Below are 65,705 nucleotides of genomic sequence, written 5' to 3'. Positions count from 1 at the left end.
CAAAGAGCAGAGCAGCACTTTGGCTGGCTGGCACAAAAACCATCTTCTTGTTGGTCAGGATCCCTTCCATCAGGGCCTCAACCACTTCCTCAACCTCCAGGATCTTGCCCAGCCTGGGGAGCAGAGCAGAGAGGTCAGAGGCAGGGTGGGAAGCAGAGGAGAGGCAGCAGCTGCCCGGGCAGGCTGCAGGCAGCGGCGCTGGGCAGGGAATGGCTGCAGGCTGCCTTCAGCCAGGTGCCAGCCAGGTGTGCAGCCAGGCCTGGAGCTGGGCAGAGTGGCAGTGCCCTGAGGCAGGGCAGCAGGCAGAGGCAGCTGGGAGCCTTACCTGGTGCGGGGGTTCTTGACAAAGCCAGTGTTGATGAAGACCGGGCACAGGCAGGTGGTTCTGATGCCATCCTTCCCCAGGGCAGCCAGCTCCTCTGTCAGGGCTTTGTGGAACCCCACTGCAGCAAACTTGCTGGAGCTGCAGCCGGGCCAGGGGCACAAAGGGGAAGGCACAGAGACTGTTTCCAGCTGGCTGCAAGTGCCAGGGGCCTCAAGGGGCAGGCAGCGCCCAGCAGCAGGCAGCACCACCCTGGCTGCTCTGTGCTCGCTGCAGCAGAAGGCACAGCTGCCAGCAGGGATGCAGAGAGCTGCTTCCCAAACCACTTACCAGTAACCCACCATGAAAGGAACCACAAAGTGCCCTGCAGCTGAAGCCACAGTGACAATGTGGCCGTGGTTGGCCTCCATCATGGCTGGCAGGAAGGCTCTGGTGGTCTGCAACAGGCACAGGTGGGGAGGGGGAAGGAGGAGAGGAGTTGCTTAGGCACATCCCACACTGCCCCTGCCCCTCATGCAGCCTCTGCTGCTGGGGCTCCTGCTGGCAGCTGCCCTCAGCTGCCCACAGCCACACCGACTCCTGCCCCCTCTGCAGCTGGCACAGCTGGCACAGCTTGGCCAGCAGCAAGGCCCCAGGCAGCCAGGTGCCGGCAGGAGCCGATTCTCCCCTCCCTGCCGAGCTGCCTTCCCCCTGCCAGCTGCTGGCAGCAGCCCTGCCAGTGGCTCAGCCCAGGGCTGCTCCCTCTGCAGCTTCTCCTCCCTGCTGCTGCCAGCAAGGAGGCTGAGGAGCTGCAGCCCTGCCAGTGGCTCAGCCCAGGGCTGCTCCCTCTGCAGCTTCTCCTCCCTGCTGCTGCCAGCAAGGAGGCTGAGGAGCTGCAGCCCTGCCAGGCCGAGCCCTGCCGGCAGCTGCCCCTCTGCCCCTGGCTGGGGCTGGCAGGAATGGGCACTGGGAAGCTGCCCAGCCCCAGGGGCACGGGGAGGGTTGTGGCCCTTACCCACATGTGAGCAAGGATGTTGACTTCAAACATCCTCTGGAGCTGGTGGTCCTGAGTGGAGAGCAGGTCGGCAGCTGTGATCACCCCAGCGTTGTTCACCAGGATGGAGACATCCCCAAGCTCCTTCTTCACCTGGGGCACACACAGCAGCAGCTCAGCACCCATCCAGCCCCAGCCAGGGAGGGCCAATTCATGGCACTCCAGATGCTGTTTCCTTTGGGGAGGGGATGCTGCCTGCCCCCCTGTGTGGCAGGCAGGAGCAGCAGGGCCAGGAGATAGGGTTTGGAGCTGCTGCTTCTCCCTCCCTAGTGGTGTCCCCCAGGGCTCAGTGCTGGGCCCCAGCCTGATCAATATCTTCATTGATGGTCTGGAGGACGGGATGGAGTCCATCAGCAGTGAATGAGCAGCTGACAGCAAGCTGGGGGCAGGAGCTGAGCTGTTAGAGGGCAGCAGAGCTCTGCAGAGGGACCTGGCCAGGCTGGGCAGAGGCCAAGGGCAGGAGATTGAACACAGCCAAGTGCCAGGGGCTGCACTTTGGCCACAGCAACCCCAGGCAGTGCCACAGGCTGGGGGCAGAGGGGCTGAGAGCAGCCAGGCAGAGAGGGACCTGGGGGTGCTGGGGGACAGCAGCTGAAGAGGAGCCAGCAGTGTGCCCAGGGGCCAGGAAGGCCAAGGGCAGCCTGGCCTGGGTCAGGCAGAGTGTGGCCAGCAGGAGCAGGGAAGTCCTTGTGCCCTGTGCTCAGCACTGCTGAGGCCACAGCTTGAGTCCTGTGTCCAGCTCTGGGCTCCTGAGGGTAGGGAAGAGGTTGAGCTGCTGGAAGGTGTCCAGAGAAGGGCAACAAAGCTGGGGAGGGGTCTGGGGCACAAGGCTGGGGAGGGGTCTGGGGCACAGCCCTGTGAGGAGAGGCTGAGGGAGCTGGGGTTGCTTAGCCTGCAGAAGAGGAGGCGCAGGGGAGACCTTCTTGCTCTCTGCAGCTCCCTGCAGGGAGGTTGGAGCCAGCTGGGGGTTGGTCTCTTCTGCCAGGCCCCCAGCAGCAGAACAAGAGGACACAGTCTCAAGCTGTGCCAGGGTGTGGCCATTTGAGGCTGTGCCTTTAAGGAAGGGCCACACTGGCTAAATGTTTATAAAATATTTTGGTATTTTAAACGAATTTCATTGGTAGAACTGTGGGAGGTGAGATTGTTAGTCCAAGTAATTGTGGGAGGTGAGGAACTTTCTCTCAGTCTTCCTCCCTTCGCTGTTCCTTTCGGCTGGATCTGCTTCTGGGCTTCTTGCCAAGAGATAAGAACTAACTCACTCCCTGTGCATAGGCCTCTGCTGTACTAACTCCCCTTTTTTCTTGTCTTCTACCTCTTTGGGGGAGAAGGGAGGTAGGGGGGGTGAAGGGGGCACAGGGGGAAGCCCCCTCTGTGGGGGGTCTGGTTTCTGGTTGAGTTCATTTGCTGTATATTCCTGTATATATTGTGAAATCCCTGTATTTGTTGTGTTACATAGAATCTGTTTCCTTGTAAAATATACTCTCATTTCTCTGACTGGGTTTAGCTGTGGTCTCTTTCTCAGTGGTGGAGGGGAAGCAGAGCCTTTCCTTTCAAACCAGCACACAGGGGAGGTTTGGGCTGGAGGGGAGGAGAAAGTTCTTCCCAGAGAGAGGAATTGGCCACTGGGATGAGCTGCCCAGGGAGGTGGTGGAGTCCCCATCCCTGGAGGTGCTTAGGAAGAGCCTGGCTGAGGCCCTTGGTGCCATGGTTGAGTTGCTCAGATGGTTCTGGGGGAGAGGTTGGACTGGATGAGCTCTGAGGCCTTTTCCAGCCAGGGTAATTCTATTCTACTCTATTTTATTCTACTCTACTCTACTCTACTCTATTCTATTCTATTCTATTCTATTCTATTCTATTCTATTCTATTCTATTCTATTCTATTCCTTTCCTGCCAGGAGCTAAGGGCTGCCCCACACTGCCCTCAGCCAGGCTGTGCTCTGGGGAGTCCCAGCTGGGGCTGGCCAGGGACAGGCTGTTTCCAGCCAGCTGCACCATGGCCTCTGCAAGCAAATGGTTCCAACAGGCCCCAGTGCTGTCTGGGGGCTGTTCAGGAGCCTAAAGAGCAGAAATTCCTTCAGGAGCAAGCCTGGCACCCAGGCCAGAGCCTCACAGGAGAGGCTGAGCCTGGCCATGGCCTCAGAAGTGCTGCTGCCCTCTGCAGTGCCCCTGCTCCTCACCTTCTCTGCAGCACTGTAGATCTCCTCCCTCTTGCTGCAGTCCACCACAAAGCTCTGAACAGTGGCTCCCAGCTTCTGGCATTGTGCTGCTGTCTCCTCCAGGCCGTGCTGCAAGAGGCACCAAGGACAGACACAGCTCTGCCACTGCCCCCTGCCCACCTAGGGCTGCTGGGGCAGCCTGGCAGACCAGCCACAGGCTGCAGGTTTCTCCTTGAGGGACTTCACCACACCAAGGGCAGGAACAGCTCCTCGCTGCCCAGGGAAAGAGCTGCAGCCAGGTCCCTGGCAGGGCAGAGCTTCCAGCCTCAGCCTTTGGCTGCAAGGAAGGGAAGCTGGCAGCCAGAGGCAGCTTGCCCTGGCAGAGCAGCCAGAGCTGGGCTGCAGGCAGGGGGCACTGGGAGGCTGCCCCAGCACAGCAGGCAGAGCCCCTGGCTCTAAGCACAGCTCTGCAAACACAGCCCCTGGCTGCCAGCCCAGACAGGAACAGTGGCTGTGAGCCCTTCTGCATCCAGGGGCTGGGTGTGAGCAGGGAGCTGAGCTCCAGACTGCTCTAGGGAGACTCTGCTCAGGACAACAGCAGCTGGCACACAGGGAGGCTCCCCTGACCCACAGCAACACACTGAGCCCAGAGGAGACTTTGCTGGAGCCTTGTCCCCAGGGGCCAGAGGGCCAGGGGGGACCTGTGCAGCAAACAGCCCCTGGGGCTCAAACGGGTTAGGGCAGATCAGCTCTTGGCAGCAGCTGTGCCATGCCCCTGGGGTGGTGCCTGGCAGCTCCCTTCAGCCCAGCTGCTGCTGCTGAAGGCTGCAGGCCCCCAGCAACGAGGCCGGGGCAGGGCAGTTGGATTGGGGCAGGGCACTCTGCAGCCTCCCAGCCACCCCAGCTGCTCTGCCAGGGTGCTTGAGTGGCTGCTTGCTTGCACCCAGCCCCTCAAGGCACTTCCCAGCACCGCGGCCAGGGCTCCTTTGCTGCCATCGATTCCTTTGCCCCCAGGTCAGGGCACACGGACAGCACTGCACCTGGCAGCACCCTTGCCACAGCGGGGGAGCAGAGCTGTGCCCCTGCCAGCTGCACACAGGGGGAGCTCCGCGCAGCGGTGTCCTCCGCAGGAGCCCTGCCGCGCAGCGGTGCCCTCCGCAGGAGCCCTGCAGCCAGCTCCTGCACAGCGCCCGGCAAGAGCTGGGGCAGGGCAGAGCGAGCAGGAGGGGAAGCTGCTGCTGAGCACCAACAGGCTCCGGCCCGAGCCTGCCTTTGCTGCCAGTCCCGGCCCCGGCTCCTACTCCGGCTCCTGCCTTAGCCCGGCCGCGGCTTCGGCTCCGGCTCCTGCCCCTGTCCGGCCCCGGCTTCGGCTCCTGCTCCTGCCCCTGTTCGGCCCCGGCTCCGGCTCCTACCCCGGCCCCTTGCCTTAGCCCGGCCGCGGCTCCGGCTCCGGGTCCTGCCCCGCCCCTGGCCCCGGCTCCTACCCCAGCTCCGGCCCCAGCCGCGGCTCCTGTCCCAGCCCCAGCTTCGGCTCCGGCTCCGGCTCCTGCCCCGACCCCGGCCCCGGGTGCTGCCTCCTGCAGCGCTCCGGCAGCTGTGCTGCTGCCCGGAGGGCCCCCAGCGAGGGGCTGCGGGACCAGACCCCCGCGGGGCCTCTGCCCCAAGCGGGCTCCAACCTTCTCCCGGCGCTGGCTGTCGCCGGCGGCAGGCGATGCGGGGCCGGGGGCCCTGCAGCCCCTGCCGAGGCGCCGCCGACGCCGCGGGCTCGGAGCCGGCCGTGCCCCGCCGGCGGCGCAGCCCTTACCTGGTTGATGTCCCACAGCACCAACCTGCTGTGGCGCTTGGCGAACTCGAGGGCAGTGGCTCTGCCCACGCCGTGCCCGGCGCCCGTCACCAGCACCAGCTCGCCGCTGACCGACTTCCTGCGCACGGGCACCAGGAGCTTCAGCAGCGCCTCCAGGTAGGAGTAGAGCAGCGTGGCCAGGAAGAGCAGCAGGTCCAGCACCGCCCTCATGCTTCTCCCGCAGCTCCTTCGCCGCTCACCGACCTTCGCTCCGGCCGCTCGAGTACTCTGACCGCGCTGCTGCCGGCCCGGGGCAGTGCCCCCGGCACGAACCGCCCCTGCCCGCCGCCCTCCCCGGGCAGAGGCGGGACCGGCGCGGCCGGGGCAGGGCGCCGGGGGAGCCTAGGCGCCTTCCGGGCAAGGGCCGGGGGTCGGCAGCGGGGAGCCTGGGCGGCTGCCGGGCAAGGGCCGGGGGTGGGCAGCGGGGAGCCTGGGCGGCTGCCGGGCAAGGGCCGGGGGTCGGCAGCGGGGAGCCTGGGCGGCTGCCGGGCAAGGGCCGGGGGTGGGCAGCGGGGAGCCTAGGGGCCTTCCGGGCAAGGGCCGGGGGTGGGCAGCGGGGAGCCTGGGCGGCTGCCGGGCAAGGGCCGGGGGTAGGCAGCGGGGAGCCTGGGCGGCTGCCGGGCAAGGGCCGGGGGTGGGCAGCGGGGAGCAGGCAGCCCCGGCCGGCGCCGCGCTGAGCTCGGCCGGGCACGGCTGGCAGGGGGCTGCTGGGGGGCTCCGGCGGGGCCGGCAGCGCTGCTCTCAAGCGGCCGTGCACATACATAGAATATACATACATAGAATAAACCAGGTTGGAAGAGACCTTCAAGATCATCGCGTCCAACCCATCCAACACCACCCAAACAACTAACCCATGGCACCAAGCACCCCATCAAGTCTTCTCCTGAAAACCTCCACTGATGGCGACTCCACCACCTCCCCAGGCAGCCCATTCCAATGGGCTCTCTCTGGGTAGAATTTCTTCCTCACATCCAACCTGAACCTCCCCTGGCAGAGCCTGAGACTGTGTCCTCTTGTTCTGGTACTGGCTGCCTGGGAGAAGAGACCAACATCCGTCTGTCTACAACCTCCCTTCAGGTAGTTGTAGAGAGCAATAAGGTCACCCCTGAGTCTCCTCCAGGCTAAGCAACCCCAGCTCCCTCAGCCTCTCCTCACAGGGCTGTGCTCCAAGCCCCTCACCAACTTTGCTGCTCTTCCCTAGCGCTGCACATCAGAGCGGAGCAGGGACCGGGGGGCCTGGCTGGGCGGCGCTCGGGGCGGGGGGAACATTGCCTTGTGCAGCATTTGCTTGGCCTTGGGGTTGAGTTTTCCCTCTGTGTTGTTTCCTACCTTCGTCTCCATTTCTCCCCTTGATTATTCCTGGAGCTCTTGACCCGCCTTTGTCTCGGCTTTCCCTTCCCTCTCCTCCCACTGGGGGGCCCTGAGCAGGGTCTCTGCGGTGCTGCCGCTCCGGGGGACAGTCCCTTTAGGGGGCCAGCGTGGGCTGAGATAAGGCCAGATCCGAGCAGAGTTGTTCCAACAGATTTATGACTGCCTGGGTGCCCAACTGCTGCTCACAGTCTTGATGCCTTTGCTCTCCAAGCTGCTGGGGCTGCTCCTGAAGCTCAGCTTCCCCTTCCTAGCAGCAGCTGCTCCCTGGGGTGCTGTTCAGCACCCGGGGGCTGGAGTCCCCTCCTTGCTGGTGGTCTTTGTGAGAGGAGAGTGCTGCTGAAGAAAGGCAGCTGGGGTTTCTCCTCAGCCCTGTCACCTCTGCTCCTCAGGAGCTAGCTGCTGCTGGGAACTATTCATCATCTCACTTTGGAGCTCTGCTCCTCACAGAGCCAAGCTGTGGAGCAGGGCTCTTCCCCCAGCCTCCCCTTCTCTGCCAGGCTAATCACATCTGTGGGGCTTGGAAGGGTCCCTGGAGGTCACCTAGTTCCATCTCCCCTGCCATGGGCAGGGACACCTCCTGCCAGAACACCTTGCTCAGGGCCCCATCCAGCCCAGCTTGGAGCATTGCCATGGCTGGAGCCCTCCACAAGCTCTCTGGAGCCCCTGTCCCAGCACAGCAGCCACAGCACACAGCTTGGTGCCCTTGGCAGGCTTGCTGAGGGCCTGCAGTCCACTGCCCACAATGCCAACAGAGATGCTGAGCAGTGCTGGTGCCAGGACCCACCCCTGAGGAGCTCACTGGGCTCTACTTGGATGTGGAACTGCAGACTTCAGCTCTTGGAGTGTGCCCATCCAGGCAGCTCCTTCTCCACCCCGTGCTCCACCTGCCCAAGCTGGGGCTCTCCAGCCCAGGGACAAGGACCTCAGGCAGGGCAGTGTGGAATGCTTTGCACAGCTCCAGGAGGAGGTCAGTGGCTCCTCCCTCGTTGCCCAGGGCTGCTGAGGGCCAGGCCCTGCCCTGGGAATGTTCCAGGAGCTGAAAGGGAAACCATTTTGGTGTCACCCAGCACCTCCAGCACCCATTGGTGCTGCCAGCCCCTGGCACCAGCTCAGAGCAGGAGGGGGGGTGAGGAGAGCTCTCCCACTGCTGAGGAGCCTCACTGTGCAGAAGCAGATGCAATGCTGAGGTGAGTGGGATGGAGCCTTCTGGAAGCCAGCCAGCTGCAGCTGTGCCAAGGCTGGCAGCGTGCCCAGGCCTCCCTGGGGGGCTCTGAGCCCCCACAAGCTCTCCCCAGGGAGGTGGAGAGCTCAGCTGTGCCCTGCAGAGGACTCTGACCTGTGTTCCATCAGCTGCTGCTCCCTTGTGCCACAGGCCAAAGCCCTCTGGGGCTTTCACCTCCTGCTCAGGCTGTGTCCCAGCACAGCAGGCTGCTGGGGAGGCTCAGCTGGAGCCTTTCCCCCTGCCCCAGCACCCCCATTTCAGCCTGGCCTTGGCCCCAGCCCTGCTGTGGCTGTGCTGGTGCTGAGCTGTGCCTGGCCCTGTGCCTCCCTGCTCCTGCTGTGGCTTCCTGCTGGCACTGGGGACCTGCCTGACCCTGCAGCCTGACCTGGGGCTCTGCAGCCTCTGGCTGACCCTTTCCCTGCTCTGCCATCCTTGCTGGGGGCTGCTTCCCACTTGCAGAGCTGGCAGACAGCCTTGGGTTACAAAAGTGCCTTTATTGGGCAAAGGGAGTGCTGGTGGTGCCAGTGCAGAGCTGGGCATGGCCATGGCACCAGGGCTTACATTCAGCACAAGCCTGCAGCACTGCAGGGACTCACTGCCAGAGCACACAGAGCTGAGTGTTCCTTAGAGCAGACCTTGGGAGAGCTGAAAAGGCAACCTGAGGGCAAGAGGCCTCCCTCCTCTTCTCCACATTGCTCCTTGCAAGGCATCTCTGCTGAGGGCTGAGCCCAGGCTCTGCTCAGGCCATCCCTCTGCCCCAAGGCAGGCAGCAGTGCCGGCCCCAGGGGGCTCTGCAGCAGCTCCTGGCTGCCTCAGCACCAGAGGTGATGTGAGTGCAGCCACAGCAGCCCTTTGGACCTCCAGAGCTGCAGCTTTGCCCTGGCAACAGCCCCCGGGGTGCAGGCTTGGCCCTGCTGCAGCTGGGGGATGAAGCCTTGGGTGTGCTTTGGGGCTGGGGGCCTGGGAGCAGCTCCCTGGCTCCTGCTGGGAAGCAGAGGAGCTGAAGGACCCTCAGCAGACCTTCTGCTTTTCCCTGGTGCCACTGGGCAAGGAGAAGCACTTCTCAGTGGGTGCTCCTCTGCCCAACAACTGCATCAAACTTGACCTCATTCAGCTTCTTCAGGACGTTCAGAGCACGCTCTGGGAACAGCCTGCAAGAGAGAATGGCACAGGGTCAAGCCTCAGCAGCCCCTGGTGTGGGAGAGACCTTCCAAAGCACCCAGCTCCAACCCTCCCTGCCACAGAGGAGCTGGGCCAGCCAGAGCAGCTGCTCAGGGCCCCAGTGCAACCTGGCTTTGACCCCCTCCAGGCTTGGAGCCTCCACAGCTCAGCAAAGGCAGAAACCTGGGGTCAGCAACTGAAACTGTAGGGGAAAGCAGCAGCAGAGGTGAGGGAGGAGCTGGCCTGGGAGCCTCAGAGGCAGGCACACAAAGACACAGCAAGGCTGCCCCTGGGCCCTGCTGCAGCCCTCTCCAGGCTCTGCCTGCTGCAGTTCCAGGCCCCCCCTGGGGCCTCTCATGCCAGCTCCAAGGCTCAGCAGCCACAGGGCAGTGCTTGGGTTGCAATACTGCTGCAGAATGCAGTCAGGCTCAGAACTGCAGAGAGACAGAGCCACAGCCAGGGTCATGCTCTGGGATGCAGCAGGAAGCTGAGATGTCAAAACTGGGCTGCACTTCCCTCTCCCAGGAGGTCTTCTCTCTGTGTCTCCCTGCCCCAAGCTGAGTCACAGCAGCAAAGTTACCCCAAGGGCTTTGGCAGCATCAGGCCCTGAGTCCTCTGTGCCCCTGCAGCCTTGCACAGGCAGCTCCTGCAGATGCACAGAGGCTGAGAAGCTTTCCCCCACTGCCTGCTCTTGGCTTTTGCCTCAAGGAATTGCCAAAGGTTTCATGAAATGGAGCAGAAGGGAACTGAGAAGGGAACTGAGTTGTTGTGGTGTGAGCTCCAGAGCTGGGACCTGAGCTCTGCTGAAAACATCTCCTGAGCAGAGCAGCTCCACTGCATGGAGAAGAGGTGGAGGAGGACAAATCCTGCTGCATGTGGCAGACAGCAGCAGTGGAGACCTTTCTGAAGCAACTCAGAAGCACAGAGCTGCCAGGGCTGGCAGGGACCCCAAGGCTCAGGCAGCCCCAGCCCCCTGCCCTGGGCAGGGACACCTCACACCACAGCAGGTTGCTCACAGCCACCTCCAGCCTGGCTGCAAACACCTCCAGCCAGGAGGCTTCCACCACCTCCCTGGGCAGCCTGGGCCAGGCTCTCACCACCCTCCTGGCCAACAACTTCTTCCTCACAGCCAATCTCCAGCTCCCCACTTCTAGCTCTGCTCCAGCCCCCTCACTCCTAGCCCTCCCTCACCCCCTCCAAAGTCCCTCCCCAGCTCTCTTGCAGCCCCCTGCAGCTCCTGGGAGGGCACCAGAAGGTCTCCTGGGAGCCTTCTCCTCTGCAGCCTGCACAACCCCAACTCTCTCAGGCTGTGCTCAGAGCAGCTCCAGCCCTCTGCTCCTCCTCCTGGCCCTGCTCTGGACACCTTCCAGCCCCTCCAGAGCCTTCCTGGCACAGAGGCTGCAGAGCTGGCCCCAGAGCTGCAGCTGTGGGCTCAGCAGAGTGGAGCAGAGGGGCAGAATCCCCTCCCTGGCCCTGCTGGCCACACTTCTCTGGCTGCAGCCCAGGCTCTGCTTGGCTCTCTGGGCTGCAAGTGCTCCCTGCTGGCTCCTTCTGAGCTTCTCCTCCCCCAGCACCCCCAAGGCCTTTCCTTCAGGGCTGCTCTCAACTTTCTTAGCTTTTCTGTCCTCAGTGCCTGGTGAGGAGCTGAAGGAACCAATCCTGCCCAGCAGCAGGTCCTCAGCCCTGCCTGGCACTCCCCTGAGGCTGCAGGTTCAGAGCCAGTGCTGTGTGCAGGCAAAAGGGAGATGCTGAGCTGGGGAGGAGAAGTGGTCTCCTGTTTCCCCTCTCCATCCCCAGCAGCCTCTAGAGCAGCTGAGTTCTCTGCTGGGAACAGTTTGCTGCAGGAAAGTGGATCCCAGGCCCTGTGGGAAGACTCAGCACACCCCTGCCCTGGGTGGTGCCTGCTGGGCACCATGGCACTGCTGGGTGCCCTCCTGAGGTGCTCTCCTGCTCCAACATCTGAGCTGAGTGGTGGCTTCCAAAGTGCCTTTCTCTCCTGCAGGCAGCTGCAGAGCAGCCTGCTCCCAGAGGCAGTTTGGTGCCACAGCTGGACTGCCAAATCACTGAGGAGGATGATGCCAGGCACTGAAGGGCATCCAAAGGGCAGAGGGTGGAGGGCCAACTTCTGCTGCCCAGCTGCCATCCCATAGTTTCCTCTGTGCTCCCAGACCATCTCCTTTCCTCCCATGGCTGCACAACACCTCAGATCCAACTGAACCTGGGGCCAGCCCTGACTCATTTGCTGCTTTCTGCTCAGGCAGCTCCCCCTGGGATGGTTTCCTACCTCCAGCCCCCCCTGAGCCCTTCTGCTACTCACATCTCCGAGAGCAAAGCAAAGCTGAGCTGGGGTGGCACAAAAACCATCTTCTTGTTGGTCAGGATCCCTTCCATCAGGGCCTCAACCACTTCCTCAACCTCCAGGATCTTGCCCAGCCTGGGGAGCAGAGCAGAGAGGTCAGAGGCAGGGTGGGAAGCAGAGGAGAGGCAGCAGCTGCCCGGGCAGGCTGCAGGCAGCGGCGCTGGGCAGGGAATGGCTGCAGGCTGCCTTCAGCCAGGTGCCAGCCAGGTGTGCAGCCAGGCCTGGAGCTGGGCAGAGTGGCAGTGCCCTGAGGCAGGGCAGCAGGCAGAGGCAGCTGGGAGCCTTACCTGGTGCGGGGGTTCTTGACAAAGCCAGTGTTGATGAAGACCGGGCACAGGCAGGTGGTTCTGATGCCATCCTTCCCCAGGGCAGCCAGCTCCTCTGTCAGGGCTTTGTGGAACCCCACTGCAGCAAACTTGCTGGAGCTGCAGCCGGGCCAGGGGCACAAAGGGGAAGGCACAGAGACTGTTTCCAGCTGGCTGCAAGTGCCAGGGGCCTCAAGGGGCAGGCAGCGCCCAGCAGCAGGCGAGGCCAGAAGCGATGCTGCTGGCACACAGGGCAGGGAGCGAGGCCAGAGGGCAGAGCTGGGGCAGACCTTGAGTGCTGCTGGGGGAGGAACTGTGGAGGGCAGAGGGGAGGTCTGTCAGGCCGAGTCCCCTCAGTGCTGCACAGGCAGGGCAGCACCAGGAGCCCTGAGGGGAGGATCCCTCAGGTGCACTGCTTGCAGAAGCAGAGCTGCCAGGGGCACACTGCTGTGCCAGGGGCTGCTCTCCCCAGGGCTGGATCTCACCCTGCTGGCAATGTGCAGTGCCACAGCTTCTTGTGGAGTCTCCCTCTCTGGAGACATTCAAGACCTGCCTGGATGTGTTCCTGGGTGACCTGCTCTAGGCAGGGGGCTTGGGCTGGATGAGCTTTGGAGGTCCCTTCCAGCCCCTGACACTCTGTGCTTCTCCCTGCAGGCTCCCTGAGCTTCTAACCAGCTCTGCAGCAATTTGATCTCATGCTGGCAGCAGCATTTCTATGCCCTACAGCCACTGCCACTGTGCAGCACAGCCCCAGAGCTGCTTGCCAGGGGCTGACTTGCCAGCAGTGCCCCGGTGTGAGGAGCAGAAGGAAAGAGGATCTCAGTTCTGCTAAGCAACAGCCTGGGGCAGGGAGGGAGAGAGAAAAGAGAAGCTCTCAGTAGTTGCTGTGCCCCAGAGCTCTCCCTTCACACAGGCACTGCTCCTGACTCCCTCAGAGCTAAGCAGCAGAGGGTTGGGGCAGTTCCAGGCACCCTCAGGTGCTGGCTGTGCTGCTCCTTTCCTCCTGAGCAGGGCTCCTTGGGTGCTCCAGGGGCACTGGCAGCACCACCCTGGCTGCTCTGTGCTCGCTGCAGCAGAAGGCACAGCTGCCAGCAGGGATGCAGAGAGCTGCTTCCCAAACCACTTACCAGTAACCCACCATGAAAGGAGTCACCAAGTGCCCTGCAGCTGAAGCCACAGTGACAATGTGGCCGTGGTTGGCCTCCATCATGGCTGGCAGGAAGGCTCTGGTGGTCTGCAACAGGCACAGGTGGGGAGGGGGAAGGAGGAGAGGAGTTGCTTAGGCACATCCCACACTGCCCCTGCCCCTCATGCAGCCTCTGCTGCTGGGGCTCCTGCTGGCAGCTGCCCTCAGCTGCCCACAGCCACACCGACTCCTGTCCCCTCTGCAGCTGGCACAGCTGGCACAGCTTGGCCAGCAGCAAGGCCCCAGGCAGCCAGGTGCCGGCAGGAGCCGATTCTCCCCTCCCTGCCGAGCTGCCTTCCCCCTGCCAGCTGCTGGCAGCAGCCCTGCCAGTGGCTCAGCCCAGGGCTGCTCCCTCTGCAGCTTCTCCTCCCTGCTGCTGCCAGCAAGGAGGCTGAGGAGCTGCAGCCCTGCCAGTGGCTCAGCCCAGGGCTGCTCCCTCTGCAGCTTCTCCTCCCTGCTGCTGCCAGCAAGGAGGCTGAGGAGCTGCAGCCCTGCCAGGCCGAGCCCTGCCGGCAGCTGCCCCTCTGCCCCTGGCTGGGGCTGGCAGGAATGGGCACTGGGAAGCTGCCCAGCCCCAGGGGCACGGGGAGGGTTGTGGCCCTTACCCACATGTGAGCAAGGATGTTGACTTCAAACATCCTCTGGAGCTGGTGGTCCTGAGTGGAGAGCAGGTCGGCAGCTGTGATCACCCCAGCGTTGTTCACCAGGATGGAGACATCCCCAAGCTCCTTCTTCACCTGGGGCACACACAGCAGCAGCTCAGCACCCATCCAGCCCCAGCCAGGGGCCCCCCAGTGCTGCCTGGGTGCTGCTCAGCAGGCTTAAAGGCAGAAATGCCTTCAGGGCCTGCAAGTCTCAGGAGGGAAGCTGGCAAGGAGCCATGGCTAGGGCAGAGCCTCAGAGAAGGAGGGGGATGGCAGAATGCTCAGAGCTGGAAGGGACCTCTGGAGCTCACCCAGTCCAACCCCCTGCTCCAGCAGGGCACCCACAGCAGCCTGCCCAGGAGCACAATGGCCAGGGGGGGTTGGATGTTCTCCACACCAGGAGACTCCACAACCTCTCTGGGCAGCCTGCTCCAGGCTCCAGAACCCGCAGAAGAAAGATTCTCTTCATGTGCCAGCAGAACCTCCTGGGTTCCAGTCTGTGCCCCTTGCCCCTTGTGCTGTCCCTGGGCACCACTCAGCAGAGCCTGGCCCCAGCCTCTTGCCCCCCAGCCTTCAGCTCTTGCTGAGCATTGCTCAGCTCCCTCTGGGGCTGCTCTTCTGCAGGCTCTCAGCCCCAGGGCTCTCAGCCTTTGCTCCTCCCAGAGCTGCTCCAGGCCCCTCAGCAGCTCTGCAGCCTCCCCTGGACCCTCTCCAGCAGTTCCCTGTCCCTCTTGGGCTGGGGAGCCCAGGGCTGGACACAACACTGCAGATGTGAAGCCACCAGGGCAGAGCAGAGGGGGAGAAGAACCTCCCTTGTCCTGCTGGCCACACTCTCCTTCATGCCCCCAGGAGACCATTGGCATTCTTGTGCCCACCAGGGCACCTTGCACGCTCCTGGGGAGCTCGCTGCCAACCCTCCCCCCCAGGTCCTTCTCTGCAGAGCTGCTTCCCAGCAGCTTCCCCCTCAGCTGCACTGCTGCAGGAGGTTATTTCTGCCCAGGGGCAGGACTCTACCCTTGCCTTTGAGCTTCAGGAGGTTCCCCTGTGCCACCCTGCCATGGCCTCAGAAGTGCTGCTGCCCTCTCCAGTGCCCCTGCTCCTCACCTTCTCTGCAGCACTGTAGACCTCCTCCCTCTTGCTGCAGTCCACCACAAAGCTCTGAACAGTGGCTCCCAGCTTCTGGCATTGTGCTGCTGTCTCCTCCAGGCCGTGCTGCAAGAGGCACCAAGGACAGACACAGCTCTGCCACTGCCCCCTGCCCCTTGGCCTATGCCAGGGCACAGTGAGCAGAGGCTGTCCCTGTGCCTCCCTTCCTGCCCCCCAGCCCTCAGCTCCTGAGAGCCATTGCTCAGCTCCCTCTCAGCCTTCTGTTCTCCACACTCAGCACCCCCAGGGCTCTCAGCCTCTCCTCCCCAGGCAGTGCTGCAGTCCCTTCAGCAGCCTTGCAGCCTGCCTTAGCCTCTCTGCAGCAGCTCCCTGTCCCTCCTGAGCTGGGCAGCCCAGGGCTGGAGGCAATCTTGCAGGGGAGGTCTCAGCAGGGCAGAGCAGAGGGGGAGCAGAACCTCCCTGGCCCTGCTGGATGCCCCCCAGGACCCCCTTGGCCTCCTTGGCCCCCAGGGCACCTTGCTGCCCCCTGCAGAGCTTGCTGCCCAGCAGCACTGCCAGCTGCTCCTCCCTGGGGCTGCTCTGCAGCAGATCCCCTCCCAAGCTGTGCTGCTGCAGCTGCAGGACTCTGCTCTGCTGCTGCCTGAGCCTCAGCAGCTTCCTCCCTGCCCAGCTCTCAGCCTGCCCAAGGCTCTGAATGGCCTCACAGCCTCCAGGGGTCTCAGCCAAGCCTCCCAGCTTGGTATCATCACAGCCTTGCTGTGCAGCCCCTCTGTGCCCTCCTCGTTGGCACATGCCCTTAGGCTACCCTTGGCTGCTGGGTTTTTCTCTCTGTGGTGGGTTGGAGTTTTGCAGCCTCAGGACCAGCTGATGAAGTCCTGTGTCAGAAACCTTCCCTGTGCACAGCCAGCCCCCTCCCCGCACAGCACTTTGCCCTGATCCCTACTGAATGCCCCCCCGCCTGCCGTCACAGGTCCACCCTGCCCGTGCCAAAGCCTCCGGTGCTGGGCACCGTTTAGCTGAAGCAGAGCTGGGCCCAGCGCCAGCATTCAGCGAGGGGCAGCTGCCCGTAAGGAGCAGCAGGCGGCAGGGCTCTGCCAGCTCCTGCAGCCAGAGCTGGGGCAGGGCTCAGCCAGCAGGAGGAGAAGCTGCTGCTGAGCACCAACACGACCCGGCCGAGCCTGCCCTGGCCCCGGCTCCGGCCCTGGCCGCGGCACCTGCCCTAGCCCCGGCAGCGCCTCCTGCCCCGGCTCCGGTCTCATACCCGGCCCCAGCCCCGGCAGCGCCTCCTGTCGCGATCCCGGCCCCAGCCCCGGCAGCGCCTCCTGTCGCGATCCCGGCCCCAGCCCCGGCAGCGCCTCCTGTCGCGATCCCGGCCCCAGCCCCGGCAGCGCCTCCTGTCGCGGCTCGAGCCCCGGCCCCGGCAGCGCCTCCTTGTCGCGGCCCCAGCTCCTGTCTAATACCCAGCCCCGGCCCCGGCTCCATCCCGGTTTGGCCCCGGCAGTGCCTCCTGCCCCAGCCCCGGCAGCGCCTCCTGTCGCGGCCCCGGCAGCGCCTCCTGCCCCAGCCCCGGCAGCGCCTTCTGTCGCGGCCCCGGCAGCGCCTCCTGCCCCGGCCCCGGCAGCGCCTTCTGTCGCGGCCCCGGCAGCGCCTCCTGCCCCAGCCCCGGCAGCGCCTTCTGTCGCGGCCCCGGCAGCGCCTCCTGCCCCAGCCCCGGCAGCGCCTTCTGTCGCGGCACCAGCTCCTGTCTCATACCCAGCCCCAGCCCCGGCCCCGGCTCCATCCCGGCTTCGCCCCGGCAGCACCTCCTGTCGCAGCCCCAGCCCCGGCAGTGCCTCCTGTCTCGGCCCCAGCTCCTGTCTCATACCCAGCCCCGGCCCCGGCTCCATCCCGGTTTGGCCCCGGCAGCGCCTCCTGCCCCAGCCCCGGCAGCGCCTCCTGCCCCGGCCCCGGCAGTGCCTCCTGCCACGGCCCCGGCAGCGCCTTCTGTCGCGGCCCCAGCCTCGGCAGCGCCTCCTGTCGCGGCACCAGCCCCGGCAGCGCCTCCTGTCGCGGCCCCAGCTCCTGTCTCATACCCAGCCCCGGCCCCGGCTCCATCCCGGTTTGGCCCCGGCAGCGCCTCCTGCCCCGGCCCCGGCAGTGCCTCCTGCCCCAGCCCCGGCAGCGCCTTCTGTCGCGGCCCCAGCCTCGGCAGCGCCTCCTGTCGCGGCCCCAGCTCCTGTCTCATACCCAGCCCCGGCCCCGGCTCCATCCCGGCCCCGGCCCCGGCAGCGCCTTCTGTCGCGGCCCCAGCTCCTGTCTCATACCCAGCCCCAGCCCCGGCCCCGGCAGCGCCTTCTGTCGAGGCCCCAGCTCCTGTCTCATACCCAGCCCCGGCCCCAGCAGCGCCTTCTGTCGAGGCCCCAGCTCCTGTCTCATACCCAGCCCCGGCCCCAGCAGCGCCTTCTGTCGCGACCCCAGCTCCTGTCTCATACCCAGCCCCGGCCCCGGCTCCGGCTCCATCCTGGCCCCGGCCCCGGCAGCGCCTCCTGTCGCAGCCCCAGCCCCGGCAGTGCCTCCTGCCCCGACCCCAGCTCCTGTCTCATCCAGCCCCAGCCCCGGCAGCACCTCCTGCCCCAGCCCCGGCAGCCCCTCCTGTCGCGATCCCAACCCCGACCCCGACAGCGCCTTCTGTCGCGACCCCAGCTCCTGTTCTCATACGCAGCCCCGGCCCCAGCTCCATCCCGGCCCAGCAGCGCCTCCTGTCGCGGCCCCGGCCCCGGGCCCGGCAGCGCCTCCTGTCGCGGCCCTAGCCGCGGCCCCGGCAGCGCCGCCTGTCGCGATAGCAACGCCGGCTCCGGCCCCGGCAGTGCCTTCTGTCGAGGCTCGAGCCCCGACCTCAGCAGAGCCTTCTGTCGCGATAGAAACGCCGGCTCCGGCCCCGGCAGCGCCTCCTGTCGCGATAGCAACGGCGGTTCCGGCCCCGGCAGTGCCTTCTGTCGCGGCTCGAGCCCCGGCCCCGGCTGCGCCTTCTGTCGCGATCCCAGCCCCAGCCCCAGCCCCGGCAGCGCCTCCTTTCGCGATCCCAACCCCGGCTCCTGCCCCAGCCCCTGCCCATGCACCTGCCCCGACCCCGGCCCCGGGTGCTGCCTCCTGCAGCGCTCCAGCTGCTGTGCTGCTGCCCGGAGGGTCCCCAGCGAGGGGCTGCGGGACCAGACCCCCGCGGGGCCTCTGCCCCAAGCGGGCTCCAACCTTCTCCCGGCGCTGGCTGTCGCCGGCGGCAGGCGATGCGGGGCCGGGGGCCCTGCAGCCCCTGCCGAGGCGCCGCCGACGCCGCGGGCTCGGAGCCGGCCGTGCCCCGCCGGCGGCGCAGCCCTTACCTGGTTGATGTCCCACAGCACCAACCTGCTGTGGCGCTTGGCGAACTCGAGGGCAGTGGCTCTGCCCACGCCGTGCCCGGCGCCCGTCACCAGCACCAGCTCGCCGCTGACCGACTTCCTGCGCACGGGCACCAGGAGCTTCAGCAGCGCCTCCAGGTAGGAGTAGAGCAGCGTGGCCAGGAAGAGCAGCAGGTCCAGCACCGCCCTCATGCTTCTCCCGCAGCCCCTCCGGCGGTCGCACACCGACTCCCCTCACCCTCCGCCAGCCGGGACCGAGCCCCGACCTCCGCTCGACTGGGCGGGGCCGCGGGAGGGGCGGGACGGGCACGGCCGGGGCGGGACAGGGCTGACCGCGCCCCCAGAGCGCTGCACCCAATGGCAGAGCGACGTTGAGCCTGGGGGCGTGTCCATAGGCGTGTCGAAGCCTGGCGACGCTGCCTATTGGTGGCTCTCTGCCCAATGAGGAGGGAGCTTGTTGCGGCGTCGCCGCAGGCCCGCTGAGCGCAGGCCGTGGGGGGGCTCCGGTGGTCGGCACCGGGGCCGTAGCTGCGAGGGGGCTGCCTGGTCCGCTCAGAGTCCCCATCGCGGCTGTGAGCCGCGGCCCGGCCCCGTGCAGCTGCGGCGGGGTGGCCGCCGCCGGGCTGGGGTCGGCGGGGGGTCCATGCCGCTCCTTGCCGGCGCCCTGCGAGTGGCCGCGGCCCGCGGGCTCTCCCGGACGCTCGCTGTGTTTTCGGTCGCGGTGGCGCTGTCCATCCAGCCTGCCCGGTTTGTTCTCCAGCGCCGGCTGCCCCTCAGGTACCGTGGGCCTGGTGGAGGTGGTGGTCGGTGGTGGCCAGGCCAGGCTGGGGCTCTGGGTGCTCTGTTGGCTCCTGGACTCTGCTGCGGTGTTGTCCTGCTCTGGAGGTAGCAGCCACCGCGCCCAGAGCTTAGAGCGGCCTTGCCTTCCCCTGCCACCTGAGGGGGAGCTTGGCATGACCTGTGTGTAGCTGCGGGGAGGACCCTTTGGGGCATAGCAGTAGCAAAATCCTGGCTGACCTTTGAGACTAAACTGCTGTGGCTCTTCAAAGCCGCAGAAGTGTGTGCAGGACCTGTGGAGTGTGGCTTTGTCCCGGGCTGGGAAAGACTGAATGAGCCTCAAGTGAGTTGTGCTGGTGGAACCTCACCTCAGCAGTGAGTGCTGTGACTGACTGGAGAGCCAAAGATGATTCCAAGCTGGGAGGCTTGGCTGAGACACCTGGACTCTGTGAGGCCATTCAGAGCCTTGGGCAGGCTGAGAGCTGGGCAGGGAGGAAGCTGCTGAGGCTCAGGCAGCAGCAGAGCAGAGTCCTGCAGCTGCAGCAGCACAGCTTGGGAGGGGATCTGCTGCAGAGCAGCCCCAGGGAGGAGCAGCTGGCAGTGCTGCTGGGCAGCAAGCTCTGCAGGGGGCAGCAAGGTGCCCTGGGGGCCAAGGAGGCCAAGGGGGTCCTGGGGGGCATCCAGCAGGGCCAGGGAGGTTCTGCTCCCCCTCTGCTCTGCCCTGCTGAGACCTCCCCTGCAAGATTGCCTCCAGCCCTGGGCTGCCCAGCTCAGGAGGGACAGGGAGCTGCTGCAGAGAGGCCAAGGCAGGCTGCAAGGCTGCTGAAGGGACTGCAGCACTGCCTGGGGAGGAGAGGCTGAGAGCCCTGGGGGTGCTGAGTGTGGAGAGCAGAAGGCTGAGAGGGAGCTGAGCAATGGCTCTCAGGAGCTGAGGGCTGGGGGGCAGGAAGGGAGGCACAGGGACAGCCTCTGCTCACTGTGCCCTGGCACAGGCCAAGGGGCAAGGGATGGAAAGTGCAGCCCAGGAGCTTCCAGCTCAGCATCAGGAGCAACTTCAAATCTTTTTCACTGAGAGCTTTAAGAACACCTTGGGGTTTAGAGCAGGTTGTAGTCCTTTGCTGAGCTCTGAGCCTCTTGTCTTAGAGGAAAGTTCTTTATTGTTGGCAGCAGTTCTGAGTCAACTGAAGTCCAGGAGGGCAGCAGAGTGTGCTAAAGGGAATCTGTGCAGGGTGTTTGAGGGCTGCTGAAGCACAGAATCACAGCTTGGGTTGGGTTGGGTTGGAAGGGACCTCAAGGCTCAGCCAGCCCCAGCCCCCTGCCATGGGCAGGGACACCTCCCCCCAGCCCCAGCTTGCTCAGGGCCTCATCCAGCCTGGCCCTGAGCCCCTCCAGGCAGGAGGCAGCCACAGCCTCCCTGGGCAGCCTGTGCCAGAGTCTCCCCAGCCTCACTCTCAAGGATCTCTTCCTCCTCTCCACTCTCAGTCTGTCCTCTCCCAGCTCCAAGCCATTGTTCCTCAGCCTGGCACTCCCAGCCCTTGCCCAGAGTCCCTCCCCAGCTCTCCTGGAGCCCTTCAGGTGCTGGGAGGCTGCTCTGAGCTCTGCCTGGAGCCTTCTCCTCTCCAGGCTGCACAGCCCCAGCTCTCCCAGCCTGGCCCCACAGGGGAGCTGCTCCAGCCCTCTCCTCCCCAGTGTTCCCTGGGCACTGGAGCAGCTCTCTGCAGCTGCTTGCAAGCTCCTGGCTTCCCCTGATGATCCTGGCATCTTTTGGCATGTAGTGACCACTGCATCCCTCAGGGATGTGGGACCTGGAGGTTGGAGCATCCCAGGAGCTCCATCAAAGCATTTCAGAGCACTTACAGAGTCACAGAGCTGGCAGGGCTGGAAGGGAGCTCAAGGCTCAGCCAGCCCCAGCCCCCTGCCCTGGGCAGGGACACCTCACACCACAGCAGGTTGCTCACAGCCACCTCCAGCCTGGCTGCAAACACCTCCAGGGGTGAGGATTGTTGACTGAGCACTTGTGACCCACTCTGCCCTGAAGGATTTTATTGCTGATTGCTCTTGCAGCAAAATAGAAGCTGAAGAGGTTTCAAGTATCCTTTTTACCTTGATAGGAGCCAAGAGGTAAGGTAAGGTGCAAACCACAAGGGGAAGAGTGACCCTTGAGGGGCAGCTGAGGGAGCTGGGGGTGGGGAGTGTGGAGCAGAGGAGGCTGAGGGAGACCTCCTTGCTCTCTGCAGCTCCCTGAGAGGAGGCTGCAGCCAGGGGGGGTTGGGCTCTGCTCCCCAGGAACAAGGGCCAGGAGGAGAGGCAATGGCCTCAGGCTGCCCCAGGGGAGGCTCAGGTTGGAGAGGAGAAGAAACTACTTGGCTGCAAGGGTTCTGCAAGCCTGGCCCAGGCTGCCCAGGGAGGGGGTTGGATGCCCATCCCTGGAGGGGTTTCAGAGCTGTGGTGCTGAGGCCATGGCTCAGCCCCAGCCTGGGCAGAGGTAGGGAATGGTTGGAGTTGGTGACCTGAAAGGTCTTCTCCAACCCAACTGTTGCTGTGCTTCTATGCATCAGTTGCCAGCAGGACTTGCTCAGTCCTGGACATGATGTCTGTCAGCAGGGGCAGGGCTTTGCCAGGCTGATCATCTCTGTCCAGTGCTGGGGCCTCTGTGCCAGGAAGGCTCTGGAGGGGCTGGAAGGTGTCCAGAGCAGGGCCAGGAGGAGGAGCAGAGGGCTGGAGCTGCTCTGAGCACAGCCTGAGAGAGTTGGGGTTGTGCAGGCTGCAGAGGAGAAGGCTCCCAGGAGACCTTCTGGTGGCCTCCCAGGAGCTGCAGGGGGCTGCAAGAGAGCTGGGGAGGGACTTTGGAGGGGGTGAGGGAGGGACAGGAGTGGGGGGGATGGGAGAGGAGCCCTGGCTGGTGGCCGCTCCGCTCCCGGGGCCGCTCCGCTCCCGGGGCCGCTCCGCTCCCGGGGCCGCTCCGCTCCCGGGGCCGCTCCGCTCCCGGGGCCGCTCCGCTCCCGGGGCCGCGCCGGCGAAGCAGCAGGCTGCAAGCCGGAGGCAGGGGCTGAGCTTTTCTCCACTTCCTTCTCTTTCAGCACTTCCTCAGCGCCTCGCTGGTCGTGCCTGGGGCCCGGGAGCATGGCCAGCGGCTGCGGGGCGAGGCTGCCGCACAGCAAGGCTCTCACCTCCCCCTACCCCGGCTCGCAGGTGCGGCGCAGCCCGGTGCCCCGGGCCAAGGTGGGCTGGCAGACCGAGTGGGAGGACTACAGACCCGTGGAGTACACTGCCGGGGCTGTCCTGGCTGGACCCAGCTGGGCAGACCCTCAGATCGAGTGAGTGGGAGCTGCTGCTTCGCCCCCGGGAGCCTGGCGGCCGGCGGCGCCGCCCTGCTTGGGGAGGGCTGCAGAGGCCCCGGGGCGCTGCGGGAGCCAAGGCTGAGTGCTCTGGGTGGGCAGGGAGCATCCAGCTCCAGCCCCTGCCGTGGGCAGGGACACCTCCCTCCAGCCACAGCTTGCTCAAGAGCTTCTCCCTCAGCTCCAGCCCAACCCTGCTCTGCCTCAGCTCCAAACCATCCCCCCCTGGCCTGGCTCCAGACACCAGCTCCTGGCTTCCTGCACTGCCAGGCTTGGAGCCTCCAAGGCTCCTCTGGGCAGCTTGTGCCACGGCCTCACCACCCTCCTGGGCTTCCTCAGGTCTCATCTCCTCGAGTCCTGTGCCCAGCTCTGGGCTCCTGAGGGTAGGAAAGAGGTTGAGCTGCTGGAAGGTGTCCAGAGAAGGGCAACAAAGCTGGGGAGGGGTCTGGGGCACAGGGCTGGGGAGGGGTCTGGGGCACAGCCCTGTGAGGAGAGGCTGAGGGAGCTGGGGTTGCTTAGCCTGCAGAAGAGGAGGCTCAGGGGAGACCTTCTTGCTCTCTGCAACTCCCTGCAGGGAGGTTGGAGCCAGCTGGGGGTTGGTCTCTTCTGCCAGGCCCCCAGCAGCAGAACAAGAGGACACAGTCTCAAGCTGTGCCAGGGGAGGTTGAGGCTGGAGGAGAGGAGAAAGTTCTTCCCAGCCAGAGGAATTGGTCACTGGGATGAGCTGCCCAGGGAGGTGGTGGAGTCCCCAGCCCTGGAGGGGTTCAGGCAAGGCTTGGATGTGGCACTTGAAGCCAGGGTTTGGCTGTCAGGAGGGGTTGGGGATTAGGTCCCAGGTTGGACAGGATGAGCTCTGAGGTCTCTTCCAACCTGCTTGATGCTGTGATCTCAATCCAGCTTCTCCCAGTCAGGACATAAGAGTCTTCCTCCTGCCACTCCATGCACTGGTAGCAAGTCCCTCCCCAGCTCTCCTGGAGCCCCAAGGTCTCCCTGGAGCCTTCTCTCCAGGCTGCACAGCCCCAGCTCTCCCAGCCTGGCCCCACAGCAGAGGCTCTGCAGCCTCTGAGCATCTCTGTGGCCTCCTCTGGAGCCTCTCCAGCAGCTCCAGGTCCTTGTGCTGGGGGCCCCAGAGCTGCCCCAGCCCTGCAGGGGAGGGCTGAGCAGAGCAGAGGGCAGAATCCCCTCCCTGCCCCTGCTGCCCACACTGCTGGGGCTCAGCCCAGCACAGCCTTGGCTTCTGGGCTGCCAGCTCCCCTTGCTGCCTGCTGGGGAGCTGCTCCTCCCCCAGCACCCCCAGGGCCTTCTCCTCAGCCCTGCTCTCTGCCCCTTCCCCCCCCAGCCTGGCTCTGTGCTTGGCACTGCCCTGAGCCAGCTGCAGGACCTTGCCCTTGGCGCTGTTGGGCTTCAGGAGGTTGCCTTGGGGCCAGCTCTGCAGCCTGCCCTGGATGGATCCTTCCCTCCAGAGTGTCACCACCCAGCCTGCTGTCCCTGGCAAGCCTCTGAGGCTGCCTCCATCCCCCTGCCCCTGGCACCAGCCCCAGCACTGGTCCCAGTCCCCCTCCCTGACCACCACAGGTCTCTGCTCTGCCCTGTGGAAGCCTTTGCCACCCAACCCTGCTGAGGTGGAGGCAGAAGCAAGAGTGGTGCTGCTGGGGCTGCTGCTGCTGGGAGCTCTGAGCTGAGCAGAGGTCAGTGGAGTTTGGAGAGTGTTGCCATGGTGCTGGTTTGTTCCTGCAGTGAATGTGAGGTGGGAAGAGCCTGAAAGGAGAAGGGAGCTGCTGAGCTGAGCCCTGTGTGACTCAGGGGACCTGGCAGGGGCTGGCTGTGACTCACTTCTTGTTTTGAGGAAGAGCTGAATTTGAATGGCTCTGTGCAGAGCTCCTCTGAAGGAAGGGAGGGAGGGAGCTGGGGTTGCTTAGCCTGCAGAAGAGGAGGCTCAGGGGAGACCTTCTTGCTCTCTGCAGCTCCCTGCAGGGAGGTTGGAGCCAGCTGGGGGTTGGTCTCTTCTCCCAGGCCCCCAGCCCCAGAACAAGAGGACACAGTCTGCAGCTGTGCCAGGGGAGGTTGAGGCTGGAGGGGAGGAGAAAGTTCTTCCCAGCAAGAGGAATTGGCCACTGGGATGAGCTGCCCAGGGAGGTGGTGGAGTCCCCAGCCCTTAGTCCCCCTGCTGTGCCTCAGCTCCCCAGGGCCCTGCTCCTCTCCTCCTTGCTGGCACATCTCTCATCAATGATTCCTTTGGTTTCCCCACAGTGAGGAAGGTTTTGCTCCCAAGTTCAACCAGAGGGATGGAGAAGTGGATAGGCAGAGCCTGCATGGCCTCTATCTGGTGGAGAATGGGAGGCCCAGGTGAGTCTGGGCTGTGAGTGCCTCTTGCTCCCAGGGATGCAGCCCTGGCAGCTCCTGCAGGGCTCTCAGCTCTGCTGCATGCTGCCTGCTGGAGTACAGGCAGAGGAGAGCAAGCTGGGGGCAGGAGCTGAGCTGTGAGAGGGCAGCAGAGCTCTGCAGAGGGACCTGGCCAGGCTGGGCAGAGGGGCAGAGGCCAAGGGCAGGAGATTGAACACAGCCAAGTGCCAGGGGCTGCACTTTGGCCACAGCAACCCCAGGCAGTGCCACAGGCTGGGGGCAGAGGGGCTGAGAGCAGCCAGGCAGAGAGGGACCTGGGGGTGCTGGGGGAGAGCAGCTGAAGAGGAGGCAGCAGTGTGCCCAGGGGGCCAAGAAGGCCAAGGGCAGCCTGGCCTGGGGCAGGCAGAGTGTGGCCAGCAGGAGCAGGGAAGTCCTTGTGCCCTGTGCTCAGCACTGCTGAGGCCACAGCTTGAGTCCTGTGTCCAGCTCTGGGCTCCTGAGGGTAGGAAAGAGGTTGAGCTGCTGGAAGGTGTCCAGAGAAGGGCAACAAAGCTGGGGAGGGGTCTGGGGCACAGGGCTGTGAGGAGAGGCTGAGGGAGCTGGGGTTGCTTAGCCTGCAGAAGAGGAGGGTCAGGGGAGACCTTCTTGCTCTCTGCAACTCCCTGCAGGGAGGTTGGAGCCAGCTGGGGGTTGGTCTCTTCTGCCAGGCCCCCAGCAGCAGAACAAGAGGACACAGTCTGCAGCTGTGCCAGGGGAGGTTGAGGCTGGAGGGGAGGAGAAAGTTCTTCCCAGAGAGAGAGATTGGCCACTGGGATGAGCTGCCCAGGGAGGTGGTGGAGTCCCCAGCCCTGGAGGTTCTCAGGAAGAGCCTGGATGAGGCCCTTGGTGCCATGGTTGAGTTGCTCAGATGGTGCTGGGGGAGAGGTTGGACTTGGTGGTCTCTGAGGTCTTTTCCAGCCTGGTTAATCCTGGTGTGCTGGTGCAGGCTGAGGGCTCTGGGCTGCAGGCAGCCTGTGTGTGCTCCTCCTGCTCTCCTGCAGCCATCCTCCCCCTCTCCTGCTGGCCAAGTGCAGCCTGGGCAGCCTGCTGCCGGCAGGATGTGCCCTGGAGGGAGTCACAGACTCAGTAAGTTGGCAAAGACCTCAGAGCTCAGCAAGTCCAAACTGTGGCCTAGTCCCAACCCCTCCCATGGCAGGGGGGTTGGAGCTGGCTGAGCCTTGGGGTCCCTCCCAGCCCTGGCAGTTCTGTGCCTCTCTGCACCCAGAGCTTCCTGGGGGGCAAACCTTGCCCTGGCTCTCTGCTCTCCCACCTGGCAGGGATCTGTGCTGCCCTCCTCTTCCTTTCTGCTGGTGTGGAGGCTGCTTCTGCTGGGGGTTTGGGGGTGCTGGGAGGGTGCTGGGCTGTGGGGTCTCAGAGCTGTGCCCTGTGCTGTGCTGCTTGCAGGAACCCAGCAGGCAGGACTGGGCTGACAGGCAGAGGGCTGCTGGGGCGCTGGGGGCCAAACCATGCTGCTGACCCTGTGGTGACCAGGTAAGGGACAGCTGACCTCAAGCCCTGCAGCAGGCTGCTGCAGTTTGCCTTCCTTGGCCCTTTCTGGGCTGGTGGTTCCCTTTCAAGGGCCTCCTGCCTGTGTTCCTCTCTGTGTGAGGCAGCTGAGGGCTGGGGGTCTGGCTGGGGAGAGGGGAACAGAAGCTGTGTCCTTGGGTGGGGTTTTACCTCTTGGCAGCAGCTCTGGAGCCACTGCAGGGGGGAAGGAGAAACACCCCCAGGAGCTGTCACTGGAGGAGGAATTAGCCTGGAGGAGTGAAGGAGGAAGCTGCAAGGCTGAGGTGGTGCTGGGGGAGAGCTGCAATGCTCTGGGTGTGGAATCTTCCCTTCAGTGCCTTCAGCAGTGGTGTGGCTGAGGGGACTGAGGCAGCCTCAGGGGGGCTGCAGCTGGCACAAAGGTGGCAGTGAGGAGCTGCTGGAGGGCAGGAAGGCTCTGCAGAGGCCCCAGGCCAGGCTGCAGCCAGGGCTGAGCTCAGCTGCAGGAGGCTAAGAAGGCCAAGGGCTAGAGCCAGAGCCTGGGGCACAGCCACCCCAGGAAGGCTGCAGGCTGGGGGCAGAGGGGCTGGAAAGTGGGCAGCAGAGCAAGCCCTGGGGGTGCTGGGTGGCAGCAGCTGGAGAGCAGGCAGGGGGTGGGCAGGGGGGCAAGAAGGGCAGCAGCAGCCTGGGCTGGAGCAGCAGTGGTGTGGGCAGCAGGAGCAGGGCAGGGATTGTGCCCCTGGGCTCAGCACTGGGGAGGCCACAGCTTGAGGGCTGGGCTCAGCTTTGGGCTCCTGGCTGCCAGAAGGAGCTTGAGGAGCTGGAGCAGGGCCAGGGAAGGGTAACAAGGCTGGGGAAGGGTCTGGGGCACAGCCCTGTGAGGAGAGGCTGAGGGAGCTGGGGTTGCTTAGCCTGGAGAAGAGGAGGCTCAGGGGAGGCCTTCTTGCTCTTGCTGGGAAGAACTTTCTCCTCCCCTCCAGCCTCAACCTCCCCTGGCACAGCTTGAGACTGTGTCCTCTTGTTCTGCTGCTGGGGGCCTGGCAGAAGAGCCCAACCTCCCCCCCCCCCCCCCCCCCCAGCTACAACCTTCCTGCAGGGAGCTGCAGAGAGCAAGAAGGCCTCCCCTGAGCCTCCTCTTCAAGCCCAGCTCCCTCAGCCTCTCCTCACAGGGCTGTGCTTGAGCAGCTGCTCCTCTCCAGGGTGGCCCTGGGCTGGTTCCTGCCCTGCTGGCAGAGGGAAGCAGAGCTGGGAGAGGTGTGGGAAGAGCTCAGGGGTTGCTCAGCCTTGCTGGACAGTTTCCCTGTGTCCAGGATTCTGCTTCCTCTGCTTTGTTTGCCTGCCCCCAGCCCCAGCACAGGGCCCAGCACCACTTGCCTTGCAGGTTGCCCCCCCCAGGCCCTCCTCCTGTCTTGCACCAGCCAAAGGCTTTTCCTTGTCTGCCCTCTGCTGCAGGTGGAAGAGAGATGGAAGTGGCCAGAAGGTTGCTCACCCAGTGAGTGGCAAACACATCCTGCAGTTCATAGCCATCAAGAGGAAGGACTGTGGGGAGTGGGCACTTCCAGGGGTAAGAGCCACCCAGGGGGTGTCTGGGGGGGCTGCATGGGCAGAGGCACTTTGGGTGAGTGGCCTCAGGCTGCAGGGGGCAGGAGAAATGCTTCTGAAGCAAGCTCTGCCCAGGCACCAGCTGCTGGGCCTCTGCTGCCCCTGCCTGGCAAGGCTGGCACTCCCCTGGGGGAGGAGCAGCTCAGCAGGAGCTGCTGGTGGCAGCCTGGAGGGAAGGATCCATCCAGGGGGCCCTGGGCAGGCTGCAGGGCTGGCCCCAAGGCAACCTCCTGAAGCTCAGTAAGGCCAAGGGCAAGGTCCTGCAGCTGGCTCAGGGCAGTGCCAAGCACAGAGCCAGGCTGGGTGGGGAAGGGGCAGAGAGCAGTGCTGAGGAGAAGGCCCTGGGGGTGCTGGGGGAGGAGCAGCTCCCCAGCAGGCAGCAAGGGGAGCTGGCAGCCCAGAAGCCAAGGCTGTGCTGGGCTGAGCCCCAGCAGGTGGCCAAGAAGGCCAAGGGCAGCCTGGCCTGGGTCAGGCAGAGTGTGGCCAGCAGGAGCAGGGAAGTCCTTGTGCCCTGTGCTCAGCACTGCTGAGGCCACAACTTGAGTCCTGTGTCCAGCTCTGGGCTCCTGAGGGTAGGAAAGAGGTTGAGCTGCTGGAAGGTGTCCAGAGAAGGGCAACAAAGCTGGGGAGGGGTCTGGGGCACAGGGCTGGGGAGGGGTCTGGGGCACAGCCCTGTGAGGAGAGGCTGAGGGAGCTGGGGTTGCTCAGCCTGCAGAAGAGGAGGCTCAGGGGAGACCTTCTTGCTCTCTGCAGCTCCCTGCAGGGAGGTTGGAGCCAGCTGGGGGTTGGTGTCTTCTGCCAGGCCCCCAGCAGCAGAACAAGAGGACACAGTCTGCAGCTGTGCCAGGGGAGGTTGAGGCTGGAGGGGAGGAGAAAGTTCTTCCCAGAGAGATGAATTGGCCACTGGGCTGAGCTGCCCAGGGAGGTGGTGGAGTCCCCAGCCCTGGAGGTGTTGAGGAAGAGCCTGGCTGAGGCCCTTGGTGCCATGGCTGAGTTGCTCAGATGGTGCTGGGGGGAGGTGGGAGTGGATGAGCTCTGAGGTCTTTCCCAACCTTATTGATTCTGTGATGGTTCTCTGAACTTCTCTTTGTTTCCTTTCCCTTCCTTCCCCACTGCCAGGGCATGGTGGACCCAGGGGAGAAGATCAGTGCCACCCTGAAGAGAGAGTTTGGGGAGGAGGCCTTGAACGCCCTGCAGAAGTCCCCTGAGGAGAAAGCAGAGCTGGAGCAGCAGCTCCAGAAGCTCTTCAGCCAGGAGCACTTCGTGGTGAGCTCTCTGCTGCTGCTCAGAGCCTCTGGAGCCCGGTAGGGAGCTCCCAGCTGGCTGGGGGAGGAGAAGCTGTGGCTGGGACGGAAAGCAGCTGTGGGGGCTGGGTTGCCCTGGGGGGGATGTGGTGAGCGCTGCAAACAGCTCTGCAAGGACAAAGCTGGGGAAGGGCGGGGCGCGGGGCGGGGTGCGGGGAGCAGAGCGGGGAGAGGGGCAGAGCGTGGGGAGTGGAGCGGGGAGAGGGGCAGGCTGCGGGGAGCGGGGCAGAGCGCGGGGGGCAGGGCAGGGAGCGGGGCGGGGCGCGGGGAGCGGGGCGGTGAGCGGGGCAGGGAGCGGGGAGCGGAGCAAGGAGCAGGGAGCGGGGCAGGCTGCGGGGAGCAGGGTGGGGAGCGGGGCGGGGCACGGTGAGTGGGGCAGGGAGCGGGGGAGCGGGGCAGGGAGCGGGGCAGACTGCGGGGAGCGGAGCGGGGCAGACTGCGGGGAGCGGAGAGGGGGAACGGGGCCGGCTGCGGGGAGCGGGGCAGGGAGCGGGGCCGGCTGCGGGGAGCGGGGCCGGCTGCGGGGAGCGGGGCGGGGAGCGGGGCCGGCTGTGGGGAGCGGGACGGGGAGCGGGGCGGGGAGCGGGGCGGGGAGCGGGGCCGGCTGTGGGGAGCGGGGCTGGCTGCGGGGAGCAGGGAGCGGGACGGGGAGCGGGGGAGCGGGGCAGGGAGCGGGACGGGGAGCGGGGCCGGCTGCGGGGAGCAGGGCGGGGAGCAGGGCCGGCTGCGGGGAGCGGGGCGGGGAGCGGGGCCGGCTGCGGGGAGCAGGGAGCGGGACGGGGAGCGGGGCGGGGAGCGGGGCCGGCTGCGGGGAGCAGGGAGCGGGACAGGGAGCGGGGCTGGCTGCGGGGAGCAGGGAGCGGGACGGGGAGCGGGGCTGGCTGCGGGGAGCAGGGAGCGGGACGGGGAGCGGGGCTGGCTGCGGGGAGCAGGGAGCGGGACGGGGAGCGGGGCTGGCTGCGGGGAGCAGGGAGCGGGACGGGGAGCGGGGCCGGCTGCGGGGAGCGGGACGGGGAGTGGGGCGGGGAGCGGGGCTGGCTGCGGGGAGCGGGACGGGGAGTGGGGCGGGGAGCGGGGCTGGCTGCGGGGAGCGGGACGGGGAGTGGGGCGGGGAGCGGGGCTGGCTGCGGGGAGCGGGACGGGGAGCGGGGCGGGGAGCGGGGCCGGCTGCGGGGAGCGGGGAGCGGGGCAGACGGCGGGGCGTGGGGAGCGGGGCAAGGTGCAGGGAGCGGAGCGGGGAGCGGGGCAGGCTGCGGGGAGCGGGGCCGGCTGCGGGGAGTCGGGCGGGAAGCGGGGCAGGCTGTGGGGAGCGGGACGGGGAGCGGAGCAGGGAGCGGGGCGGGGAGTGGCGCTGGCTGCAGGGAGCGGAGTGGGGCGCGGGGAGCGGGGCCGGCTGCGGGGAGCGGGGGAGCGGGGCCGGCTGCGGGGAGCGGGGCAGACGGCGGGGCGTGGGGAGCGGGGCAAGGTGCAGGGAGTGGAGTGGGGAGCGGGGCAGGGCACGGGGAGTGGGGCAGGCTGTGGGGGGCGGGGCGCGGGGAGCGGGGCAGGGCGCGGGGAGTGGAGCAGGGAGTGGGGCAGGCTGCGGGGAGCGGGGCGGGGAGCGGGGCAGGGCGCGGGGAGCGGGGCGGGGCATGGGGAGCGGAGCAGGGCGCGGGGAGTGGTGCGGGGGCGGGGCAGGGAGTGGCGCGGGGAGTGGTGTGGGGGGCGGGGCAGGGAGTGGCGCAGGGGGTGGGGCGGGGGGCGGGGCAGGGAGGGGCACAGGGAGTGGTGCGGGGAGCGGGCCAGGGCCGGGGCAGGGGGCAGGGCGCGGGGCAGGGAGGGGCACGGGGAGCGGCGCAGGGTGCAGGGAGCGGCGCAGGGTGCAGGGAGCGGCGCAGGGTGCAGGGAGGCTGGAGCCAGGCTCTGCTGGGGGCTGCCCAGTGCCAGCCCCAGGGGCAGGGGTGGAAGCTGAGCCAGAGGCAGTGCCATGGGCACAGGAGGAGAATTCTTTCCCTGGGAGGGTGCCAGAGGCCTGGAGCAGGCTGCCCAGGGGGGGTGTGGAGCCTCCTGCTCTGGAGATGTTCCAACCCCCCCTGGCTGTGCTCTGGGTGCCCTGCCCTGGTGCCCTGTTCTGGCAGGGCTTGGGCTGGATGAGCTCTGCAGCTCCCTTCCAGCTCCTGGCACTCTGTGGAGGCTCTTAGAGGCCAAGGGAAGGTTGCTGCTGGCTGCCCCTTGGCTGTGGTGAGCCTGAGCCTGGCTGTGCGCCTCAGGTGTACAGAGGCTATGTGGATGACCCCAGGAACACTGACAATGCCTGGATGGAGACTGAGGCTGTCAACTACCACGACGAGACAGGTGAGAGCCTCCTGCCTGCCCTCACCTCCCTCTCTTGCCTTCCAGCTGGGCAATCAGCCTGGGGCAGCAGCCAGGTCTGGTATGGAGCACAGGGCTGAAGCCAAGGGGCCTGGGGGGCTCTTGGCAGCTGGGGTTCAGTCATGGAAAGGTTAAGGTTGGAAGGGAGCTCAAAGCTCATCCAGCTCCAGCCCCCTGCCATGGGCAGGGACAGCTCCCCCCAGCCCCAGCTTGCTCAGGGCCTCATCCAGCCCGGTCCTGAGCAGCTCCAGGCAGGAGGCAGCCACAGCCTCCCTGATTCAGCAGCTCAGTGCTGCTGGGCTCCCCTTGCCTGTTCTGCTGCTTTGCATTCTCAGCTCTTCCCCTTTGGAGATCCCTCAGAGTCCTTTAGCTGCCTGCAGGCAGGGACATCCTCTGGGCCTTGGGGAGCAGCTGGCAGGGGGGAAGTTTCCCTGGCCCTTGGCTGCTCAGCCCCCAGCAGCACTCAAGGCTCTCTTGCCTGGGGCTCCCTTTCTGACACACACTTTGTGACACCTGGAGGAGGATTCCTTGGGCTGCTCTCTGACCCCTGAGAGTCCTCTGCCATTCCAGAGCAGCCCCAGAGCTGGCAAGGAGAGCCCTGCAGCCCTGAGCTGCTGAATCATTGCCTCACAGAGTGCTCAGGGCTGGGAGGGAGCTGCAAAGCTGCTCCAGGCCAACCCCCTGCACTCAGCAGGGACATCCTCCACTGGAGCAGCTTGCCCAGAGCCCTCTCCAGCCTCCCCTGGAAGAGCTCCAGGCATGGGCCAGAGCAGATCATGTTTATCTGGACCTCAGCAAGGCCTTTGACACTGTCCCCCCCAGCAAGCTCCTGGCCAAGCTGTCAGCCCCTGGCTGGGACAGCAGCTCTGAGCTGGGTTAGCCTGCATGGCCTCTACCTGGTGGAGAATGGGAGGCCCAGGTGAGTCTGGGCTGTGAGTGCCTCTTGCTCCCAGGGATTCAGCCCTGGCAGCTCCTGCAGGGCTCTCAGCTCTGCTGCATGCTGCCTGCTGGAGTACAGGCAGAGGAGAGCAAGCTGGGGGCAGGAGCTGAGCTGTGAGAGGGCAGCAGAGCTCTGCAGAGGGACCTGGCCAGGCTGGGCAGAGGGGCAGAGGCCAAGGGCAGGAGATTGAACACAGCCAAGTGCCAGGGGCTGCACTTTGGCCACAGCAACCCCAGGCAGTGCCACAGGCTGGGGGCAGAGGGGCTGAGAGCAGCCAGGCAGAGAGGGACCTGGAGGTGCTGGGGCAGAGCAGCTGAAGAGGAGGCAGCAGTGTGCCCAGGGGGCCAAGAAGGCCAAGGGCAGCCTGGCCTGGGTCAGGCAGAGTGTGGCCAGCAGGAGCAGGGAAGTCCTTGTGCCCTGTGCTCAGCACTGCTGAGGCCACAGCTTGAGTCCTGTGTTTGAGGATGTCTGGAAGGGGCTCTAGCATTTGGGAGGGCTTTGTCTGGGGGTGTCAGGGTTTTGGGGGGGCTACTGGAGGGGCCTGAATGGGATCGTTGCAGGGGAAAAAGGACGAGCTGGGTTCCGGGTTGGGCGGGGGGGCAATGATTTGGGGGGCTCTGGGGGATGATTTGGGGGATCCAGGCAGGCTAAAAAGGGTTTGAGGGTGTGCAGAAAGGTCCTGAGAATTCCATAGGGGATCGTCTGGGGGTGTCAGGGTTTTGGGGGGGAGTGGGGGGTCCTGAAGTGGATCATAGCCAGACTGAAAGGATGAGCTGGGAACTGGGCGGAGGGGGGGGGAGCATGGATTTCGGGGGCTGGGGGCCTCTGGGGGGGTCCAGGCAGGCTACAAACGGCTTTAGGTTGTGCAGAAGGATCCCTAGCATTTGAGAGGGCTTTGTCTGGGGGTGTCAGGGTTTTGGGGGGGCTACTGGAGGGGCCTGAATGGGATGGTTGCAGGGTAAAAAGGATGAGCTGGGCTCTGGGTTGGGCGGGGTGGGAGGGATCAGATGCCAAAGGGGCAGGCCAGGGGATGGCAAGGAGAAGGTGCCCAGGACCCCTGCCCTGCCTCCTGTTGTGTGCCCAGGTGAGAGCATGGAGAAGCTGCCTCTGGAAGCTGGGGATGATGCTGGCCTGGTGCAGTGGGTTGACATCAGTGAGGAGCTGCAGCTGTATGCCAGCCACAGCCACTTCCTCCAGCTTGTGAGTGAGAAGCTGGGAGCCCACTGGGGGCAGGGCCCTGCTGCTGAGTGCCAGCAGTGATGGGGGGCAAGGAGCCCAGGGAGGAGCCTCTGGGGTGGGCACTGGGGGGGATGCAGCTGGCAGCAGCCAGGGAAGGCTTCTGCAGAGCCCTGCAGCTTGCAGCTTTGGCTTCCCCAGCTGCTGTCAGCTGCAGGGGAGGCTCTGCCCTGCTCTGCATTCTTGGCCAGCAGGGTTTGCAGCCACTGCCCTTGGCCCCTGGCCAGCAGGGTTCCCCCCTTGGCCCCTGGCCATCAGGGTTCCCCCCTTGGCCCCTGGCCATCAGGGTTCCCCCCTTGCCCCTTGGTTTGTGAGCCCTGGCTGAGGACTGAATAAAGCCTTGGAAGTGCTGCTGTGCTTTGTCTTGGGCTCAGGAGGGCTCCTGGCCCCCTCTGCCCCAGCACCCTGCAGCCAGGCTGAGGCAGGGGGGGGCTGGAGGCTGAGGGAGGGAGGGGGAGGGGAAGTGGTTGGAGGAGAGAAGGCAAAGGAGCAGAGTCTGGGGGGAGGCCTGGGGCTGGTGGAGTCCCTCAGGGCTCAGCCCTGGGAGGAGAAGTGTTCAAGATCTTCCTCAAGCACCTGGCTGAGGGCACAGAGGGCACTGCCAGCAGGGTGGCCAGGAGCCAGCAATGTGCTGTGGGGGCCAAGGAGGCCAAGGGCAGCCTGGGCTGCAGCAGAAGGGCTGTGGGGAGGAGGTCAGAGAGGTTCTGCTGCCCCTCTGCTCTGCCCTGCTGAGGCCACAGCTGCAATCCTGGCTCCAGCTCTGGGCTCCTCAGCTGGGGGAACGGAGCACTGCCACAGGCTGCCCAGGCTGACCCCAGATGGAGCTGGAGAGAGGGATCCTGCCCCTCTGCTCTGCCCTGGGGAGACCTCACCTGCAGGGCTGGGGACACCTCTGCAGCCCTCAGCACAGGAGGGAGCTGGAGCTGAGGGAGAGGCTCCAGAGGAGGCCAGCAAGATGCTGAGGGGCTTGGAGCAGCTCTGCTGTGGGGCCAGGCTGAGGGAGCTGGGGGTGTTGAGCCTGCAGAAGAGAAGGCTGCAGGCAGAGCCCAGAGCAGCTGCCAGTCCCTGCAGGGGCTGCAAGCAGGCTGCAGAGGGACTGCTGCCAAAGGGCTGCAGGGACAGCCCCAGGGGCAATGGGTTGAGATGAGAGCAGAGCAGCTGGAGCTTGGATGTGAGGAACAAGTTGTGCCCCAGGAGGCTGCTGGAAGCCTGCAAGAGGTTGCCCAGGGAGGTGGTTGTGGCCCCATGGCTGGAGAGCTTGCAGGGGAGGCTGGAGAGGGCTCTGGGCAAGCTGCTGCAGGGGAGGATGTCCCTGCTGAGGGCAGGGGCTTGGCCTGCAGGGGCTCTGCAGCTCCCTTCCAGCCCAGGCAGGGCTGGGGGAAGAGGATTCTCTGCTTTCTCTCCAGGACAGATGAAGAGCACTCAGACCTCTGATGCTCAGCAGTTATTATTGAAGCTTCACAAGCAGGAGGAGAAGGTTTGAGAGGTGCACACTGGCCCCACACAGCCTTCAGAGGTGCTGGGGGGATGTGAGGCAGGTCCTGGGTGTTGCTTTATCCTCAGTTTCCAGTGGCTTGGGGAGACAGAAGGTGGGAGGCAGCTGGGGGAAGCTGAAGGTTACCTAGGAGCAAGGGTTCTGTAGGAGACCTCTGGAGGGATCTGCAGAGGGAGAAGAGAAAGAGCAGCCTGGGGGGGTCAGGTGGTGCCAAAGTGCCCAGGAGGCAGCACTGGGCCCTGGCAGCCCAGAGCCAGCTGAGTGCTGAGCTGCAGCCAGAGCAGGGAGAGAGCAGCACAGGGAGGGCATTCTGCCCCTCTGCTCTGCTCTGCTCAGCCCCCACCTGCAGCACTGCCTCCAGCTCTGGGGCCCCCAGCACAAGGACCTGGAGCTGCTGGAGAGGCTCCCCACTTCTGCTCCAGCCCCCCCCACTCCTATCCCTCCCTCACCCCCTCCAAAGTCCCTCCCCAGCTCTCTTGCAGCCCCCTGCAGCTCCTGGGAGGCCACCAGAAGGTCTCCTGGGAGCCTTCTGCTCTGCAGCCTGCACAACCCCAACTCTCTCAGGCTGTGCTCAGAGCAGCTCCAGCCCTCTGCTCCTCCTCCTGGCCCTGCTCTGGACACCTTCCAGCCCCTCCAGAGCCTTCCTGGCACAGAGGCTGCAGAGCTGGCCCCAGAGCTCCAGCTGGGGTCTCAGTGGGCTCCAGCCCAGTCCCTCCCCAGCTGCCTGCTGCAGCTGCTGCTGTCTCTGGGGCTGGGGCAGTGCCCCCTGGGCTGCTGGAGCTTCCTGGGCCCCCTGCTGCTGCCCCCTTGGGTACCTCAGTAGCGCAGCAGGTGCTGAATCGTTTCGTCATCAAGGACATCGAGGGGATTTGGGAGCCTCCTTGGGGGCTGTGGGAAGAAAAGGCCTCTGGGGTCAGGGCTTGGCTGAGCAGGAGCCAAGTCCCTGCTTCAGCACAGCTGTGGAGGGCAGCCTGGTGCTGCTCAGGCCCCCAGGGAGCACTTACCTCCTCCTGCACGGTGTCGGAGTCTGAGCTCTGCGTGCTGCTGGCCTGGGGGACAAGAGAGAAAGCAGCCTGGAGTCACAGCCTGGCTGGGAGGGGACCTTCAGCATCACCCAGTGCCCAGCCCCTGCCCTGGGCAGGGACACCTCCCCCCAGCCCAGCTTGCTCAAGAACTTCTGCCTCAGCTCCACTCTAACCCTGCTCTGCCTCAGCTCCAAAGCCTTCCCCCTTGGCCTGGCTCAGACCCCCTCAGGAGCAGTTCCTCTGCAGCCTTCCTGCAGGATGCCTTCAGCTCCTGGCAGCAGCTCTGAGGTGCCCCTGGAGCCTTCTCCTAGGGGAAGTTATCAATAGAATAGAATAGAATAGAGTAGAATATTACAGAAGAGAATGAACCACCAGCTCCCTGGGCAGCACATCCCAATGGGCAATCACTCTCTCTGTGTAGAACTTCTTCCTAACCTCCAGGCTAAACCTCCCCTGGCACAGCCTGAGACTGTGTCCTCTTGCCACACACTTCCTGACCCAGGCCAGGATGTCCTTGTCCTTCTTGGCCCCCTTCTTGGGCTGGGGCCCAGCACTGCTCCCTGGGGCACACCACTGGTGCCTGGCTGCCAGCTGGCTGTGGCACCATTCACCACCACTCTCTGGGCTCAGCCTCCAGCCAGTTCCTCACCCAGCTCAGAGCTGCTGTCCCAGCCAGGGGCTGACAGCTTGGCCAGGAGCTTGCTGGGGGGGATGGTGGCAAAGGCCTTGCTGAGGTCCAGGCAGACCACATCCACAGCCTGCCCCACATCCCCCAGGCACTCACCTGATCATAGAAGGAGATCAGGTTGGTCAGGCAGGACCTGCCCTGCCTGAATCCCTGCTGGCTGGGCCTGAGCCCTTGGCCATCCTGCAAGTGCTGTGTGACTGCACTCAGGATGACTGTTCCATGATCTTGCCTGGCACTGAGCTCAGGCTGACAGGCCTGGAATTCCCTGGCTCATCTAACCGCCCCTGCTTGTGGATGGGCACCATGCTGGCAGGTTCCAGTCCTCTGGGACCTCTCCAGTGAGCCAGGACTGATGATAAATGATGGAGAGTGGCTTGGCCAGCTCATCTGCCAGCTCTCTCAGCACCCTAGGGTGGATCCCATCCGGTCCCATGGACTTGTGGGGATCCAAGCCGCTGAGGAGATCTCTAACTGCCCCATCCTGGAACAGAGGGAAACTATGCAGCTCCCTGGCTCCTTCTGCCAGCTCTGCAGGCCAGCTGTCTGGAAGAGGTTCTGTCCTGCTAGTGGAAATTGAGGCAAAGAAGGTGTTCAGTACCTCTGCCTTTTCCTCATCCTTTGTTACAACGTTCCCCTCCGTGCCCACCAAGGAGTGGAGGTTGTCCCTGCCCTCCTCTTGCTCTTCAGGTGTTTAGAGAAGGACTTTTTGTTGTCCTTCACAGCAGAGGCCAGGCTAAGCTCCAAAAGGGCTTTGGCCTCCCTGATTTTCTTCCTCCATGATTTAGCAACATCCCTAAACCTTCCATGGGTGCCTCCCCTTTCTTCCAAAGATGACACACCCTCTTTTTGTCCCTTAGTTCCTTCAGAAGCTCACTGCCCATCCAGGCTGTCTGCCCCGGGGCTCATCTCCGGCACATTGGCACAGCCTGCTCTGAGCCTTCAAGAGTTCCTCCTTGAAGCAGGCCCAGCTCTCCTGGGCCCCTTTGTTTCTAAGGGCTGTCCCCCAAGGAGCCCTCTGAGTTAGTTCCTTGGGTAGCCTGAAGTCTGCCCTCTGGCAGTCCAGAGTGGAGGTCTTCTTGCTGCCCCTCTCAGCCTGGCTGAGTGCTGAGCATTCAATTCTCTGCTGGTCACTGGCCCCTGAACAGCCTCTGACCACCACAGCCCCACCAGCCCTGCCCTAGGGGTGAAGAGGAGGTCAAGCAGAGCCTTACCCCTGGCAGGCTCACCCAGCTCCTGGGATAAGAAGCTGTCCTCCATGCACTCTAAGAACCTCCTGGACTGCTCAAGGTCAGGAGACCTTGAGACAGCCTTAAGCTGCCTATAGAATGCTTCATCAACATCTTCCTCCTGGTTGGGTGGTCTCTAACAGACTCCAACCAGGATGTCAGCCCTGTTGGCCTTCCCTCTAATTCTCACCCACAGGCACTCAACCTGACGGACCCTGATCTCCAGCTCAATGGCATCCAGTGCCTCCCTGATGTCCAGGGCCACCCCTCCACCCCTTCTCCCTTGCCTGTCCCTCCTGAAGAGCCTGGAGCCCTCAATTGCAGCGCTCCAGCCATGGCAGTGGTCCCACCAGGGCTCTGTGATGGCAACTACATCATCCCTTCCCTGCTGCAGCCAGGCTTCCAGCTCCTCTTGTTTGTTGCCCATGCTGTGTGCATTGGTGTCCATGCACTGCAGCTGGGCTGCTGGTTTCAGCCCTGGCTCCAGCTTCCCACCCCCAGACTCCTGCCTGGGGGGACTGAACCCTCTGGAAGGCTTCAGGGCTGTGCATGTCATCCCTGCCTGGAACCACTGCAGCTCAGCTTGCTGTGGGGCTCTGGGCAGCCTGCTCGGCTTGGGGATGGCCCTGCTGGGGGCTGCCAGTGCCTGGGCTTTAACACAGAGCACTCTGTGATGTTGTGAGGAGGAAGGTGAGCATCTGGAGTGGCTGTGAGAGAGAGGGAAGCTGAGGCCAGTGCCAGAGAGCTGAGTGCCAGCTGCCAGTGCTGCCATTTCCCACCTTGCATCGCTCCTCAGTGTCTTCAGGACCGCTGCTCTGTGGAGCTGCAAGAGCCAGGCTCAGGACACAGGAGAGCAGCAGGAGCTGCAGGGTGAGAGAGAGGCCTGGGGAGGGGGGAAGAGAACCACAACAAAGGGTTAGATGTGCTGGGCATGGCCAAAGGAAAGCCCTGGGGCTGGGCTGGGGGTGGGGAGACTGAGAGCAGACCTGAGGAGAAGGCCTTGGGGGTGCTGGGGAGGGGGAGAAGCTGAACAGGAGCAGGCAGGGTGAGGCTGCAGCACAGGAGGCCAAGGGCAGCCTGGGCTGCACCCAAAGCAGGGTGGCCAGAGCTGGAGAGAGGGATCCTGCCCCTCTGCTGTGCCCTGGGGAGACCTCACCTGCAGGGCTGGGGCCAGCTCTGGAGCCCTCAGCACAGGAGGGAGCTGGAGCTGAGGGAGAGGCTCCAGAGGAGGCCAGCAAGATGCTGAGAGGATTGGAGCAGCTCTGCTGTGGGGCCAGGCTGAGGGAGCTGGGGGTAAGGAATTGGTGTTCCATCAAGATGGAATGGAATGGAGAGGAGAGGAGAGGAGAGGAGAGGAGAGGAGAGGAGAGGAGAGGAGAGGAGAGGAGAGGAGAGGAGAGGAGAGGAGAGGAGAGGAGAGGAGAGGAGAGGAGAGGAGAGGAGAGGAGAGGAGAGGAGAGGAGAGGAGAGGAGAGGAGAGGAGAGGAGAGGAGAGGAGAGGAGAGGAGAGGAGAGGAGAGGAGAGGAGAGGAGAGGAGAGGAGAGGAGAGGAGAGGAGAGGAGAGGAGAGGAGAGGAGAGGAGAGGAGAGGAGAGGAGAGGAGAGGAGAGGAGAGGAGAGGAGAGGAGAGGAGAGGAGAGGAGAGGAGAGGAGAGGAGAGGAGAGGAGAGGAGAGGAGAGGAGAGGAGAGGAGAGGAGAGGAGAGGAGAGGAGAGGAGAGGAGAGGAGAGGAGAGGAGAGGAGAGGAGAGGAGAGGAGAGGAGAGGAGAGGAGAGGAGAGGAGAGGAGAGGAGAGGAGAGGAGAGGAGAGGAGAGGAGAGGAGAGGAGAGGGAAGGGAAGGGAAGGGGCAAGGGAAGGGGGAAGGGAAGGGGGAAGGGAAGAGGGAAGGGGAAAGGGAAAGGGGAAAGGGAAAGGGGAAAGGGAAAGGGGAAAGGGAAAGGGAAAGGGAAAGGGAAAAGAATTACCCAGGTTGGAAAAGACCTCAGAGCTCACCCAGTCCAACCTCTCCCCCAGCACCATCTGAGCAACTCAGCCATGGCACCAAGGGCCTCAGCCAGGCTCTTCCTAAACACCTCCAGGGCTGGGGACTCCACCACCTCCCTGGGCAGCTCATCCCAGTGGCCAATTCCTCTTGCTGGGAAGAACTTTCTCCTCCCCTCCAGCCTCAACCTCCCCTGGCACAGCTTCAGACTGTGTCCTCTTGTTCTGCTGCTGGGGGCCTGGCAGAAGAGACCAACCCCCAGCTGGCTCCAACCTCCCTGCAGGGAGTTGCAGAGAGCAAGAAGGTCTCCCCTGAGCCTCCTCTTCTGCAGGCTAAGCAATCCCAGCTCCCTCAGCCTCTCCTCACAGGCTGTGCCCCAGCCCCCTCCCCAGCCTTGTGCCCCAGACCCCTCCCCAGCTTTGTTGCCCTTCTCTGGACACCTTCCAGCAGCTCAACCTCTTTCCTAGCCTCAGGAGCCTAGGGCTGGACACAGGACTCAAGCTGTGGCCTCAGCAGTGCTGAGCACAGGGCACAAGGACTTCCCTGCTCCTGCTGGCCACACTCTGCCTGACCCAGGCCAGGCTGCCCTTGGCCTTCTTGGCCCCCTGGGCACACTGCTGCCTCCTCTTCAGCTGCTCTCCCCCAGCACCCCCAGGTCCCTCTCTGCCTGGCTGCTCTCAGCCCCTCTGCCCCCAGCCTGTGGCACTGCCTGGGGTGGTTGTGGCCAATGTGCAGCCCCTGGCACTCAGGGACACAGCTTCTGTTCCACTCTTTCCAGCCCCTCTGCCCCCAGCCTGGAGCCTCCCTGGGGTTGCTGTGCCCCAAGTGCAGGACCCAGCACTTGCTGAACCTCCTTCAGCTGACTTCAGCCCTGGCTGCAGCCTGGCCAGCTGCCTCTGCAGAGCCTTCCTCCCCTCCAGCAGCTCACCTCTCCCTCCCTGCTCATCCTCAGCCCCTGCATTACCTTTGTGCTGCATGGTGCAGAGCTGGGCAGCGGAGCAGGGCTGGCTGCAGGGCTGGGGGTGCTGTGGGGAGGGCTCCTGGCCATATATACAGCTGGGGGAGCTGGGGCTTGCATCAGAAAACCACAAGGGGTGACAGGTCAGAGCTCATGGAGGCCTTTGGGGTGTTTGGATTGCTTCTCAGCTGATAAGGAAGGCAGGTTGTTACCTCTGAGCCCTCTTAATCCCTGCAGGGTTGACAGGTTTGGGGCTGGCAGGGGGAGAGGAGAGGAGGGGGAGGGGGGGAGAGGGAGGGTGGTGTTTGTCCAGGGGAAGCTGCTTGCCTTTGTTCTCAGTGCAGATGTTTTGACTGCAGGCTCCTGGGGAGGGCTTTGGTCCAGGAGAAGGAGGTGTTTGCAGCCAGGCTGGAGGTGGCTGTGAGCAACCTGCTGTGGTGTGAGGTGTCCCTGCCCATGGCAGGGGGCTGGGGCTGGCTGAGCCTTGAGCTCCCTTCCAGCCCTGGCAGCTCTGTGATTCTTCTGCTCTTGTACCTGCAACATCTCTGCAGACATTTCTCTGCTGCAGTGCCAAAGCAGAGCAGCAGCCTCCAGAGAGCCTCCAAGCAGCTGGGAGCTGATTGCTGCTTCATGCATTAGGTGCTTCAGACACCCACAGCTGTCAGCAGCTTAGCAGAGAATCCTGGAGTGGCTTGGAAGGGCTGGAAGGGAGCTGCAGAGCCCCTGCAGGCCAAGCCCCTGCCCTCAGCAGGGACATCCTCCCCTGCAGCAGCTTGCCCAGAGCCCTCTCCAGCCTCCCCTGCAAGCTCTCCAGCCATGGGGCCACAACCACCTCCCTGGGCAACCTCTTGCAGGCTTCCAGCAGCCTCCTGGGGCACAACTTGTTCCTCACATCCAAGCTCCAGCTGCTCTGCTCTCATCTCAACCCATTGCCCCTGGGGCTGTCCCTGCAGCCCTTTGGCAGCAGTCCCTCTGCAGCCTGCTTGCAGCCCCTGCAGGGACTGGCAGCTGCTCTGGGCTCTGCCTGCAGCCTTCTCTTCTGCAGGCTCAACACCCCCAGCTCCCTCAGCCTGGCCCCACAGCAGAGCTGCTCCAACCCCCTCAGCACCTTGCTGGCCTCCTCTGGAGCCTCTCCCTCAGCTCCAGCTCCCTCCTGTGCTGAGGGCTCCAGAGCTGGCCCCAGCCCTGCAGGTGAGGTCTCCCCAGGGCAGAGCAGAGGGGCAGGATCCCTCTCTCCAGCTCTGGCCCCAGCCCTGCAGGTGAGGTCTCCCCAGGGCATAGCAGAGGGGCAGGATCCCTCTCTCCAGCTCTGGCCACCCTGCTTTGGGTGCAGCCCAGGCTGCCCTTGGCCTCCTGTGCTGCCAGTGCCCACTGCTGGCTCCTGGCCAGCTTCTCCCCCTGCCCAGCCCCCCCAAGGCCTTCTCTGCAGGGCTGCTCTCAGCCTCCTCATCCCCACCCCTCCCAGCCCCAGGGCTGTCCTTTGGCCCAGCCCAGCACAGTGTCACAGAATCTCCAGGGCTGGAGGGGACCTCAAAGATCCTCAAGTCCAACCTGACAGCACAGACCTGATGGCTAACCCATGGCTCCAAGTGCCACATCCAATCCCCTCCTGAACACCCCCAGGGATGGGGACTCCACCACCTCCCCTGGCACAGCTTGAGACTGTGTCCTCTTGTTCTGCTGCTGGGGGCCCGGCTGAAGAGAGCAGCAGAACCCCGGGGCTGGGCTGGGCTGGGCTGAGCTGGGCTGCAGATCCCTGTGACCGGCTGGGCAGGGCTGGGCTGGGCTTGGCTGCAGCTACCCCTGGCCAGGCTGGGCTGGAGTAGACTGGGCTGCAGGTGCACGGGGCTGGGCTGGGCTGGGCTGCAGCTCCCCGGGGCCGGGCTGGGCTGGGCTGGGCTGCAGCTCCCCAGAGCCGGGCTGGGCTGGGCTGGGCTGGGCTGCAGCTCCCCGGAGCCGGGCTGGGCTGGGCTGGGCTGGGCTGCAGCTCCCCGGGGCCGGGCTGGGCTGGGCTGGGCTGGGCTGCAGCTCCCCGGAGCCGGGCTGGGCTGGGCTGGGCTGGGCTGCAGCTCCCCAGAGCCGGGCTGGGCTGGGCTGGGCTGGGCTGCAGCTCCCCAGAGCCGGGCTGGGCTGGGCTGAGGCTGGGCTGGGCTGCAGCTCCCCAGAGCTGGGCTGGGCTGGGCTGGGCTGGGCTGCAGCTCCCTGGAGCCGGGCTGGGCTGGGCTGGGCTGCAGCTCCCCAGAGCCGGGCTGGGCTGCTATTCTCCAGGGCTGGGCTGGGCTACAGCTCCATGGGGCCAGGCTGGACTGGGCTGGGCAGGGCTGGGCTGGGTTGCCGCTCCCTGGGGCTGGGCTAGGCTGGGCTGGACTGGGCTGGGCTGGGCTGGGTTGCAGCTCCTTGACCCCAGGCTAAAGTGGGTTGGGCTGGGCTGCAGCTCCAGAGGACCAGGCTGGGCTGGGCTGCAGCTCCCCGGAGCCGGGCTGGGCTGGGCTGCAGCTCCCCAGAGCCGGGCTGGGCTACAGCTCTGTGGGGCCAGGCTGGGCTGGACTGGGCTGGGCTGGGCTGGACTCAGCTGGGCTGCAGCTCTCCGGGGCAGGGCCGGGCTGGATTAGACTTGGCTGCAGGTCCCTGGGGCTGGGCTGGGCTGGATTAGACTGGGCTGCAGGTCCCCGGGGCTGAGCTGGGGTGGGATGGGCTGGTATGGGTTCTAGCTCCCCAGGGTCGGGTTGGGCTGGGCTGGGCTGCAGCCTGTGGCACTGCCTGGGGTTGCTGTGACTAATGTGCAGAACCTGGGGTTTCTGCCCCTCTACTCCACTCTGCTGAGCCCACAGCTGCAGCTCTGGGGCCAGCTCTGAAGCCTCTGTGCCAGGAAGGCTCTGGAGGGGCTGGAAGGTGTCCAGAGCAGGGCCAGGAGGAGGAGCAGAGGGCTGGAGCTGCTCTGAGCACAGCCTGAGAGAGTTGGGGTTGTGCAGGCTGCAGAGGAGAAGGCTCCCAGGAGACCTTCTGATGGCCTTGCAGGAGCTGCAGGGGGCTGCAAGAGAGCTGGGGAGGGACTTTGGAGGGGGTGAGGGAGGGATAGGACTGGGGGGGCTGGAGCAGAACCAGGAGTGGGGAGCTGGAGATTGGCTGTGAGGAAGAAGTTGTTGGCCAGGAGGGTGGTGAGAGCCTGGCCCAGGCTGCCCAGGGAGGTGGTGGAAGCCTCCTGGCTGGAGGTGTTTGCAGCCAGGCTGGAGGTGGCTGTGAGCAACCTGCTGTGGTGTGAGGTGTCCCTGCCCAGGGCAGGGGGCTGGGGCTGGCTGAGCCTTGAGCTCCCTTCCAACAAAAACTCTTCTCTGATGCTCTGAAAACAAACCTCAGATCCTTCTCCTGGACCAAAGCCCTCCCCAGGAGCCTGCAGTCAGAACATCTGCACTGAAAACTTCCCCTGGACAAACACCACCCTCCCTCTCCCCCTCCTCTCCTATCCTCTCCCCCTGCCAGCCCCAAACCTATCAACCCTGTAGGGATTAAGAGGGCTCAGAGGTAACAACCTGCCTTCCTTATCAGCTGAGAAGCAATCCAAACACCCCAAAGGCCTCCATGAGCTCTGACCTGTCACCCCTTGTGGTTTTCTGATGCAAGCCCCAGCTCCCCCAGCTGTATATATGGCCAGGAGCCCTCCCCACAGCACCCCCAGCCCTGCAGCCAGCCCTGCTCCGCTGCCCAGCTCTGCACCATGCAGCACAAAGGTAATGCAGGGGCTGAGGATGAGCAGGGAGGGAGAGGTGAGCTGCTGGAGGGGAGGAAGGCTCTGCAGAGGCAGCTGGCCAGGCTGCAGCCAGGGCTGAAGTCAGCTGAAGGAGGTTCAGCAAGTGCTGGGTCCTGCACTTGGGGCACAGCAACCCCAGGGAGGCTCCAGGCTGGGGGCAGAGGGGCTGGAAAGAGTGGAACAGAAGCTGTGTCCCTGAGTGCCAGGGGCTGCACATTGGCCACAACCACCCCAGGCAGTGCCACAGGCTGGGGGCAGAGGGGCTGAGAGCAGCCAGGCAGAGAGGGACCTGGGGGTGCTGGGGGAGAGCAGCTGAAGAGGAGGCAGCAGTGTGCCCAGGGGGCCAAGAAGGCCAAGGGCAGCCTGGCCTGGGTCAGGCAGAGTGTGGCCAGCAGGAGCAGGGAAGTCCTTGTGCCCTGTGCTCAGCACTGCTGAGGCTACAGCTTGAGTCCTGTGTCCAGCTCTGGGCTCCTGAGGGTAGGAAAGAGGTTGAGCTGCTGGAAGGTGTCCAGAGAAGGGCAACAAAGCTGGGGAGGGGTCTGGGGCACAAGGCTGGGGAGGGGTCTGGGGCACAGCCCTGTGAGGAGAGGCTGAGGGAGCTGGGGTTGCTTAGCCTGCAGAAGAGGAGGCTCAGGGGAGACCTTCTTGCTCTCTGCAACTCCCTGCAGGGAGGTTGGAGCCAGCTGGGGGTTGGTCTCTTCTGCCAGGCCCCCAGCAGCAGAACAAGAGGACACAGTCTGAAGCTGTGCCAGGGGAGGTTGAGGCTGGAGGGGAGGAGAAAGTTCTTCCCAGCAAGAGGAATTGGCCACTGGGATGAGCTGCCCAGGGAGGTGGTGGAGTCCCCAGCCCTGGAGGTGTTTAGGAAGAGCCTGGCTGAGGCCCTTGGTGCCATGGTTGAGTTGCTCAGATGGTGCTGGGGGAGAGGTTGGACTGAATGAGCTCTGAGGTCTTTTCTCACCTGGTTACTTCTATTCCATTCCATTCCATTCCATTCCATTCCATTCCATCTTGATGGAAACACCCCAGCTCCCTCAGCTGTCCCCACAGCAGAGCTGCTCCAATCCCCTCAGCATCTTGCTGGCCTCCTCTGGAGCCTCTCCCTCAGCTCCAGCTCCCTCCTGTGCTGAGGGCTCCAGAGCTGGCCCCAGCCCTGCAGGTGAGGTCTCCCCAGGGCACAGCAGAGTAGCAGGATCCCTCTCTCCAGCTCTGGCCACCCTGCTTTGGGTGCAGCCCAGGCTGCCCTTGGCCTCCTGTGCTGCAGCCTCACCCTGCCTGCTCCTGTTCAGCTTCTCCCCCTCCCCAGCACCCCCAAGGCCTTCTCCTCAGGGCTGCTCTCAGTCTCCCCACCCCCACCTCAGCCCCAGGGCTTTCCTTTGGCCATGCCCAGCACATCTAACCCTTTGTTGTGGTTCTCTCCCCCCTCCCCAGGCCTCTCTCTCACCCTGCAGCTCCTGCTGCTCTCCTGTGTCCTGAGCCTGGCTCTTGCAGCTCCACAGAGCAGCGGTCCTGAAGACACTGAGGAGCAATCCAAGGTGGGAAATGTCAGCACTGGCAGCTGGCACTCAGCTGTCTGGCACTGGCCTCAGCTTCCCTCTCTCTCACAGCCACTCCAGATGCTCAGCTTCCTCCTCACAACATCACAGAGTGCTCTGTGTTAAAGCCCAGGCAGTGGCAGCCCCCAGCAGGGCCATCCCCAAGCCGAGCAGGCTGCCCAGAGCCCCACAGCAAGCTGAGCTGCAGTGGTTCCAGGCAGGGATGACATGCACAGCCCTGAAGCCTTCCAGAGGGTTCAGTCCCCCCAGGCAGGAGTCTGGGGGTGGGAAGCTGGAGCCAGGGCTGAAACCAGCAGCCCAGCTGCAGTGCATGGACACTAATGCACACAGCATGGGCAACAAACAAGAGGAGCTGGAAGCCTGGCTGCAGCAGGGAAGGGATGATGTAGTTGCCATCACAGAGCCCTGGTGGGACCACTGCCATGGCTGGAGCGCTGCAATTGAGGGCTCCAGGCTCTTCAGGAGGGACAGGCAAGGGAGAAGGGGTGGAGGGGTGGCCCTGGATGCCATTGAGCTGGAGATCAGGGTCCGTGAGGTTGAGTGCCTGTGGGTGAGAACTAGAGGGAAGGCCATCAGGGCTGACATCCTGGTTGGAGTCTGTTACAGACCACCCAACCAGGAGGAAGATGTTGATGAAGCATTCTATAAGCAGCTTAAGGCTGTCTCAGGATCTCCTGGCCTTGTCCTCATGGGTGACTTCAACCTGCCTGACATCTGCTGGGGTCTCAGCACAGCAGAGAGGAGGCAGTCCAGGAGGTTCTTAGAGTGCATGGAGGACAGCTTCTTATCCCAGGAGCTGGGTGAGCCTGCCAGGGGTAAGGCTCTGCTTGACCTCCTCTTCACCCCTAGGGCAGGGCTGGTGGGGCTGTGGTGGTCAGAGGCTGTTCAGGGGCCAGTGACCAGCAGAGAATTGAATGCTCAGCACTCAGCCAGGCTGAGAGGGGCAGCAAGAAGACCTCCACTCTGGACTGCCAGAGGGCAGACTTCAGGCTACCCAAGGAACTAACTCAGAGGGCTCCTTGGGGGACAGCCCTTAGAAACAAAGGGGCCCAGGAGAGCTGGGCCTGCTTCAAGGAGGAACTCTTGAAGGCTCAGAGCAGGCTGTGCCAATGTGCCGGAGAGGAGCCCCGGGGCAGACAGCCTGGATGGGCAGTGAGCTTCTGAAGGAACTAAGGGACAAAAAGAGGGTGTGTCATCTTTGGAAGAAAGGGGAGGCACCCATGGAAGGTTTAGGGATGTTGCTAAATCATGGAGGAAGAAAATCAGGGAGGCCAAAGCCCATTTGGAGCTTAGCCTGGCCTCTGCTGTGAAGGACAACAAAAAGTCCTTCTCTAAACACCTGAAGAGCAAGAGGAGGGCAGGGACAACCTCCACTCCTTGGTGGGCACGGAGGGGAACGTTGTAACAAAGGATGAGGAAAAGGCAGAGGTACTGAACACCTTCTTTGCCTCAATTTCCACTAGCAGGACAGAACCTCTTCCAGACAGCTGGCCTGCAGAGCTGGCAGAAGGAGCCAGGGAGCTGCATAGATTCCCTCTGTTCCAGGATGGGGCAGTTAGAGATCTCCTCAGCGGCTTGGATCCCCACAAGTCCATGGGACCGGATGGGATCCACCCTAGGGTGCTGAGAGAGCTGGCAGATGAGCTGGCCAAGCCACTCTCCATCATTTATCATCAGTCCTGGCTCACTGGAGAGGTCCCAGAGGACTGGAACCTGCCAGCATGGTGCCCATCCACAAGCAGGGGCGGTTAGATGAGCCAGGGAATTCCAGGCCTGTCAGCCTGAGCTCAGTGCCAGGCAAGATCATGGAACAGTCATCCTGAGTGCAGTCACACAGCACTTGCAGGATGGCCAAGGGCTCAGGCCCAGCCAGCAGGGATTCAGGCAGGGCAGGTCCTGCCTGACCAACCTGATCTCCTTCTATGATCAGGTGACTGCCTGGGGGATGTGGGGCAGGCTGTGGATGTGGTCTACCTGGACCTCAGCAAGGCCTTTGCCACTGTCCCCCACAGCAAGCTCCTGGCCAAGCAGTCAGCCCTTGGCTTGGGCATCAGCTCTGAGCTGGGTGAGGAACTGGCTGGAGGCTGAGCCCAGAGAGTGGTGGTGAATGGTGCCACAGCCAGCTGGCAGCCAGGCACCAGTGGTGTGCCCCAGGGAGCAGTGCTGGGCCCCAGCCTGTTGAGTATCTTCACTGATGATCTGGAGGAGGGGATGGAGTCCATCAGCAGGGAATGTGCAGCTGACAGCAAGCTGAGGGCAGGAGTTCAGCTGCTGGAGGGTAGAGAGGCTCTGCAGAGGGTCCTTGCCAGGCTGGGCAGAGGGGCAGAGGCCAAGGGCAGGAGATTGAACACATCTAAATGCCAGGTTCTGCACACTGGCCACCGTAACCCCAGGCAGTGCTACAGGCTGGGGTCAGATTGGCTGAAAGCAGCTAGGCAGAGAGGGACCTGGGGGTGCTGGTCGATGGTCGGCTGAACATGAGCCTGCAGTGTACCCCGGGGGCCAAGAGGGCCAATGGCATCCTGGCCTGCATCAGGAACACTGTGGCCAGCAGGAGCAGGGAGGTCATTGTGTCCCTGTACACTGCACTGGTTAGGCCACACCTTGAGTCCTGTGTCCAGTTCTGGGCCCCTCAGTTTAGGAAGGAGGTTGACTTGCTGTAAGGTGTCCAGAGAAGGACAGCAAAGCTGGGGAGGGGTCTGGGGCACAGCCCTGTGAGGAGAGGCTGAGGGAGCTGGGGTTGCTTAGCCTGCAGAAGAGGAGGCTCAGGGGAGACCTTCTTGCTCTCTGCAGCTCCCTGCAGGGAGGTTGGAGCCAGCTGGGGGTTGGTCTCTTCTCTCAGGCATCCAGCAGCAGAACAAGAGGACACAGTCTCAAGCTGTGCCCGGGGAGGTTGCGGCTGGAGGGGAGGAGAAAGTTCTTCCCAGCAAGAGGAATTGGCCACTGGGATGAGCTGCCCAGGGAGGTGGTGGAGTCCCCATCCCTGGAGGTGTTCAAGAGGAGACTTGATAGGGTGCTTGGTGCCGTGGGTTAGTTGATTAGGTGGTGTTGGATGATTGGTTGGACTGGATGATCTTGAAGGTCTCTTCCAACCGGTCTGCGGAGGGGTTTTCCCGCGGCGGAACAAGCGGCCGACTCAGTGTGAGTGACAAAGCAACTTCAACTTTATTGGGTTGGTATCAGACTTGTGTCACCGCAGGACAATGCACGCCTGCTCGGCATTGTCCTGTTGGCTCTAACCCAAAAGGTCATGCTCACATGCCCTCCTACTTGTGGCTTACTTCCTCTTCTGCCTGGCTCTCAGCTTCGCCCAAGTTGTTTACCGAGTTCTCAAGGGCAGGCTGTCCTTGAGAGCTTGCTGATCGACCTCCAGCTCGGCCAATTCTTATGCTAACAGCCTGATCAGCGTCAAAGCCTGGGTTGTGCAGCGCTTCTAGGGGCCCTGGTCTTCTCTCTCTGAGCCATTCTCCAACAATTCCCCCTTTTTCTTTTTGCACAATCAAGGCTTTGGCAGTTACCTTATCTACACCACAGGTAATGCAACCATAAACAAGTCTCAATACAATTAACATCAACAGAACGAGTCCTAACTAGCGCAGCCCCTCCTGAAGCAATCCCATTCACCAAGGAGAAAGATTACCAAACACAGACTGCAATCCAGCGACCAACGGGTTATCATCCTTCCTTGTGAGGACACAACTGTCCACCCTCATTAACAACATGTGGCTGATCCCACCTTATTTGTGGGAGCTGTCGCTGCAGCAGGTCTGCAGCGGCTGCCGAGCCTTGAAATCTACCACCAAACGCAAAACACGTTTGAGTCCCTACCGCCTGAGATCCCAAAAGTGCTAGCTCCTGAGGATCCCATGGCAAGGTCCTGCCACATAAAGACAGTCCGTGACCACATTCGAAGGGCTTTGTAACCACTTTGAAAAGGCCCAAACAACGGCAGCAAGTTCAAGAGTCTGTAAGGAGTCCCCTTTCTCTGCTTCCAAGAGTTTGTGTTTCCATTGCCCCTTTTCCTGCCAGGGTGCTGCTGCACGTCGCGACTTCCGTCCAGCATCCGTGAAAACTCTGACTGCGTTTGCTAGTGGCTTGTTAGTCCTCTTTGACAGCACAATGTTGGGCCATCCACTTAATGATTGCACATCCAGTGGGCTCGGAGATGCCAGCAGCCTGAGCTGTATGGCAGGAGAGTTTGCCCTTTCTTGATTAACTCGGCCAAATTTTCCTGGGTTTTTTTGCTGGATAGTTGTTTTTGGCTGCAATGAGGTAAAAAAACCCCACTCCGATACCGTCCTCTCCCCCTTTTCCTTTTTGCATTGCATCAATGCACCCAGGAGCTGTCTTTGTCATACATACATACATATACATAGAATAAACCAGGTTGGAAGAGACCTTCAAGATCATCGCGTCCAACCCATCAACCAATCCAACTCCGCCCAAGCAACTAACCCACGGCACCAAGCACCCCGTCAAGTCTTCTCCTAAAAACCTCCAGTGATGGTGACTCCACCACCTCCCCAGGCAGCCCATTCCAATGGGCAATCACTCTTTCTGTATAGAACTTTTTTCTAACATCCAGCCTGTATCTCCCCTGGCGCAGCCTGAGACTGTGTCCTCTTGTTCTGGTACTGCTTGCCTGGGAGAAGAGACCAACATCCGTCTGTCTACAACCTCCCTTCAGGTAGTTGTAGAGAGTAATAAGGTCACCCCTCAGTCTCCTCTTCTCCAGGCTAAGCAACCCCAGCTCCCTCAGCCTCTCCTCATAGGGCTTATGTTCCAAACCCCTCACCAACTTTGTTGCTCTTCTCTGGACTCGTTCCAGCAAGTCAACATCCTTCCTAAACTGAGGGGCCCAGAACTGGACACAGTACTCGAGGTGCGGCCTAACCAGTGCAGTGTACAGGGGCAGAATGACCTCCCTGCTTGTCCTTGGAGTGCAGTAACATAGCAATGTTTGCGTGCAGAGTATCTGACTTTGAGTAATTCGCCAGCCCAAATACTTCCATGGAGGTTCTCTCTGTATTTTCTCGGGCGCAATTACGAGTCCGCACCTCTTCACACAACACGAGAGTAATTGCACCTGCTGCTCAGTGAAGGCTTCCTGTTGGGCCACTAGAATCTCTTCCCTCCTCCTGTCTAGGTGGATTGAGCGGAGCTAGCGCGGCAAGTGCCTGCGTTTGTGCACTGGCTATTTCTCTCCCAAGCTGCTGGACGGTCTCTAAGACAAACGCCTGGGCTCCAACTGGAACCCGGGACATCCTCTCCAGCATTTCCTCAACTGTCGCTGTGCTCGGTAATGTGACCATGATATTTCTGGGTCTTGCACTACAATTCTCAAGTACACACTGCTTAAGCAGGGCCCCTTTCATGTGATCTGGGACATCAGCCCTATTAATGGCCTTACAAACTTTGTCCACAAAACCAGCAAACGCCTCCTCGGAGCCTTGCTTGACTGGCATACGTGACGGCACTAATGGAGCAGTGTCTACTAGCCGTAAGGCTTGCCTTGCCGTCCGCATGCTCTCCATATTCACCTCTGGCCCCAGGCAGACCTGGATATCCGTGGTGGCAAAATACATATAGAATACATAGAATAAACCAGGTTGGAAGAGACCTTCAAGATCACCGCGTCCAACCCATCAACCAATCCAACACCACCCAAACAACTAACCCACAGCACCAAGCACCCCATCAAGTCTCCTCCTGAAAACCTCCAGTGATGGCGACTCCACCACCTCCCCAGGCAGCCCATTCCAATGTGCAATCACTCTTTCTGTATAGAACTTTTTCCTAACATCTAGCCTGAACCTCCCCTGGTGCAGCCTGAGACTGTGTCCTCTTGTTCTGGTACTGGCTGCCTGGGAGAAGAGACCAACATCCGTCAGTCTACAACCTCCCTTCAGGTAGTTGTAGAGAGTAATAAGGTCACCCCTCAGTCTCCTCTTCTCCAGGCTAAGCAACCCCAGCTCCCTCAGCCTCTCCTCACAGGGCTGTGTTCCAAACCCCTCACCAACTTTGTTGCTCTTCTCTGGACTCGTTCCAGCAAGTCAACCTCCTTCCTAAACTGAGGGGCCCAGAACTGGACACAGTACTCAAGGTGCAGCCTAACCAGTGCAGTGTACAGGGGCAGAATGACCTCCCTGCTCCTGCTGGCCACACTGTTCCTGATGCAGGCCAGGATGCCATTTGTCCTCTTAGCTGCCTGGGCACACTGCAGGCTCATGTTCAGTCTACCATCAACCAGCACCCCCAGGTCCCTCTCAGCCTGACTGCTCTCTAGCCACTCTGACCCCAGCTTGTAACTCTGCATGGGGTTGTTGTGGCCAATGTGCAGAACCCAGCACTTGGATGTGTTCAATCTCCTGCCCTTGGACTCTGCCCATCTGCCCAGCCTGTCAAGGTCCCTCTGCAGAGCCTCTCTACCCTCCAGTAGATCAACTCCTGCCCCCAGCTTGGTGTCATCAGCAAATTTACTGATGATGGACTTAATGTCCTCATCCAGATCATCAATAAAGATGTTAAAGAGCACAGGGCCCAGCACTGATCCCTGGGGCACACCACTAGTGCCTGGCTGCCAGCTGGATGTGGCACCATTCACTACCACTCTCTGGGCTCGGCCCTCCAGCCAGTTCCTAACCCATCGCAGTGTGCTCCCATCCAAGCCATGGGCTCACAGCTTGGCCAGGAGTTTGCTATGGGGAACGGTGTCAAATGCCCCGTTCCCATTAGTTGAGCCACTATCACCCCATGTAGGGGGTCATTGATTTCACGAGGCATGGCTTCACTAATATCACATTGTCTTTGCCAGTGAACTTGCCACAATAGTACCTGCAACTGAGACAGTATCAGCTGCATTACGGTCTTAATGTCCTCAGGGCAAAGAATGCCAGTTGACCAAACAAAATGCAGCATCTGCTGTGTGGGTTCACCATGCAAGCCACTCTCATTTACTGTTGCCCTTAGTTGTGACCATATTTTCCCCTCAGTTTAAGAAGGACATTGAAACACTTTGTCGTAGTTTGGGCTGGGTGCCCTCTGCTACAGGGGTGTTTCCTGTGTCCAGAAGTCCATCCCAGTGGGTGGACTCAGGAAGTTAGGTATTTCTACCATAATCCCTTGCACCACTATAAATTTTGCGGTGGGGTCTGGCACTTCCTCTTTCCTTCCCTCTCCGAGACTTGGTAACTGGGGGAGAGATCTCCCGGCCATGGGCCTGATTGGGCCCAAGGCCACAGGGGGATGGGCAGTCTCAGGCCTGGCCAGCTGAGACTAGCCCAGCAGAGGGAGGGGGAAGAAGGAGCCCTGGGGGTTTTGGATGCACCCTCAGGTGGGGATGGGATCTTTCTTTGTCACTGCGCTTTGGGTTTTCTGTAACATTCACTGCTTTCTATTTAAGCTTCCATCACTTTTTGCAATCCGTTTGCCTGAGTCGTTATTTCTGCCTGTGGTGGGGAGGGGGTCTGCCCCAACCCATTACACACTTGAACGTGTCCAGAGAAGGGCAACAAGGCTGGTGAGAGGCCTTGAGCACAAGCCCTATGAGGAGAGGCTGAGGGAGCTGGGATTGTTTAGCCTGGAGAAGAGAAGGCTCAGGGGTGACCTCATTGCCCTCTACTACTACCTGAAAGGTGGTTGTAGACAGGAAGGGGTTGGTCTCTTCTCCCAGGCAACCAGCACCAGAACAAGAGGACACAGTCTCAAGCTGTGCCAGGGGAGGTTTAGACTCGAAGTGAGGAAAAAGTTCTTCACTGAGCGAGTCGTTCATCATTGGGATGTGCTGCTCAGGGAGGTGGTGGAGTCCCCATCCCTGGAGGTGTTCAAGGGGAGATTGGACGTGGCACTTGGTGCCATGGTCTAGTTGTGAGGTCTGTTGGGACAGGTTGGACTTGATGATCCTTGGGGTCTCTTCCAACCTTAGTTATACTGTGTGATACTGTGATACTGTAATGGATGGTGTTCTCCTAACATATTGCCCTGGGGGTCCCGAGTATACACCACAGGAAAAGCCTGTGCCGTTAAATCTTCTACTAGCTTAAAGTCACCTCCCTTCACTGCCTCCTTAGTCATTGTTGCCCAGTCCATCCTATTACATCATCTGTAAGAGACCCTACTTGCAGGCTCCTCTACTGGTTTCCGGGCCCGTTGCTGGACCCCTCCCCTTTTCTTTCCCTCTGGTATCAATTTGTTGATTCTGCCTGACAGCTCCTTGTCACTATCACCATCACTATTATCACTCTTACCGCCCTGTGATACTTGAATACCGATCTTGACATTAGGTGGTGGTGGGGGCACTGTTGGTGGACACGAGGGTGGTGGAAGTGGGCTTGCTGGAGAAGGTTGTCTGTTAGGTGGGACAACCAGTACGGAACAGCCCATGGGCGGCTTAGAATAGAATAGAATAGAATAGAATAGAATACATAGAATAAACCAGGTTGGAAGAGACCTTCAAGATCATCATGTCCAACCTATCATCCAACACTACCCAATCAACTAAACCATGCAACCAAGCATCCTGTCAAGCCTTGCCCTGAACACCCCCAGCGACGGCGACCCCACCACCTCCTCAGGCAGCCCATTCCAGTGGGCAATCACTCTCTCTGTGTAAAACTTCCTCCTAACTTCCAGCCTAAACCTCCCCTGACGCAGCCTGAGACTGTGTCCTCTTGTTCTGGTGCTGGTTGCCTGGAAGAAGAGACCAACCTCTGCCTCACTACAACCCCCCTTCAGGTAGTTGTAGAGAGCAATAAGGTCACCCCTGCGTCTCCTCCTCTCCAGGCTAAGCAACCTCAGCTCCCTCAATCTCTCCTCATAGGGCTTGTGCTCCAAGCCCCTCAGCAACCTTGTTGCCCTCTTCTGGACATGCTCCAGCAAGTCAACCTCCTTCCTAAACTGAGGGGCCCAGAACTGGACACAGTACTCGAGGTGCGGCCTAACCAGTGCAGTGTACAGGGGCAGAATGACCTCCCTGCTCCTGCCATATAATCTCTCCCAAGACCAAACAGTCCCTCTCTCATCTCTTCGAGAGGGGGGTCGAGCGCTTGCATCACCACAGCAATTAGTTTGTTTTAAATTCCCTTACACAGTTAATTGCCTCTCACCATGGCTTCATGAGTTTCTGGGCATTCTTATCCTCATCTATGACTAAGTCCCAAAGTATCTCTCCGTACTTTGCCCACTCCTTCTCTTGAAAATAAGACTCAGGGGTGGCAAAGCAGCCCTTCTGCTGCTCCAAATGCTAACAGTCCCGGTAAGAGCTTCAGCGGGAACCCTACTTGCTGCTTTTCTGAAAGGCATTGTAATAAGGTGAGAGCTCCCTCTTTATCCATTGCAATGTTCCATGCTCCACGTCCTTCCGCGTTCTTTCCGCGTCTTACCGCATTCTTTCCATGTCCTTCCGCATCCGTTCCGTGTCCTTCCGCATCCGTTCCGCGCCCTCCCGCATTCTTTCCGCGTTCTTCTGCGTTCTTTCCGCGGCCTTCCGTGTTCTTTGTGTCTTACCGCATTCTTTCCGTGTCCTTCCGCGTTCTTTCTGCATCTTACCGCATTCTTTCCATGTCCTTCTGCGTCCATTCCACGTCCTTCTGTGTTCTTTCCACGTCCTTCTGCGTTCTTTCCATGTTCTTCCGTGTTCTTTCCGCATCCTTCTGTGTTCTTTCCATATCTTACCACATTCTTTCTGCATCCTTCTGTGTTCTTTCTGCATCTTACTGCATTCTTTCCATGTCCTTCTGTGTTCTTTCCATGTCCTTTCGTGTTCTTTCCGCATCCTTCTGCATTCTTTCCATATCTTATTGCATTCTTTCTGCATCCTTCTGCGTTCTTTCCGTGTCCTTCCACATTCTTTCCACGTCCATATGAGTTCTTTCCGCATCCTTCTGCGTTCTTTCTGCATCTTACCGCATTCTTTCCATGTCCTTCTGCGTCCGTTCCACGTCCTTCTGTGTTCTTTCCACGTCCTTCTGCGTTCTTTCCATGTCCTTCAGTGTTCTTTCCGCATCCTTCTGCATTCTTTCTATATCTTACCGTATTCTTTCTGCATCCTTCTGCGTTCTTTCTGCATCTTACCGCATTCTTTCCATGTCCTTCTGTGTTCTTTCCATGTCCTTCCGTGTTCTTTCTGCATCCTTCCGCGGTCTTTCCGCATCTTACCACGTTCTTTCTGCATCCTTCCACATTCTTTCCGCGTCCATCTGCGTTCTTTCCGCATCCTTCTGCGCTCTTTCCGCGTCCTTCTGCATTCTTTCCACATCTTACTGCATTCTTTCTGTGTCTTCTGTACTCTTTCCACGTCCTTCTGCATTCTTTCCACATCTTACCGCATTCTTTCCGCGCCCTTCTGTGTTCTTTCCGCGTCTTACCGCATTCTCTCTGTGTCCTTCTGCGTTCTTTCTGTGTCTTACCGCATTCTGTGTCCTTCCACGCTCTTTCCGCGTCCTTCTGCGTTCTTTCCACATCTTACCGCATTCTTTCCGCATCCTTCTGCATTCTTTCCGCGTCCTTCCACGTTCTTTCCACGTCCATCCACGTTCTTTCTGCATCCTTCTGCGCTGTTTCCACGTCCTTCTGCATTCTTTCCACATCTTACCGCATTCTTTCTGCGTCCTGCTGTGTTCTTTCCGCGTCTTACCACATTCTCTCTGTGTCCTTCTGCGTTCTTTCTGCGTCTTACCGCATTCTCTCTGTGTCCTTCTGCGTTCTTTCCGCGTCTTACCGCATTCTCTCTGTGTCCTTCTGCGTTCTTTCCGCGTCTTACCGCATTCTCTCCGCGTCCTTCTGTGTTCTTTCCGCGTCTTACCGCATTCTCTCTGTGTCCTTCTGCGTTCTTTCCGCGTCTTACCACATTCTCTCTGTGTCCTTCTGCGTTCTTTCCGCGTCTTACCACATTCTCTCTGTGTCCTTCTGCGTTCTTTCCGCGTCTTACCACATTCTCTCTGTGTCCTTCTGTGTTCTTTCCGCGTCTTACCGCATTCTCTCTGTGTCCTTCTGCGTTCTTTCCGCGTCTTACCGCATCCTGTGTCCTTCCGCGCTCTTTCCGCGTCCTTCCGCGTTCGTTCCCATGCAGCTCCGCGTCGATCCGCGATCCCGTGTCCTTCCACGAGGGCAGCCCTCCTCGGACAGTGCAGACCTCGCACCGATTGGTCTGGGCAGTCCTCTTTTGGAGATGCCCGCCGGTCGCTGCCACCGGCGCTGCGTCCGAGCAGCGTCCTCCTCCGAGTTTTGCGTCCCTTGGTCCCTGTTCGGGCGCCACTTGCGGAGGGGTTTTCCCGCGGCGGAACAAGCGGCCGACTCAGTGTGAGTGACAAAGCAACTTCAACTTTATTGGGTTGGTATCAGACTTGTATCACCGCAGGACAATGCACGCCTGCTCGGCATTGTCCTGTTGGCTCTAACCCAAAAGGTCATGCTCACATGCCCTCCTACTTGTGGCTTACTTCCTCTTCTGCCTGGCTCTCAGCTTCGCCCAAGTTGTTTACCGAGTTCTCAAGGGCAGGCTGTCCTTGAGAGCTTGCTGATCGACCTCCAGCTCGGCCAATTCTTATGCTAACAGCCTGATCAGCGTCAAAGCCTGGGTTGTGCAGCGCTTCTAGGGGCCCTCATCTTCTCTCTCTGAGCCATTCTCCAACACTGGTCTATTCTATTCTATTCTATTCTATTCTATTCTATTCTATTCTATTCTATTCTATTCTGAACTTCCCCTAGGAGAAGGCTCAGGGAGAACTCAGAGCAGCCTCCCAGGATCTGAAGGGCTCCAGGAGAGCTGGGGAGGGACTCTGGACACAAAGATGCTGCAAGGGCTGGAGCACCTCTGCTGTGAGCACAGTCTAAGGGAGCTGGGGCTGTGCAGCTCCAGGGGGACCTCAGAGCAGCCCGCCAGGAGCTGAAGGGATCCTGCAGGAAGGCTGCAGAGGAACTGCTCCTGAGGGGGTCTGAGCCAGGCCAAGGGGGAAGGCTTTGGAGCTGAGGCAGAGCAGGGTTAGAGTGGAGCTGAGGCAGAAGCTCTTGAGCAAGCTGGGCTGGGGGGAGGTGTCCCTGCCCAGGGCAAGGGCTGGGCACTGGGTGATGCTGAAGGTCCCCTCCCAGCCAGGCTGTGACTCCATGCAGCTTCCTCTCTTGTCCCCCAGGCCAGCAGCATGGAGAGCTCAGGCTTCGACAGCCTGGAGGAGGAGGTAAGTGCTCCCTGGGGGCCTGAGCAGCACCAGGCTGCCCTCCACAGCTGTGCTGAAGCAGGGACTTGGCTCCTGCTCAGCCAAGCCCTGACCCGAGGCCTTTTCTTCCCACAGCCCCCAAGGAGGCCGCAGAATCCCCTCCAGAAACTCCTTTTGGAGCCACTGGTTCGCCGGCTGCTGCTGTCCCGCAGGCGCCTCTGAGGTACCCAAGGGGGCAGCATCAGGGGGTCCAGGAAGCTCCAGCAGCCCAGGGGGCACTGCCCCAGCCCCAGAGACAGCAGCAGCTGCAGCAGGCAGCTGGGGAGGGACTGGGCTGGAGCCCACTGAGACCCCAGCTGGAGCTCTGGGGCCAGCTCTGCAGCCTCTGTGCCAGGAAGGCTCTGGAGGGGCTGGAAGGTGTCCAGAGCAGGGCCAGGAGGAGGAGCAGAGGGCTGGAGCTGCTCTGAGCACAGCCTGAGAGAGTTGGGGTTGTGCAGGCTGCAGAGGAGAAGGCTCCCAGGAGACCTTCTGGTGGCCTTGCAGGAGCTGCAGGGGGCTGCAAGAGAGCTGGGGAGGGACTTTGGAGGGGGTGAGGAAGGGATAGGCCCGGGGGGGCCGGAGCAGAACTAGAAGTGGGGAGCCTCTCCAGCAGCTCCAGGTCCTTGTGCTGGGGGCCCCAGAGCTGGAGGCAGTGCTGCAGGTGGGGGCTGAGCAGAGCAGAGCAGAGGGGCAGAATCCCCTCCCTGTGCTGCTCTCTCCCTGCTCTGGCTGCAGCTCAGCACTCAGCTGGCTCTGGGCTGCCAGGGCCCAGTGCTGCCTCCTGGGCACTTTGGCACCACCTGACCCCCCCCCAGGCTGCTCTTTCTCTTCTCCCTCTGCAGATCCCTCCAGAGGTCTCCTACAGAACCCTTGCTCCTAGGTAACCTTCAGCTTCCCCCAGCTGCCTCCCACCTTCTGTCTCCCCAAGCCACTGGAAACTGAGGATAAAGCAACACCCAGGACCTGCCTCACATCCCCCCAGCACCTCTGAAGGCTGTGTGGGGCCAGTGTGCACCTCTCAAACCTTCTCCCCCTGCTTGTGAAGCTTCAATAATAACTGCTGAGCATCAGAGGTCTGAGTGCTCTTCATCTGTCCTGAAGAGAAAGCAGAGAATCCTCTTCCCCCAACCCTGGCTGGGCTGGGAGGGAGCTGCAGAGCCCCTGCAGGCCAAGCCCCTGCCCTCAGCAGGGACATCCTCCCCTGCAGCAGCTTGCCCAGAGCCCTCTCCAGCCTCCCCTGCAAGCTCTCCAGCCATGGGGCCACAACCACCTCCCTGGGCAACCTCTTGCAGGCTTCCAGCAGCCTCCTGGGGCACAACTTGTTCCTCACATCCAAGCTCCAGCTGCTCTGCTCTCATCTCAACCCATTGCCCCTGGGGCTGTCCCTGCAGCCCTTTGGCAGCAGTCCCTCTGCAGCCTGCTTGCAGCCCCTGCAGGGACTGGCAGCTGCTCTGGGCTCTGCCTGCAGCCTTCTCTTCTGCAGGCTCAACACCCCCAGCTCCCTCAGCCTGGCCCCACGGCAGAGCTGCTCCAACCCCCTCAGCATCATGCTGGCCTCCTCTGGAGCCTCTCCCTCAGCTCCAGCTCCCTCCTGTGCTGAGGGCTCCAGAGCTGGCCCCAGCCCTGCAGGTGAGGTCTCCCCAGGGCAGAGCAGAGGGGCAGGATCCCTCTCTCCAGCTCAGGCCACCCTGCTTTGGGTGCAGCCCAGGCTGCCCTTGGCCTCCTGTGCTGCAGCCTCACCCTGCCTGCTCCTGGCCAGCTTCTCCCCCTGCCCAGCCCCGCCAAGGCCTTCTCTGCAGGGCTGCTCTCAGCCTCCTCATCCCCACCCCTCCCAGCCCCAGGGCTTTCCTTTGGCCATGCCCAGCACAGTGTCACAGAGTCACCAAGGTTGGAGGAGACCTCAAAGATCAGCAAGTCCAACCTGACACCACAGACCTCATGGCTAACCCATGGCTCCAAGTGCTACATCAAATCCCCTCCTGAACACCTCCAGGGATGGGGACTCCACCACCTCCCCTGGCACAACTTGAGACTGTGTCCTCTTGTTCTGCTGCTGGGGGCCTGGCAGAAGAGACCAACCCCCAGCTGGCTCCAACCTCCCTGCAGGGAGTTGCAGAGAGCAAGAAGGTCTCCCCTGAGCCTCCTCTTCTGCAGGCTAAGCAACCCCAGCTCCCTCAGCCTCTCCTCACAGGGCTGTGCCCCAGACCCCTCCCCAGCCTTGTTGCCCTTCTCTGGACACCTTCCAGCAGCTCAACCTCTTTCCTAGCCTCAGGAGCCCAGAGCTGGACACAGGACTCAAGCTGTGGCCTCAGCAGTGCTGAGCACAGGGCACAAGGACTTCCCTGCTCCTGCTGGCCCTCTTGGCTTCCTGGGCATACTGCTGGCTCCTGTTCAGCCTACCATCCACCAGCACCCCCAGGTCCCTCTCTGCCTGGCTGCTCTCAGCCCCTCTGCCCCCAGCCTGTGGCACTGCCTGGGGTTGCTGTGGCCAAAGTGCAGCCCCTGGCACTTGGCTGTGTTCAATCTCCTGCCCTTGGCCTCTGCCCCTCTGCCCAGCCTGGCCAGGTCCCTCTGCAGAGCTCTGCTGCCCTCTAACAGCTCAGCTCCTGCCCCCAGCTTGCTGTCAGCTGCACATTCCCTGCTGATGGACTCCATCCTCTCCTCCAGATCATCAGTGAAGATATTGATCAGGCTGGGGCCCAGCACTGCTCCCTGGGGCACACCACTGGTGCCTGGCTGCCAGCTGGCTGTGGCACCATTCACCACCACTCTCTGGGCTCAGCCTCCAGCCAGTTCCTCACCCAGCTCAGAGCTGCTGTCCCAGCCAGGGGCTGCCAGCTTGGCCAGGAGCTTGCTGGGGGGATGGTGACAAATGCCTTGCTGCAGTCCAGGCAGCCTCCATCCACAGCTTGCCCCACACCCCCCAGGCAGTGCCCTGGGCATGGAAGGAGATCAGGTTGGAGAGGCAGGACCTGCCCTGCCTGAATCCCTGCTGGGTGGGCCTGACCCCTTGGCCATCCTGCAGGTGCTCAGTGACTGCCCCCAGGATGCTCTGCTCCATCCTTTTCCCTGGCACTGAGGTCAGGCTGCCAGGCCTGGAGCTTCCAGGTTGTCCTCCTGGCTGTGGTTGGTTTTGCCCTGCTGTGTGATGGGAGCAGAGTGGGCAGTGGGCAACAAGCCCTGGCTGAGGGGACTGAAGCTGTCCTTGCAGCTGGGTTTGGAGGGGATGGATCTGTGCTCCCTGGGTGAGGAACCATGTGTGCAGGAGGAGCTGCAGGAGCCAAGCCTCTTCTTTCCACTTTGCTTCCTTTCCATCCCCTCTGTGGCTTCCACCCCTCTGGGTTTCTCCCAAGGGCTCTCTCAAATGCTCTTCACAGGGTGGCTCAGGTTGGAAGGGACCTAAGGGATCAGCTCCTGCCACCCCCTGCCATGGGCAGGGACACTTCTCAACTAGGCTCAGCTGCTCAAGGCCTCATCCAGCCTGGTTTGAACACCTCCAAGGAAGGGGCATCCATCCCTGGGCAGCCTGTGCCAGAAGGGCTCCCTGGAGCCTGCAGACCTTCAAGGTCAGACTGGATGAGGCCCTGGGAAGCTGGATCTAGTTGGAGATGTCCCTGCTGCCTGCAGGGGGGGAGGGACAAGATGCCCTTGGAGGCTCCCTTCCAACCCAACAGAATCTGTGAATCATCCACTCCAACCATTATCCATCCTCTGCCCAGGCTGGGGCTGAGCCATGGCCTCAGCACCACAGCTCTGATACCCCTCCAGGGATGGGCATCCAACCCCCTCCCTGGGCAGCCTGGGCCAGGCTTGCAGAACCCTTGCAGCCAAGAAGTTTCTTCTCCTCTCCAAGCTAAGCCTCCCCTGGGGCAGCCTGAGGCCATTGCCTCTCCTCCTGGCCCTTGTTCCTGGGGAGCAGAGCCCAACCCCCCCTGGCTGCAGCCTCCTCTCAGGGAGCTGCAGAGAGCAAGGAGGTCTCCCTCAGCCTCCTCTGCTCCACACTCCCCATCCCCAGCTCCCTCAGCTGCTCCTCCCCAGCCCTCTTCCCCAGACCCTTCCCCACCTTTCTTGCCCTTCCCTGGCCCTGCTACTTCAGGGAAGAAGATTCTTCTATTGTCCAACCTAAGGCTTCCCTGAGGCAATGTCACAGGTCACAGAGTCACAGAGCTGGCAGGGCTGGCAGGGACCCCAAGGCTCAGCCAGCCCCAGCCCCCTGCCCTGGGCAGGGACACCTCACACCACAGCAGGTTGCTCACAGCCACCTCCAGCCTGGCTGCAAACACCTCCAGCCAGGAGGCTTCCACCACCTCCCTGGGCAGCCTGGGCCAGGCTCTCACCACCCTCCTGGCCAACAACTTCTTCCTCACAGCCAATCTCCAGCTCCCCACTTCTACTTCTGCTCCAGCCCCCCCACTCCTAGCCCTCCCTCACCCCCTCCAAAGTCCCTCCCCCCTCCTGATCCTTCCCTTGGAGCTTCCACTGAGCTGTTGCCTTGGTACCCTTCTGTTCTTTGCCCAGGTTCTGACAAGCCTTCACCCATCCAAGGAGTTTTTTATTTCAGCTGAGGCTCCTAAGCAGGCTCTTACAGGGGAAATCAAGGGGACAGGGCCTGGGTCCAGGTAGTTTTCTTCAGCATCAGGCAAAATCCACACTACAGCTCTACTGCAAGGGCTCTGTGCACAGCTCAGCCCCCAGGGCACTGCTGAGGGCTGCTGCAGAGGCACCCTGGGCAGGTATGTTGGGCAGGCAGTGCTTGTGCAGCCCTCCCCCCCTCGAAGGAGGTCAATTTTGGGGGCTGTGATGGAAGGGAGAACTTCCCTCCCCTTGGGGCCACTGCTGCAGGGCCCCTCAGGCCACCTTGCTCTTGATAAACTCTGAGGCTGTGGCTTCCAGCAGCCAAGAGGAGTCCTGAGCCCCAGCAGGGGCAGGGCTGCCATGAGGCAGGCTCAGAACAGGAGGCTTTCATTGATGTCTTCTGCAACACAGAGGAGAGAAGAGAGTTAGAGACAGCTGAGGGCTGAGAGCCCTTCCTGTGCTGAGCCCCTGCCAAGCTGCTCCCCAAGTGCCAGAAGCCTCCTGGCAGCATCACCTCACCCATGGCAGTAACCAGGCAGAGATGCAGAGAGGGAGCAGGGTTAGAAGGGACCCCAAAGATCATCCAGTTCCAAACTCGCCCTCCCCCCAGCCCCAGCTTGCTCAGGGCCTCATCCAGCCTGGCCCTGACCCCCCCCCCAGGCAGGAGGCAGCCACAGCCTCCCTGGGCAGCCTGTGCCAGAGTCTCCCCAGCCTCACTCTCAAGGATCTCTTCCTCCTCTCCACTCTCAGTCTCTCCTCTCCTAGCTCCAAGCCATTGTTCCTCAGCCTGGCACTGCCAGCCCTTGGCCAGAGTCCCTCCCCAGCTCTCCTGGAGAGCTGAATAGAGCAAGGCAAAAGGTGCAGAGAACCACAGAGAGCTCTGGGCTGGAAGGGAGCTGCAGAGCCCCTGCAGGCCAAGCCCCTGCCCTCAGCAGGGACATCCTCCCCTGCAGCAGCTTGCCCAGAGCCCTCTCCAGCCTCCCCTGCAAGCTCTCCAGCCATGGGGCCACAACCACCTCCCTGGGCAACCTCTTGCAGGCTTCCAGCAGCCTCCTGGGGCACAACTTGTTCCTCACATCCAAGCTCCAGCTGCTCTGCTCTCATCTCAACCCATTGCCCCTGGGGCTGTCCCTGCAGCCCTTTGGCAGCAGTCCCTCTGCAGCCTGCTTGCAGCCCCTGCAGGGACTGGCAGCTGCTCTGGGCTCTGCCTGCAGCCTTCTCTTCTGCAGGCTCAACACCCCCAGCTCCCTCAGCCTGTCCCCAGGGCAGAGCTGCTCCAAGCCCCTCAGCATCTTGCTGGCCTCCTCTGGAGCCTCTCCCTCAGCTCCAGCTCCCTCCTGTGTTGGGGGCTCCAGAGCTGGCTCCAGTGTGCTGACAGCATTTGTGTGGCATAGAGAGTCACAGAATCATGGAATAGTTTGGGTTGGGAAAGGCCTCCAGGCTCCCCCAGCCCAACCTCCAACCCAACCCCACCATGGCCACCAAACCCTGGCCCCAGGTGCCATGGCCACAGCTTGCTGCAACCCCTCCAGCCATGGGGACTCCACCACCTCCCTGGGCAGCCTCTGCCAGCCCTGACCACTCTGGCAGGAAAGAAATTGTTCCTCCTCTCCAACCTAAGCCTTTCAGGCCATTGCCTCTCCTCTTACCACTTGAGACTAGGGAGCAGAGCCCAACCCCCACCTGGCTCCAGGCTCCTCTCAGGGAGCTGCAGAGAGCAGCCTGCTGTGGTGTGAGGTCCCTGCCCATGGCAGGGGGTTGGGGCTGGCTGAGCCTGGAGCTCTCTTCCATCCTTAACAATTCTATGACTCTATGAAACCACCTCCTAGACTTTTCCTCCTGGGCAAGATGCCTTTTTCCCCCCTCCCTTCATAAACCTTTTGCCCCCTTGGCAGCCTTCCCTTTCCTGTCCCACTCCCCACCACGAGCTCCTGGCTCCAGTGCCCTTCCCTGCCTGTTCTGGCCCCAACAGGAGCATCCTCTCCCACTCCAGCCTGCCCCTCCCAGGCCTTGCAGGGTTACCTTCCTTGATGCCAAAGCAGAGGCACCACTCCTGCAGGGCAATCAGCTTGTCCTGGTCCCCATCACACTCCTGGAAGAAGCGAGTGATGCAGTGCTCCATGGGAACCAGGGAGGCCCTCAGGGGAGCCAGCTCTGAGTGGCTTAACAGCCTGCAACAAAGAGCAGCTCTGCAGAGCTCTGCTTCACCTCCCAGCTCCCCTCAGCCACCCCCAGCACCAAAGAGAGTTTCAGCTCCCAGCTCCCCTCAGCCACCCCCAGCACCAAAGAGAGTTTCAGCTTCCAGCTCCCCTCAGCCACCCCCAGCACCAAAGAGAGTTTCAGCTCCCAGCTCCCCTCAGCCACCCCCAGCACCAAAGAGAGTTTCAGCTCCCAGCTCCCCTCAGCCACCCCCAGCACCAAAGAGAGTTTCAGCTCCCAGCTCCTCTCAGCCACCCCCAGCACCAAAGAGAGTTTCACCTCCCAGCTCCCCTCAGCCACCCCCAGCACCAAAGAGAGTTTCAGCTCCCAGCTCCCCTCAGCCACCAGCAGCACCAAAGAGAGTTTCAGCTCCCAGCTCCCCTCAGCCACCACCAGCAGCATCACCAAAGGGTTTCAGCTGCTAGAAGAGGGAAGAAGGAAGCTGCTGTTGCCCAGGGATCAGGACTGGGCCCAGCCTGGTTCCACCTCTTCATTCCCCTCCTGGCTGAGGGCACTGAGTGCTCCCTCAGCAAGTTCCTGATGGCAGCAAACTGGGGGGGGAGGGT

At 62.5% G+C, this 65,705-nt stretch overlaps 4 protein-coding genes across 4 annotated transcripts in view; 1 reads left to right on the top strand and 3 right to left on the bottom strand.

The window, feature by feature from the left end:
* The window catches only part of LOC128898480 (estradiol 17-beta-dehydrogenase 11-like), an 8,242-nt gene extending 2,676 nt beyond the window's left edge, over window positions 1–5,566 (bottom strand). The window contains exons 1-6 of the mRNA XM_054172582.1: window positions 5,316–5,566; window positions 3,533–3,640; window positions 1,317–1,448; window positions 653–759; window positions 326–463; window positions 1–113 (exon numbers count right to left, since the gene is read on the bottom strand). The exon at window positions 1–113 is cut by the window's left edge and continues 4 nt beyond it. Coding sequence (XP_054028557.1) covers window positions 1–113; window positions 326–463; window positions 653–759; window positions 1,317–1,448; window positions 3,533–3,640; window positions 5,316–5,525 — 808 coding nt within the window. The 5' untranslated portion in view covers window positions 5,526–5,566. The remainder of the gene's footprint in view (window positions 114–325; window positions 464–652; window positions 760–1,316; window positions 1,449–3,532; window positions 3,641–5,315) is intronic.
* A 2,780-nt stretch (window positions 5,567–8,346) lies between these two features.
* Window positions 8,347–18,359, bottom strand: LOC104306270 (estradiol 17-beta-dehydrogenase 11). Its single transcript, XM_054172583.1, has 7 exons — window positions 18,066–18,359; window positions 14,707–14,814; window positions 13,564–13,695; window positions 12,900–13,006; window positions 11,755–11,892; window positions 11,426–11,542; window positions 8,347–9,098 (listed from the first exon to the last, which is right to left on the bottom strand). Exons 1-7 carry the CDS (start codon window positions 18,273–18,275, stop codon window positions 9,011–9,013), a joined length of 900 nt encoding a protein of 299 aa, XP_054028558.1. The 5' UTR covers window positions 18,276–18,359; the 3' UTR covers window positions 8,347–9,010.
* Window positions 18,360–21,950: 3,591 nt separating this feature from the next.
* On the top strand, window positions 21,951–33,682 carry NUDT9 (nudix hydrolase 9). Its single transcript, XM_054172635.1, has 7 exons — window positions 21,951–22,177; window positions 24,449–24,544; window positions 25,985–26,071; window positions 27,518–27,629; window positions 28,787–28,933; window positions 31,221–31,305; window positions 33,348–33,682. The coding sequence occupies exons 1-7, from the start codon at window positions 21,984–21,986 to the stop codon at window positions 33,521–33,523; spliced, it is 897 nt and encodes a 298-aa protein (XP_054028610.1). The 5' UTR covers window positions 21,951–21,983; the 3' UTR covers window positions 33,524–33,682.
* A 29,507-nt stretch (window positions 33,683–63,189) lies between these two features.
* LOC128898484 (SPARC-like protein 1) overlaps window positions 63,190–65,705 on the bottom strand; it is a gene marked incomplete at its 5' end in the record, with an annotated part of 11,885 nt that continues 9,369 nt past the window's right edge. Inside the window, 2 exons of the mRNA XM_054172673.1 lie at window positions 63,190–63,340; window positions 64,963–65,111. Coding sequence (XP_054028648.1) covers window positions 63,312–63,340; window positions 64,963–65,111 — 178 coding nt within the window. The remainder of the gene's footprint in view (window positions 63,341–64,962; window positions 65,112–65,705) is intronic.

Source organism: Dryobates pubescens, chromosome 24 (assembly GCF_014839835.1).
Source record: "Dryobates pubescens isolate bDryPub1 chromosome 24, bDryPub1.pri, whole genome shotgun sequence".
Taxonomy (NCBI): Eukaryota; Metazoa; Chordata; class Aves; order Piciformes; family Picidae; genus Dryobates; species Dryobates pubescens.
The sequence above is the reverse complement of the archived record's forward strand: the minus strand, read 5'-3'. Positions and strand labels throughout refer to the sequence as shown.

Bases quoted from the DNA above. Each gene is read 5' to 3' on its own strand.
- LOC104306270 (XM_054172583.1), bottom strand. From the start codon at position 18,275: ATGAGGGCGGTGCTGGACCTGCTGCTCTTCCTGGCCACGCTGCTCTAC. The intron at 11,543-11,754 runs GTAAGGCTCCCA...TCTGCTCCCCAG, and splicing joins GTCAAGAACCCCCGCACCAG to GCTGGGCAAGATCCTGGAGG. The intron at 9,099-11,425 runs GTGAGTAGCAGA...TCTCTCTTGCAG, and splicing joins TTTGCTTTGCTCTCGGAGAT to GCTGTTCCCAGAGCGTGCTC.
- NUDT9 (XM_054172635.1), top strand. From the start codon at position 21,984: ATGGCCAGCGGCTGCGGGGCGAGGCTGCCGCACAGCAAGGCTCTCACC. The intron at 22,178-24,448 runs GTGAGTGGGAGC...GTTTCCCCACAG, and splicing joins TGGGCAGACCCTCAGATCGA to TGAGGAAGGTTTTGCTCCCA. The intron at 27,630-28,786 runs GTAAGAGCCACC...CCCCACTGCCAG, and splicing joins GGGAGTGGGCACTTCCAGGG to GGCATGGTGGACCCAGGGGA.